This window comes from Microchirus variegatus (assembly GCF_963457635.1).
Source record: "Microchirus variegatus genome assembly, chromosome: 10".
Taxonomy (NCBI): domain Eukaryota; kingdom Metazoa; phylum Chordata; class Actinopteri; order Pleuronectiformes; family Soleidae; genus Microchirus; species Microchirus variegatus.
Genome location: NC_139811.1, coordinates 1,037,812 through 1,109,030, shown reverse-complemented (window position 1 = coordinate 1,109,030; position 71,219 = coordinate 1,037,812). Strand labels below are relative to the sequence as shown.

Sequence of the window (71,219 nt, the reverse complement as noted above, 5' to 3'; positions counted from 1 at the left end):
TAAAATCACCGATTTTCTCTATGGGGTTTGGTGTGAGAGAGTGAGTGGTTTACAAACGTCAGTTTCCTGTTGTTAAAGTCTGTCTCACAGTGAGATAAAAACCCTGGACTGTCCCTCAGCACCTGTATTTGATGCCGTGTCACACCTGAAAACCTGCAGCTGAGGAAAAACCAAGAGTCCAAACCAGCGAGAGCAGAGTGTGGAGGATGAAACCGAGATCTATGAAAAGAGCTGATGTATTATTCAGCAGCTACCAATCACAGGCGGCGAAGCAGATCAGAGAGAACGCTTCGACTTTCACTCTCATGGGAGAAACACACAGAGCAGCTGTTAGACTGTTAATGAGCTGCTGAATTCATGTGTTCAAAGATTGTGTTCCTTTGTAAAACCACTCACTCTCCCGCACCAAAGTCCACACAGAAAACCAGATGATCAGTTGATCCACTGCTGCCTCCGTCACTAAGTTGAAATGTCTTATTTTGTCACTTCTGTGTTTCTAAACCTTTGTTCAGATTGACCTCAGTGACACAAAGTGACCACACGAGGCAGCAGAGGACCAGCTAAAATCACTGATTTTCTCTCTGTGGTTTACAACGGAACACAAACATGATCAGAAGTATCACAGTATCATGACAGTATTAACACGCAATAAAAAATAAATCAAGGGGTTCTGGAATGACTGGAAAGATGCAGCTCCCCCTTGTGGCACTTCAAAATAAATCACTAGGATAGCATGTTGGTGAGCTACGCAGCTCAAGTGAACCGACCTTCACGTTTTCCGGATAATAAACATGAATTGTGAGTCATGTTTTTGTATCGTTACGAAACATCGTACGTCTTCTCGCATCCCGCAGGATTTGACCTCCGCGTCACCACCGAGTGGGAAACCTTCACTCGTCTTGTTGCCAAGATTTGATGCCAAGTTCAAACACAATCTGAGGCTGAACAAAGATCAATAACGGGCTGATAACGGAGCGACCGGCTGCTCACTAGTGTCTTACATGTTAGCTTATTGGTCCTTAAAGTAGCAAATAAACGGAGGTGACAATTATAACCAGAAATGCAGAAGAGGAAGCTCTGAGCAACGGGACTGTGGTTAGTATGGTTTTTTATGGTAGCTGAGATTTAGCCTCTGAACAGTCAGCTCTGCATCCAAACGAGCCGAGATCATACTAAAATGTGACGTCAAAGCCAACGATGTCCAACTGTAGACTAAAGTTAAAAAGTCTTCAAAATCCTGAAAACATGCGTTCATCTCCAACATTTAGCAAAGCAAATTAACTTTTTTTAATGAACTGAAGAGCAGACACTGTAGCATCTTTGTCTGCCGTTAGCCGATACTGTAGCTTCCAAATGCAAATGTAGCAGCTGCCGTGGCATCGACATGAAGTTTGACAACAAACCACAGTCGCCGTGTTCAGCCCTTCACCTGCACTTTGAAGTGAAGAAGTGACGCCGAGGTGACATGAGTGACGGTGATTTACGCGAGTAACTAATCAGGTGAGCAACTTCTGTACATGTAGTGAACACTCCAGCAGGCAGGGGTCACTCTGGAGTCTCTTCTCTGAGTCGAGCAGCGGAGACCAAAGTGTCTGTGGATGTTCTCTGATATCCTGAGGCGTCGATCAACTCCCCCACACTCGCAGACTCTTTAAATCACCTCACAACAGAGGGAGGACGGTCTCATTTACACCCAGCCCTTCTGCTCCACAGACCTTCACATTTCTCTTTTGTGTCCTGATACCACACACACACACACACACACACACTCACTGTCTCATCCACGGTCTCCTGTTTATTAGGAGATCTTACAGTTGCTGCGGGTGCAGTTCTGCGGAGGACTCTGTGGTGGACGGATGGACTTGGAGCGCTTCAGACTGTTGCCTTTGGACCCGCCGGCCGCGTTGGCCAGTGAGTAAGAGCGTCCGTGCATCATGACGGCGTTCATGCCGTTGGCCATGGAGAAAGACTTGAGGTGGGACTTGATGGCGACCGGCAGCGGGAGCTTGTCGATGAGGTGGACCGGAGTGCACGACACGATGGCTCTGCAGCAGAGATCCTGGAGGCTGAAGACTGACGGGAGGAGCACAGAGAGGAGACGTTAGAGACAAACTCACAGAAACATTCTCCTTCTGAAGCCGAATTTGTTTGCTCGCAAAGTCCAGTTGGTTTGTGGAGGCGTGAACACACAACTGAACTCTGATCAAAGAAGCAAACTCTGCTCCACCTGAAAACGTCGGCGTCGGTTCACTTCAAATGAATCAAACGCAGGGCATTGTGGGTAAACACAACTAGAGCTGCAACTAACGATTATTTTCGTAATCGATTAATCTGTCGATTATTTTCTCGATTAATCGATGAATCGTTTGGTTCAGAAAATGTCAGAAAATGTTAAAAAACATTGATCAGTGTTTGTCAAAGCTGGAAATAAAGCTGGACGATGTTCTCGAACGTCTTGTTTTGTCCACAAACCAAAATGATTCAGTTTGAATGATTTCTTTGTTTATGTGGAGCAAAGAAACCAAGAAAATATTCACATTTAAGAAGCTAAAACAATCAGAAATCTTGTTTTAATCATGAAAAAAGCTTCCAACCGATTATCGATTATCAAAATAGTTGGCGATTAATTTAGCAATCGGTTAATAATCGATTCATCGATTCATCGTTTCAGCTACAGAACCAGGAGAAAAAGCTCCGATAGAAGAAAATATATCACAAATGCTAGTAAGCCACGCCCACAAGAACAACAGTCTTTAAACTTCACTTATTTATCTACAATGTACAGGGTTCGTACACTTTTTAGCAATAGTTTTGACAACAGGGACAGTGCACATTAATAACATTGCTGTAAATGCGCCATAATTAGCCAAGAGGCTATTTTTCATCTGTAGTCCCTAGACAGATGTTAAAGTCTCCCTAAAAACAGAAGAGAATATTAAATATATCATGATATATATGATGAGTCGGCTCACCTCTGTTGGGCCTCCAGAACTTCTCCATGCCGTGCCTCATCAGGACGATTCGCGACAGCTCGGTGAACGACTCGATGACGTTGAAGTTGCACAGAGGGCTCACCTCGAAGAACGTCATGCCGTTCTTCTCGGCGTACGCCCTGGCCTGCTCTGTGGGGACTTGACGTTTGAAGGCCAGATGCAGCCGGTTGCCCACGAGGATGCGAGGCACGCCCGGAGCGTGCTGGGGAAGAAAAGAAACGTTACGCCTGATATTCAAACTGTGAGCAGAGGAGTTAGGATCCAAGAGTAAATGATCACAGCACTCGTCACAATATACGCTGGATTCTTGTAATCTCAACTACATTACAGGTTTTGTGTTGTTTTTTGAAAATAATTCAAATCTGTTTCTTTGATTTTTCAGCTTCTTCAGTCTGAATATTTCCTGTTTATTTTCTGCTTCAAATGACAAAGAAATCATTCAAACTCAATGTCAGTAACTGAATGACAAACAGTGTGAAGTGTTTTCTTCTTCTCTACACGGTTTAAACCTTAGTTGCCACATGTGCAGCGGTGAAGCAGGAAAGACCGACGTTAAACACACATTCCACAGGACAAAAATACCACACACACACACACACACACACACACAGAGGACATCCTCTTTGTTTCTACGTCAGCAGGAAGGACATATTTATGCGCCCACACCCTTGCCTTTCTTTTTATCATTATCTTTAAATTAGGAAAAGTTGTTTGTACAAAGAAAAACAAAAACAGTCGCTACAAAGAAAAACAACTATTTACATCCAGAGAAAATGGAGAAAGAAGATGAGTAAGGGAAAATAATTAAGTAAATAAATAGATAAGAATCAGTCGCAGAAGGAATTCAATTCCATTTGAAAATGCAGTGCAATGTAACTATATATATATATATATATATATATAGCTGTCCATTATACTATGTATCAACATTGTTTCAGCACATCATTTTTTTACTGAGCTTACAAACGAACTTGTATCGTGAATTCAATATCGTGATAATATTGTGACTTCAATATCGTGAGTTCACTATCATGACTTCACTATCGCGACTTCAATATCGTGACTTCGATATCGTGCCTTCAATATCGTGATAATATTGTGACTTCAATATCGTTATATCGTGACTTCAATAGCGTGACTTCAATGTCGTGACTTCAATATCGTGATAATATTGTGACTTTAATATCGTGATAATATCGCGACTTCAGTATCGCGACTTCAATATTGTGATAATATTGTGACTTTAATAATGTGATAATATCGCGACTTCAATAGCGCGACTTCAATATCGTGACTTCAATATTGTGATAATATTGTGACTACAATATCGTGATAATATGGTATCGTGATAATATCGCGACTTCAATATCGTGATAATATCATATTGTGACTTCAATATCGTGTTAATATCGTGATAATATTGTGACTTCAATATCGTGATAATATCGTATTGTGATAATATCGTGACTTCAATATCGTAATAATACGGTATCGTGTTTGCTAGAAACGCTCACACTCACCTCGTCGATCTCTCTGATCCACCGGTCGATGCCGTCAAACGACCACCGGTTGGTGATGTCGTAGACGAGCAGGATTCCCTGAAGACAAAGAGAATCGGTGCGATGAAAAACATCATAAAACGAGCTGCTTCTCTGGACTTTCACATCATCATCATCATCATCATCATCAAAAAAACATCTCGTCTCACCTGAGCGCCGCGAGAATACGAGCGAAAGATGGTGCAGAACCTGCCCTGTCCTGACGTGTCCCTGAAGACACGGAGACAACAATCATTGTCGGGAATTTGAAAAAATGCAAAAACGAATTCCTGCATTTGATGTTGCCTTTTTTCCCCAAATATAAAAGCTGCGCACTCTTGCAAACAATCTCACATGGACAGAACTGTTCTGAGCACACGGCAGCAGAGAGCAGCCTCAGATTAGCTGCTCTATATTTACTCAATCATTTGGAATCAGAAATCAATATTTAATCCAATCATTTAGAAGGGTTCACACCTCTAATTAACTGTGACATCATAATTGTGCAGTGGCTAGTGCTGAAACTAACGATTTTTGTCATAAAGAATTCACCTGTCCGTGCTTTTATCAATTAATCGACTGATTTGGTGTTTGTCAAAGGTGGAAATGATGATGTCCACAAACCAAAGTAATTCAGTTTTAAAGATTTCTTTGTTAAATGGAGCAAAGAAACCAGTGTCTGTTTATTTTGCGGTGACGTTCACTTACCACAGCTCCAGCTTCACTCGTCTGCCGTCCAGGAGGATGGTGGTGGTTTTGTAGTCGATGCCTGGACACAGAGACAGAGACGTTAGACATCAGACCAGCCCATGAATATATTTGTGTCCTATATTGGTTTATTTTTTACCCGGTGAATTCAGGTGTTGCGGCACTCAAACGTCCCACTGTTAAGTCCCGATATAAATGGAACGCAGCAGAAACATCTTTTGAGTTCTGATGCTAACTGAAGGCTACATTGTTTCAGAGAAACTTTAAGAAACTGAAAACGTTGTATTTAAAGCGGAACCTGGACCGGAAGTTCCTATTAACGCTGTTTTTTAGTGTGTATCTGCGTCATTACCTTGTTTAAGAAGCCCTGAAGGTTCTAAACAAACAGTTCAGCCACTGCTGAGAACGCTTTGGCTGAACAGCCGACTCATCATATATATCATGATATATTTTTTTTTTGTGTAATCTCGGGCTCAGCGAGATCTCTGAAAAAACCCGGTCCGGTTACGTAAACAGCGGTTCTCCTGAACAGCAGATCCTCCTGCTCCGGGCACATCCGGTTGCGTACATTGAACCGCAGAAGAAGAATAACGTCCGTTGTGGAGGTGTTTCACGAGCGACAGTGTCTTCTGACTCTGGGTCTGACTCCGGGTCAAAGGTCGTCAAAGGGACTGCGGCGGGGAGTCGTGAAGAAGCTATTTTTAAACACTGTTAAAACAGTGTTTCGTAAATGAGTAGCAGTGCATCCACCGTTCCAGAGGGGGGAGCTGTGCTTCTGAGAGCGGGTGTGCTGAATAGTATTGGCCAATCACAAGACTCTGTCTTCTGGGTGTCAGAGTTCACTCTTTTTTCTGACGAACAGCGTCAGAAAAGAGAATATTTCAATCGGCTCGTTTACAGCAACTAAGAGGTTTTTGAGCATAAAAACAAGTTCATGTATGTAAGTAGACCTCCATAACTAACATATATGTGCAACAGGACCACTCTATGTGAGCTTTAAGAAAATTAATCCAGTTACAGATGAATGACCACAGCCCTAATGTGACTGATGTATTATCTACAGCACTGATGATTTAAATAATAATAATAAGACTGAACTAAGTGACCACATGAAGAGAAACAACAACCCTGGCACTTTCCAGACTCCATCTGCCTCTGGAGCCACGAGCTGACGCTGGCGAAACAACATCAGCCACAGTTACCTATTTTCCAGGCAACGTGAAAGTGCAGCTGAGCTGAAGTGCTGAGCTCGGACGACGAGTCTAATTGAATTGAGGAGAGTGCAGAGCTTCGTACCAAGTGCTTCCTCTTCCCCTCGTTGCCGGGGAGCACTTAGAGAGTTCCTGCATAATCGATATCTCAATCTCTGCTTGTGTTCACCGAGTCGACTCACGCTGTTGTAGCTGCTGTAGCTAATCAACACGAGTGTGAATGTAACAGACGTTTGTGTGTATTCAATCAGCACAGTATCACGGTGCATGTTTGTTTCACAGTAAATCAGTCGCACACACACATATATATATATGGAAGTTCACCCCTGTGAACTTTTTGTGAATGATTTTAATTGTGATGTACAAGAAAAACCGGCTCAGTGAGTGTGACAACATTAGAAACTCTACGTTCTCCTCATCATAACTAGATGTAGAGCGATTAATCAGTCAGATGATAAATGGGACATTATTTGCCTTATCTTTTTTTAATAATCTGCATATGACCAGTTCTTACAGATCACATATATACTGTACACATATATATGTGTATACACATCAATATATATGTTTATATATATATACACACATACAATGAAGGCAATATATATATATTTAGATTCATATCTAAAGCCGCAACTAACAATTATTTTCGTAATCGAGAAATCTGTCGATTATTTTCTTGATTAAAGGCGCCATATGTAAGAATGTGGCCAAAAACCGTTACTACATTCAAATTCAAAATACCGAGGTCTTTTAGGTTTCGTTTTCGGACGTAACTGGCAACCCGTGTTTGCTCGGCAGCTGAGACTCTACTGACTGCAATGATTGGTAGACAGCGGTAGGTGGCGCCACATGCCGCCAAAACATGATTTCAAAACATAAACATGATTTGCAGGATGCAAAATTTTTTTTTTAATGCAAATATTTTGGCTGTACTGTTGTTGAGTCTGACATATTAGGAGGATTCTATAGCCAGTTGCTTTAGATTTATTACATAATGCACCTTTAATTGAGTACTTGTTTAGTCCATAAAATGACGGAAAAATTATGGAAATGATGATCTGGTTTTGGTCACAAACCAAAATGATTCAGTTTTAATGATTTTCCTCTGTGATTTGAAGCAAAGAAACCAGAAAAATATTCACATTCAAGAACAAACACTCATTTGATTATTGCACAGATGTAGATGTCATTTTTCTTCACTGTACAAAATAAATAAATAATAGCTGGAGAGGGCTCATATTCGGCGGAGTGTTTGGAGGACCTCTGTGTGTGCGTCTTAAAGACTATATCAGCAAATGCCCATAATGCTGTGATCCTGCCTCTGATCTGAAAGTGTCATGAGTGACTCACCACTGCTGTAAGCGTACGGAGACTCTGCTGATCCGTCCTGTAAGCTGTCCAAGATCTCTCCTTTGCCCACATCACTGTCGCCCACCAGCAGGAACTTGAGCAGGTAGTCGTAGCTCTTCACCGGGCTTCCCTGGCTGCCCATGACGTCTCACATCTGAGCCCAGGCTCCAATGGAGGCTGAAGACGAGCGACCAACAACTCCTTCCCTTGACAACAGGATGTTCAACCAACCTTCACCCACTCTTCTTCTTCTTCCTTAATCCAAAACAGATGATGATGTCCGTCTATTAATCCATGAACTTGAGCTGAACACAAGGCTGAACTAACAGTTTAAAGTCCTTTAACTCTTCTAAACTTGAGGTGACAGTAATTTTCAGGCTAAAACCACAGAACCGTCGCCGTCTGAATAATAACATGGATGCAAAGAGTTTGGCTCTGAAGAGACAAAGGAATCGAATGTGTTTGTACGTAAGTTTGGTCAAACTTGTGTTTTCACAGTTAACGGAATTATTATTTGGTCCATAAACTGTCAAACAAATGTTCTGCACTTTTTCAAACCTGAAAATGATAATTTCCCCCAAAACAAAACACAAACACTGTTTACATTTAAAGAGCAGCAAAGAAGCAGCTAAAATCACAGAATCACATTTCTAATCAAATGACTGAAATGATTATCATCCAAAAAGCTGCTGATTAATTTAGCAGTTGATTAATAATCAATTAACACTTAACTACATAATTAAAAGAAACCTGTAAACCTTTCTCGTTGGTAACTCACAACGTATTAAGTTATATAAGTAGAACCAGAGGTTAGACACATATATAATTCATGTAAAATGATTAAAAACAAGCTCCTTTCTAACGGGAGCAAACAGGCCGATATCCGTGTTTTTTGATATGATATTAATAATAAAGTGTGTGATATGTGACACGTACACAGCTAATTAGACAAGAAAACACTCATGTTGACAGTAATCAGCGTAAACAAACACAAACCTGGAAAATGTTGTGTCTTTTCATCCTTTTTAACAAAAGCTTTTTGTCTTTAGTCAGCGGAGGAAACAACAAGCTAGCGCTGTCACTCAGCTAGCTTAGCCTTTTAGCTTAGCTGTAATCACTGACGAAGGCACGTAATAAACCAGTGATTATTTACGTAAAGACTCGGAACAAAGCAGCACGACTGCGCGACATTAACCGCTATTACTCCACGAAACACTTGGCTTTTGTCCCAGCAAATCTAAATGCTCGGTCCGTCAGCTAGCTTAGCCCGCAGCTCCGCTCCAGCGGGACGTCAGTGTGATTTGGGGCCCGCGGCTCAGCGCCTCAGTGCGGGCACAAAGACTCCCGTGACTTCCCTGTGTTTCGTCCAGAAAGTTCCGCTCCGCTGTGCGGCGTCTGAATCCTTAAGTCCACTCCGAATCCCCGCGGGTTCCTTCACGAAGCTCACTCCGTGATTTCAACATTGTTCTCCGCGACACCGAAGCACAGTCACAGCGGGGTCTGCTCTCTCCGACCGCGGGATAACAACACTGACGGAAGGCGCAGCTGACAGAGCAGCAGTGTCCGTGTCCCCGCCCCCTCCCGCCGCTTAACTCCGCCCCAGCTCCAACGCGATTGGACGTCGATTCCGCAGTGACGTGGTAGTGGCATTTGATTGGCTTTGCCACGCGTCCGTCACAGCCGACTGTCAACAACAGCACGCAGACGGCGAGAGCCGAGAGAACCGTGGAAAACAAAGGTGGGAGAACTGGCTCGGTTCACACCGGGTCCTGGATCAGAACCATCAGGTGGACCGAGCCAAGCTATTCCAGGTTTCCTCATCCTCACTGCACCGCATTAAAGAATGCACACAATGATTTAAAGGGACAGTTCTCGACTCACACATTATAAACAGTGTAGTATAAAGCAGCCTCTTCTGTGGAAACTCGCATTCACTACACAGTTCCACCACTAGTCGGCTCGACTCGTTTTTTTTATCTTTTTCATCAGTAACCGATAATAAAATGTGACGTCATCACACTGCCGGCCTCTGATTGGTCAGAGTGTGTTGTCACAGTCCAACTGTAGATCAGTTCAAAAGTAGTGCTGAGCACTACCTTAACGCACGTAATGCGCTTCCATGACGACCGACCGGAAAAAATGAGAGTGTCGTCATGTTTACGTGCCGCGACACGGGACTCCAGGCACCGTTTACCAGTTAGCTCCGTTAGCTCGTTTAGCGCCGTTAGAGCGCCTACAGTGGGACTGGAGTTTATTAAAGGAAAAGAGCAGCGTTACAAATGACCAGCGTACCTGTGTACTGCGTATGTGTGTTTTTAAAGTTTAGCGTTACTTTACAGACTCATTTGAACAATTCAGAGTCACGTAAACTTGACGTCAACACGCCCAGCACTGATAAAGACCTAAAAATCCTGAAAAGGTGCGTTAATCTCCAGCAATTAGCAAGGAAATGTCTAAAATGTCAATGTCATTTTTGTTTCTCCCACACCAAAGTCCATCGTGAAAATCAGTGATTTTAGCTCACAGGGACACTGGAGCTGCTGTTCCTTTGCTGCCTCGTGTGGTCACTTTGTGTCACTGAAGTCAATCTCAATGAAGATTTTCAAAAGCCAAATTGATAAAATAAGACATTTGAACTCAGTGATGGAGGCAGCAGTGGATCAACAACTCCTGTGAACTCCTGTGTGCTGTGATGTTATGGACTTTGGTGCAGGGAGAGTTGGTTAAATATTATAATAATAATGCCTCAGGGATCCAGCTGTTGTCGATGCAGAGGCTTGAAGAAAGAGACACTGAAATAATACGTACATATGCATCAAATTTATTAAATCAACATGGAATATTCAAACAAATTGAGGATTTAATTAAAATGAAAAAGAAAAGTGAATATATAAATGTACCAGCTGTTACAAAGGACATACTATTGTTATTAACATTCAAGGGCAGTGTCTTATAATTAACATAATTCACATTAAAAGGTAATTAAATTAGAAAAAAAGTCAGGAGAAATGTCATCTCTGCATGTTTAAGATGTGTTAAAGTTAAAGGGATAGTTCAGGTTGTTCACACATTTAAAAGAACAGTTGCATATGAATTAATTTCTATCACAATGATGATGATGATCATCTGTAACTAACTCTCCAGAGTCAACAGGTCCAGTTTATATGGATGAAATATGGCATCAATCCAACAGAAAACACATATTATTACATTTCTATTTTAAAAAAGATTTAAAAACGTTCACATTTATTAAAAAAAAACAAAAACATAATTTGTTCAGTTATAAATTGATCTCAACTCAGTCCAAATGATCACAAAAAATAAGAAGGAAACTATTTTTATTATCAGTGCAGTTAAGACACAAATCCAGAGTTTCTAACTGGGATTCTTAGTAGAACAAAGATTTTATTTTCTTTGCGTCGCCACGTATTCTTTAATAAAGAGCGTTTATAAAACAGACGTAGTTGGAGGTTAGTGTCAGGTCTTCTTCTGTAGAACTTGACGACATTATATTATTGTTATTTCATGTTATCGTTGAGAGGAAAACAGATGATGAACATGTGGGCGGGTCCCAGTGTGATTGACAGCGGGTAAAAGAGCTTCAGTAGACAGACGTCACACAGAAGAAACACCGTTTACGTCCATAATCATATGGAAGTTAAGCCTCGAGTAAGTTTCCCTTAAACTGCCTTTGATTTAGCTGCCAACTTCACTGTTGTTACAGACTCGTCTCCTTTATTTTTACGTGCTTTTATTGTGAAGTGTAAATCTTCTCCGGAGCAGAACCAAGGAAAAGTTTACCAGAAAGTTGAAGATGTCGTAATGCTGCTCTTTCCATACTGGTGAAAACCACCAGGGGGCAGTATAAGAACACACTGGCATGTTGCAGACTATATCGTGAATCTCGAGGCTTCAAAATGGTTCGTTTTGCAGCCAAAAGACAAGACTACGACCACTTTTCTAAACAGTCTATGACTGAAGGACTTCCTGTTGTTCGAGTCTGTGGTCCACATTGTTGAGATGGAAAAGAAAAGGTTGTTTTGGCAGTTTTCACTCTTTCTACTCGTTCTCCATCTGTGTCCCTCCCTCCCTCCCTCCCTCCCCCCCTCCCCTTCCCTTCATCTCCGTCTCACAATCCTGGCTGGTGTCTCTCAGTCAGTCTTGGTGGTTTTGCGTCTCCAGGGGTAAATCAGCTCCCCGACAAACAGCTTCTTGACCAGTGCTGCCCACGAGTCTTTGGGGTAGCAGCTGTAGGTGGGAGTGCGATACGTCTGCACCACCGAGCTGCACGGCAGAGGGTTAATCTGAGGGACACGAGACACAGGACATGAGACACTGGACACGAGACACAGGACACGAGACGACAAACAAAACAGCAGCTGTGTGAGAAAAAACACAGTAACAGAAGCCAGAGATGGTTGCCATGGTGAAGCATATATACATACACATATACACACATATATTATACACACACATATATACACATATATACATGTATGTATATATACATACATGTATATGTATATATACATACATGTATATATACATACATGTATATATACATACATGTATATGTATATATACATACATGTATATGTATATATACATACATGTATATATACATACATGTATATGTATATATACATACATGTATATGTATATATACATACATGTATATATACATACATGTATATGTATATATACATACATGTATATGTATATATACATACATGTATATATACATACATACATATATACATACATACATACATACATATATACATGTATATACATACATATATACATACATACATACATGTATACATACATACATGTATGTATATATACATACATATATATATACACATACATATATATATATATACATACATACATATATACATACATATACGTATATATATACGTATATATATACATACATATACGTATATATATACGTATATGTATACATATATATACGTATACATATACGTATATATATACGTATATGTATACATATATATACGTATATGTATACATATATATACGTATATGTATACATATATATACGTATATGTATACATATATATACGTATATGTATACATATATATACGTATATGTATACATATATATACATATATATATATGTATACATATATATACGTATATGTATACATATATATACGTATATGTATACATACATATACGTATATGTATACATATATATACGTATATGTATACATATATATACATATATGTATACATATATATACGTATATGTATACATATATACGTATATGTATACATATATATACATATATATATATATATATATACATATATATATGTATACATATATATACATATATGTATACATATATATACGTATATGTATACATATATACGTATATGTATACATATATATACATATATATATATATATATATACATATATATATATATATATATATATATATATATAAATATATATATATATATATACATACATTCATACATACATACATACATATATATATATATATATATATATACATATACATACATTATATAAAATAAGTTCAACATGAAGCCCATGTGATGCGTCACCTCCATCAGCAGGTGAAGAGCCGTCCCAGGTTCCTCAGACAGCACTCGGAACTTTACACCTTCTGTAAAAACACATGACGTCCATTACACATTCATCCATTCACCAAACGACTCGCGGTCACAGCAAAATCCCCTCGCTCTAACACAGAGAACAGTGTTGTCATGTACAGCGTGTGTTCGTGTGTATATATACACAGGTCATCTATCTGTTAGGCAGCGTTCACACCTGCCAGTCTGTACGAGCGACACACGCGGAGGACCACGGCGAACAGCGGGAAGGAGTTGATGAAGTCCACGCTGAGGTGGAGGACGCCCTGGAAAAGCACCACGCCCAGACGCAACTGCAAAACCACACACACACACACACACACACATTTACAGTATGCCATGGATCGTCAGATTTTTCCTTTTTTCCTCGTTAATGGATGGTGTGTCGTTTACTTTTGTCATTGTACCTAAAATAAGTCAATGAAATAAGACACAGTGAGGATGTGAACCTGAGAAACATGTGGTTATTATTATTCTGCTGCACACACAGTGTCCAGTGCCGCCTCAGACAGGAGTGTACCACTCACCAGAGTGAAGACCAGGTAGTAAAGTGCTGTGGTGGGAAGCAGGAAGAGCAGGATGGTGAAGAGCAGCGTCCCGATGAAGAGCTGGAGCGTCACAACCACAAAAACACACACTGAGTGAAAGTGTGGACCTCTGACGACAAGTATGGTCCTGTGTGTGTGTGTGTGTGTGTGTGTGTGTGTGTGTGTGTGTGTGTGTGTGTGTGTGTGTGTGTGTTACCTGGTCCAGGTCGTAGGAGCAGGAGTCCACCCTCTGCCTCAGGACGTTCCACTTCTTCCCTCTGAAGAGTCTCCAGAGAGACGAGAGGCCGTAGATCTTCAGACAGTAGAGCCTGAATATCACACACACACACTGGATTTTAGCTCACAGGGACACTGGAGCTGCTGGTCCTCTGCTGCCTCGTGTGGTCACTTTGTATCACTTAAATAAATGTAAAAATAAATAAATGTTTAAAGCCGAAGTCACAAATGCAAACACATTTGAACTGATGGAGTGATGGAGGCAGCAGTGGATCAACAACTCCCGTGACCTGGGACTTTGGTGTGGGAGAGCGAGTGCTTTTTATAAATTCTGTTTCCTTTAAAAAAAAGACAGTCAAATAACTATAAAACGCAGTGAACACGTTGTTCAGTTATCGTAGACTGACACAGTTATTCTCACCTGGCTCCGTAAACATAGAAGCAGTAGATGTGGAAGGTGAGCAGAGCCACCATGTCGGAGAAGAGCGAGAGGGCAAAGGTCAGGCCAAGGCTGGCTGACAGGCCACCGTACCACAGGATGCCCTCCACGAAGGGAGACATCAGGTGGATGTAGCCTAGACAGACACAGGTTTGGATGGATGATGCTTTAAAAACTGATTTGATCTCTTTTTCAAAGCTTTCACAACAAGTGAGATCCTGGAAAATAATGCCTGTGTGCGTGTGTGTGCGAGTGTGTGTGTGTGTGTGTGTAACTCACTGATCCACAGGTGAATGTGGTAGAGGAAGAAGCGTCCCAGAACCTGGTCCAGGGCCCGGTTCATCTTCAGACCTGCAGGAGCTCCCATCAGCCACTGCAGCAGCTCCTGCAGCTCTTTGGACACGTGCTAAGGGAAAAACCACAACGGTTAAGAACGTGAAAGAGAAAACTCTCCCTCTACAGCACGTGTCAAACTCAAGGACCCAGATGTGGCCCGACACGTCATTTCATGTGGCCCGCGAGTGATTAATTGGTCTTAAAGATCTGTGTCAAAATAGGTCTATGCTGCTTAAAGGCGTGCCTTGACCATAAACTACATTTCCCATAATGCATGGCGATTGCGTTACCCTCAAAGTGATGGCACCCTGCCTCTAGATGGCAGTGTATCATTGTATATGCAATCACGCGACGAGTGAAATTGAGATTGAGACTGTGATTGCAGCAAAAGCCACCAAAAACGATGCGGCAGTGAAAGCTAGTTTTATTGTGGCTGAAGAAATCAGCCGTGCTTTTTCTGAGGGTGTGTTGTAGTTACCTTTAGTTTACATAATATTTGGTTACATTTAGTTACATTTATTCTGTATGATAGTTACATCTGGCCCTTTGAGGGGAACCATTATGCTCAGTGACCCTCAGTGAAAATGAGTTTGACAGCCCTGCTCTACAGTGACGTTAAACGACACCATCCACCGGGTTCTAGCCCCTTTTTACACACACACACACACTTACATCAGCTGCTGGCACCAGTGTGTTGGCCAACATGCTGATGTGATCGTCCCTGTAGAGCCACCAGATGAGTAACCAGCCGAGAGCCACGTCCACCAGGAACGACACCAAGATATTTGCTTTCCTGTGGACGGTCAGAGACACGTGGAGGTGGAGCCACACGTGACATTCATTTCATTTAAAAGTCGATGGTAAAGTAATGGTTGTAACGCTCCACTAAAAATGGAGAAGATGGCAGAATCAACACATTTCACTCACCTCATGAACTGATGGTGTCCGGCGGCCGGCGTGGGCGAGCTGAGCGTCCTCATGTGTTCGGTTCTGTAGCTCAGCTGGACACACGTGGACATTTTACTGCCCACGAAGCGAAGCGGGAACAGGCTGAATACGCTGCGGGGGGGAAATGGAACACGTTCAACTCAGTCACCGAGTCTGAGGGAGCCGCTATGACCCACACACGGTGATTATTTATCTACGGTCAGAGCGATAAAAGAATATTTTTGACAGTAAAGCTCCGGTAGCCGGCGTCACGCACATGAAACACTTAAATAATAATAAAAACACAGTCTGCTCTCACCGGATGTTGCAGAGCCACGCCCACAGCGACAGCAGCCAGCTGAGCAGCAGGCAGAGGGGGACAGAGGCTTGTTTGAGCAGCTCCACGATGATGCTGGCCTCTCGGCCTTCAGACTGCCAGTGCGTGGTCTTCAGCGGCCCGTCGTCGTATCGGTCCAGGAAGAAGAGCGGCCGACTGCTGGCCACCGTCTGGAACACCTGGACACGAGAAGCTGCTTTAACACGTGGAAACGTTACACTTTCTTACACCTTCTTTTTATTCTTATTTTGGCGGAGCACGAAAGTGAAGAACACCGTTTTCTTTTGTGTCGTTAAAATGTTAAAGTTATTGCTGTTGACACACAGAGTGAATCACAGGTTACCTCACGACACATGGTCCATGATATCACAATACAACAATTCTGGGATTTCAGTTTACAGTTGCTTCTCCAATTGTCCTCCCTGTGACACAGCCACCTAGTGGCCTGGAATGCCATGACACAAATAAATGAGACACGGCTCATACATGGGGACGTATGTTGTGTCTTGGTCACCTGTCTCAGCTCAGACGGAGGATGAGTTTTCGGGTCGGGGACTCCGTTCTCGACAGGGTGAAGCTGCGACAGCATCACCTTCATCTGATCATAGTGGACAAAGATCACCTTCTCCTCTTCCTCCTCCTCTTCCTCCTCTTCCTCCTCCTCCTCCTCCTCGTGCTTCTCACCGTCCTTCTTCTCTGAAACCTTCTGCTGAGCTGCTGCTGCTCCACCTGTCATATCAGACATAAATGCATCTTCAACTCCAGGATGATTTTAAAACACACACAAAGAGAAGTTTGTTTTTATACAACGACACCAGGAGAATCCTCGCTCAGTACATCAGCATGCTACATGCTACTGTTCATGTCCAAGCAAACACACTCAGGCTGCAACGATGGAAAACAAACAAATTCACAGATATGTTTATCCCCATTATTCCGTACGCAGGCAGCGCATAACTCGATTTTAGCAATTAATCTGCATTTGTAGTTTAGGAGTTTGTAGTTTTTGTTCTTAATTTAATGTTATATCAATCAAGAGTCTTTATTGTCATTATGAGATCACCAAGAGATTTTGCAGCGATTCCCGGGTTAAAGGCACAACAAAAAAACAAATAAATAACTATATATATATAGCTTGAAGCCAGTGAGAAAGTTTGCTGAAAAGTCAGCCATCTTGTTTTGAGGCTTGTGTTTTGTTTGTATCAATAAAACAAGTGTAGTTTGTGTATAAGAAGGAATAAAAAATGACTTTGGTGCGAGATGGTAAATGTGTAGTTATGATCTCACTTTGACTGCGGCTGAGGACATCGCAGGTGAAGCCCGTCTTGCCCATCTGGCGGCTGATCTGGAGCCAGCGCTCCTGTGGGAAGATGGTGCTCAGGTCTTTGAGGAAGTTCTCCATCCCCTCCTGACCATCTTTGGGTAAACTCCAGGATCCCAGCACCGACAGCTCCACCCTGCTCTGAGCCTGGATCTGAGAGAGAGGGGAAAGAAACGATGGAGGTCAGAGAGACTTCAGAGAAACCATGTATTTTTATTTTTCATTCTGGTTCATTTGGATTAATTCAGCCACAACAAAAAATATATAATCTGTGACTGTCATCTCTGTCGTGGCTGAGAAGACAGAATAATTCCCTTTTTTCCCCCACAATTCAGACGAAACAGCATAATTGCTTGATATTTTCAAGAGAAAAACGTTCTCAAATATGTAACACATTCAGCACTTTTCACGCAGAGATTTGTAATGAAAAATTGTGACATCAAATATCCACTAAAAACTTCAATGCTGTTGCCAAAGTGATCGATCCAGAGTGTGAGTGAGCTGTAAGCGCCCCCTGCTGGGCTGTTGTGGAGATTTTAACCACACACTGACCTGCTGGATGTACTGTTTGACCTGCCCGGGGATGAACGGGTAGTGGATGACCGCCAGCACTATGGCTGAGTCCTGTCCTGTGATCCATCGGCCGATCAGCAGTCCACTGTCTGCGCGGTTACAGCACTGTGGGAAGAAGACCTTCAGCACCATGATGTCACTGCTGCTCAGGGATCAGCATCCAGAAGCTGCAAACAGTGACGGGAAAGACACAATAAGAAGACTTCAAATCTTCATTGAGATTCATCGCTGATAAAAAAACAAACTTCTGAATCAAATCAAATTTTATTTGTTTAGAGACAAATTAGGGCTGTAAATAATGATATTGATTATTTTCACGAGAGATCAAGTACCCTCTGCAATTTTTCTGCTTTTTAAACATGAATGTTTTCCTGGTTTCTTTGCTTCATATAACAAAGAAATCATTGAAACAGAATGATTTTGGTTTGTGGACAAAAACAAGACGTTTGAGAACATCATCATTTCCAGGTTTGAGAAACACTGAAATTAATCATTTACAGTTACAACCTTAGTTTACTTGCTGTATATAACACAAAACAAAACATTTGAGAACAGCATCGTTTTGAGATTTTAGGGCAACATTTTCTGACATTTCATGGAGCAGACAAGTAATCAATAACCGATGGACTAATCAATCATGAAAACACTTTGATGCAGACATAGACAAAAGCAATCGACTGAATCTCATTCAACAAGCAACTAATCTCACTATATGCCAAAGATAAACCTTGGTTTTGGTACCGCGGTACTGGCGTATCGCGAGATTTTAATATCGTTACATCCTTTGTGACATAATCGAGAGCAACGATATAAAACACAAGACAAACACATTGACCTATATTCAGTATTATTTGAACATTTACCTCCAGATGTGGTACAAAGATTGACGTTTCCGTGGAAATGAACTCAACCCGCGTTAGCCGAATGAATGAGCGGATCCTTTACCTCACGATACTGTTGAAAATAAAGCGCCGCGGCAGGAAAACGGTTAAATTTGACGCTTTTTTAAAAAAGAGCGTGTGTTGAACCTGTCGAGACTGAGCCGTTGGCCTCGTTTTTGCCCTTCACACGCCGAGCTTGACGCGTGTTGTTGTGACAACACACAAACGCCCGGAGCGAGATTATCATCGATTTCACAGACGCCAACACAGTCAATGACAGTGAAGCGGGTTTGAAGCGGGTTAGCTGCGGCGTTAGCTGCGGCGTTAGCAGGACGAACGCAAACAAATCATCAAACTCCGCGAACTTCACCCGTATGAAGTCAAACTTAACTAAACTTTCTGAATCTACAGATTTCATTAAAACACGTGGTGGTATACAAGTTTTTTAAATAGTAACAGTTTTACCTTCTTTATCAGCGACACGAGCTTTCACCTTCCATCTGAAACGCCATCAAACCGCCGCCATTTTCTTTGTTGACAGTCCAGTGCCTAAGTGGCGCCGGGTGGAAACAAACATCACACTCGTGTGTGTTCCTATCAAAAACGTACTCCTTTTAAAAATTTCAAGCGGAAAATGAATAAAAACAAATTTTGTTTATTAAGGTAAACGTGTTTTTTAGTTTCATTTGAAAGATCGTGAAGTTTCATCGCACCGCAATGTCCGGTTTTACGTAAAAGAAAAAAGAAAAGAAAAACGTGATAAATAATAAATAAAATCACGAAAGATTAACTTAATAAAAGAAGCCAGTTTCCAGCACTTGAAGAATAATATACATATATTAGTACGTCATAATTATGAGACACTAAATCATGTCGAAATAGCATCTCATAACCATGACTTAACATCTCAACATCTCTTAATTATTGTTATATATGTTTTAAAGCGTCATTCAACCATCTTGATATTAAAAAACGTTTAAAAAAACAATACATTGTTTAATATATAAAATAGTATACATATTACAAATAATAAACATGGAAAGTAAGTGTGTATGTAAAGTAAAATGCATTTTACTGTTTGTTTATCTTATTTTATTATTGTATTATTTTATTATAGGCAATGCAAGGTTTCAACAGCCAGAAGTAAACAAAGGAGAAGCTGGAAGATGTTCAATGAAAATATGAATATGAACACCTGGAAATACACCTGTGATTTGACAATGGCATTTTCTAATGAAACAAAACAAACAAAAACGTTGCAGAGTTATAATCTGAGTATTACTCACCAGTAAATGTTATCTGCTGTGTGTGTGTGTGTGTGTGAGGAGTTGGCCCAACTGTAAAGACATTTATCTGCTCTTACAGTGACTCAGCAAGAAAAGAGCGCCAAGAAAACCCTGAAGGAGATACACACTGACTACTAGTAGTAGTAGTAGTAGTAGTAGTAGTCGTAGTATGTGTGTACTTTATTTAAATGAAAAAAAATCTTAAACTGAAAATGAATTAAATAAAATATCCAAAAATCACTAAAAGAAAAACAGTTTAACTCATGATTACTCTACACATGTGGAAATATCATTAATTATTTGTTTTACCTCTCACAAAATATTCTATACATAGTCATTATATATATACATATATAAATATATGTATATATATAGAGAGAGAGAGAGAGAGAGAGAGAGAGAGAGAGAGAGAGAGAGAGAGAGAGAGAGAGAGAGAGAATGAATATTGTCATTATACGTAATTTCTGGTGATTGAGGTTTTCATATGAATTCTTAGTTTATTATTATTTATGGTATTTTGAAACAAGTTCAGCAAAATGTTTAAAATGAATGAAATTATTTTGCGCCTCACGTCATAAATTATCATGTGATTTATTTCTATTTTAGATGAAGGAAATCGACCTTTTGTCTTTCACCCTCCAGTCCAGGTGGTGGCAGTAACGCGCCACTGAACACCAAACAAAGAGGAATGCGGAAGTAAACAAACACACGCGTGGCTCTGTTTCGTGTCGCCTCGGGTGTTGGGAGCAGAGAGTTTTTACATAGCAGAGAGTTTTTAAAGATGGAGAAAACCGTGACAGATTTCCAGCGCTTCTTCTTCTCCATGACTCGTCTGTCTTCTTTTCCCTGGAGTGTGAGTGGCGCCGAACTCCGTTCAGAAATGTGTCCGTTTATGTTTCTCAGCTCAGCGGCGGATTTTCTCACCGACAGAACGTAACGGAGATGGCGTTTCAGTCATGACTGGGCTTTTCGGGATAATTCGGCTCGGATTTCATACACTGGACACCCGTGATTGTGGTTGTGTGAGACAAAAACAGATTTTAGCCATTAAACAAAAGACTCAACCAGTAAATTCCAGACCAGTTTAACTTTCACGATATCTTTAAGAACATGTTCACGTCTTTATCTCTAATAGACTTTTCCAACAGGAAACTGAAGTTTGTAAACCACTCACTCTCCCACACCAAAGTCACTCACTCTCCCACACCAAAGCCCATAGTGTAAACCAGTGATTTTAACATCACAGCACACAGGATTTCACAGGAGTTGTTGATCCACTGCTGCCTCCATCACTAACTTACAATGTCTGATTTTGTACAATTCGGCTTTAAAAATGTTGCATTCAGATTTACTTCAGTGACACAAAGTGACCACACGAGGCAGCAGAGGACCAGCAGCTCCTGTGTCCCTGTGAGCTAAAATCACTGATTTTCTCTATGGGCTTTGGTGTGGGAGAGTGAGTGGTTTACAAACGTCAGTTTCCTGTTGGAGAAATCTGTCTAACAGTGAAGATAAAGACGTGAACATGTTCTAATGATACTGTGGACTTAAACTACTTGTTTAAGTCTTTCGTTAAGTGGCTAAAATGAATTTTTTTCTCGCCAGCAGCCCTGATGTTTTCATTGAGAGCGAACCTCAGCGTGTCCAGCTGGTACTCAGCAGCAGGGGGCGCACAGATCACAGCGTGTCAATACTTCATGGAACCACACTTTTAAACGGTCCTCTGATGACTGATGATCTCTAACTCATCACTTCTCTCAGTTTCTAGAAGAAAATCTGCAAAGCAACAAATCGAGCCATTTAATTTCCGACATTTTGAAACAGGTACGGCTGCTGCCCTCACCTCACCTCACCTCACCTGTCCTGCTGCGTTTGTCATGTCACAAACACTAACGTGTCCTTCATGTGTTTGTTTTGTATTTTTTAGACGTGTCTTCACTCTCTGTGCAGGAAGTTTCCTCCGTCGGTCAAATACAGGAGGCTGTTTCTGTCCGAGCTCGTCAGACGGGTTTGTTCTCTGTCCAGGAACAACTTGAAAATAAAGTGTTGACGCTGTTATAGATGACACATTGTCTCCTGACTGAGGTGTGTGTGTGTGTGTGTGTGTGTGTGTGTGTGTGTGTGTGTGTGTGTGTGTGTGTGTGTGTACAGCAGGAGGCTGCAGGCTGTGAACCTCTGGACGAGCTCTACGACGCTCTGGCGGAGGTTTTGGTTTCTGAAGACGCAGCAGAGTTCTGCTACAAAAGTTATTTACTGGTACGAAACCGTTTTTCCTGTAAAATGTGAGAAAATGTTGATCAGCGTTTGTCAAACCTGGAAATGACGACGTTCTCAAATGTCTTTGTTTTCGTCCTCAAACCAGAATGATTCAGTTTTAAGTATTTTTGTTTTATGGAGCAAAGAAAGCAGAAAAATATTCACATTTAAGAAGCTGAAAAACGACAGAAACTGGTTTTAATTATTAAAACAGATTAACTGATGGATCAACAATGGATGAATCATTATAAAACTATGATGAAGAAGAGTATCATCTGTATAGAGACGTATAACAAGCTGGAAAACTACCTTTCCTGAACCTATAGGGGGCAGCAGAGCCTGTAAGTAAATACGGCTCATTATCCCGTTAGAGAATTAACATGAGCAGAGCTGTTAAACCAGGAAGTGATGACACTCTCAAATGTCTTTGTTTTTGTCCTCAAACCAAAATGATTCATTTTGAATTATTTCTTGTTTTTTGGAGCAAAGAAACACTGACTGATTAGTTTAGTCATGGCTTAATCGTTGCAGTGGCCGTGTGGGCGTGGCCGTGTGGGCGTGGCCGTGTGTGTCCGTGGTGTCATCATGTTGGTTTGTGTCCTGCAGCCTGATGGTGACGCGGTCAGTCTGCTGGAGAACGTGGCTCTGATCTCACAGGGAACCACAGGTCTGGTGACGTGGGAGAGCGCCCTCTACCTGGCAGAGTGGGCTCTGGATCATCCGCAGACGTTCACCGGCAGGTACCAGGGTTACACAACCTGAGTCATTTATCTGAAACTCTGTTATCTACTCATTTGTGCAAATTTCATCGGGATTAGAAACTTCAGAATCCGTTAACTTGAACCTAGAGTTAGGCTGTGGATGGATGCAGTCATAATAAAGCGTATGAGCGCAGAGTCAGGGCCGACTCTACTGCAGCGCCCCCTAGTGCTGAGTGAAAACATGGCACACCGAATAAAATCAACCTCATTTTAAGTCTATGACAACTTTAGAACGTCTTTATCTCACTGTTAGACAGACTTTAACGACAGAAAACTGTGTAAACCACTCACTCTCCCACACCAAAGTCCATAGAGAAAATCAGTGATTTTAGCTCACAGGGACACAGGAGCTGCTGGTCCTCTGCTGCCTCGTGTGGTCACTTTTTGTCACGGAGGTCAATCTGAACGAAGAATTTTAAAAGCCGAATTGACAAAATAAGACATTATAACTTAGTGATGGAGGCAGCAGTGGATCAACAACTCCTGTGTGCTGTGATGTTAAAATCACTTGTTTACTCTATGGGCTTTGGTGTGGGAGAGTGAGTGGTTTACAAACTTCAGTTTGCACAAGGAAAAGTCTGTCTAACAGTGAGATAAAGACGTGAACATAAGTCCAGTATAAAGTTCATTATTGTGATTGTGTTTTATAACAATAAGCTCCTCCTCTTCCTGTGTGCAGGACGGTTCTGGAGCTGGGCAGCGGCGTGGGATTGACCGGTATCACCATCTGTCGCTCCTGCAGCCCGCTGAGGTTCGTCTTCAGCGACTGTCACCCCGGCGTCCTGCACAAGCTCAGAGCTAACGTGGAGCTGAGCGGTCTGAGCGGAGCCACGACGCCCGCGGTCAGCGTGGAGCGGCTGGACTGGACATCGACGACGGACGAGCGGTTACAAGAGATCGCCGCAGACGTCGTCATCGCTGCAGGTCAGAGATGGTCCTGGCGACAACAACCCGGTTTACAGAAGAGATCATTTTCAGAGATAGAATTCCTTCAACTCACACGACCTCGCTCACTTTCCCACACCAATGTCCATAGAGACAATCAGTGATTTTAGCTCACAGGGACACAGGAGCTGCTGGTCCTCCGCTGCCTCCTGTGGTCACTTTGTGTTAGATTAGATTAATTAAAGATTTCAAACACAGAAGTCCCTAAATTAAGACAGCAGAGGAGCAGCAGCTCCTTTTTCTCTGTGGACTTTGGTGTGGGAGAGTGAGTGTTTGTTGGTATGAGAAAGGTTGTTGGTGGTTTTGAGATCGTAAAATTTAGCAACATTCTCCGCTCTGAGACGCTGCGTGTGTGTCCCCTGGATAATTTGATTCGATGAACCAACCTCACGGATGTTTCCCCTCACGTTCCAGATGTGGTGTACGACCCCGACGTGGTCGGAAGTCTGGTGACGCTGCTGTCCGACATCCTGAGGGGATTGAGTCCCGAGGTTCTCATCTGCTCCACCGTCCGAAACCAGGAAACGTACGACGGCTTTAAGATGCAGCTGAGTACGAAAAACACCAAAAACACACACCAAATCACATACAGGAGGCATGCATATATATACGTATATATATGTGTATAAACAAACATTTATATATACGTGTATATATATGTGTATATACATAAACATTTATACATATATATATACACACATGTATACACGTATATATATATATATATATATATACACATACGAATATATACACACACCTTTACTGCAGCCAGCCACCAGGGGGAGCTGTCGTTCCCTCCATCTTACTGTTTTTCTGTTTGAAAACCATTGACCTGTGACCTGTGTTTGTCTGGACAGGAAGTGCAGGGATCAGCCATCATGTGATCACGGGAGGCGTCAGTCACGTGTTTCCTTACAACAGAGCGTCAAACATAGAAATGATTCGACTGCAGCGATGACACCACGCCTCCACTGTCGCACAATAAACATTTTTATTTACAAAAGTTTGTCAACGTCTCTTTTATACAAAACACGATCCTCCATCATCATCATCATCGACTGAAGAATAAAAGCAGCTAAACTAAACGTGCGTTCACATCTGACACATCTGTTGCCTAGCGACAGTGAGAACATGATCTGGATCAGTTCCTCCTGAAGGAATCACCGCTGCGTCCAGATAAACACAAACATCCCAGACGTTTGTGTTTATCTGGACGCAGCGGTGATGAGCGGCAGGACGTTCTGGTCCCAGTTGTCATCCCAGCAGCGCCCCCTGCTGCTGCGGAGGTTCTTCCTGAACACATCCAGACATCCCGTTGAACCGGGAAACTCCGACAGCAGAGACTGAGAAGACACAAGACACCAAGACAGAGGGACATCAGTGGCTCCAAGAGGGAATAAAGGGACAGTTCAGGGTTATTTTGTTTGTAAACCACTCACTCTCCCACACCAAAGCCCATATCACAGCACACAGGAGTTCACAGGAGTTGTTGTCTTTTTTCCACTGCTGCCTCCGTCACTAAATTCGAATGTCTGATTCTGTAAAATTCGGCATTACAAATTCCTTATTCAGATTGACCTCAGTGACACAAAGTGACCACACGAGGCAGCAGAGGGCCAGCAGCTCCTGTGTCCCTGTGAGCTAAAATCACTGATTTTCTCTATGGGCTTTGGTGTGGGAGAGTGAGTGGTTTACAAACTTCAGTTTCCTGTTTGTAAAGTCTGTCTAAAAGTGAAGATAAAGTAACAAACCGGCAGATATTATTACGCGAGTCTTTTAAGTGGTTAGAATTCAATCCACAGCATTAAAACAAGACAATAATCTCATTTATTTGTTTGTATTTTGTGTAAATGGACTGTATCGTCTCACCTTGAGCTGCTCAGTGAGCTCCTGAGAGTCTGAGAAGATCAGGCCGTTCTCCTCGTGCTTCACCAGCTCATGTAAACTGAACAGAACACATGATCAGTGCAGGTTCACACAAGGCTTATTATCTATGAATATTGTGGAGTAACATAAAAACACGTGTTCTATATGAATGAACTAATACAATGAAAGATATAAAAATTGATAATTTATTTTACAAGATCGTGATTGTAAACCATTTTTATTGTGTTATGTTTACGTGTGTTTTATATAAGAGGTAGTAAAAAGTCTCTTACAGGCTCTTATTTTGAAAGCCAGGTTTAAAGGAAGTGGTGCTATGTAAGATTGGTTCATGACGGGATCCGGTGAGTAAAGTTGAACGTAAACACTCAGTTACACTAACAAAACCAAAGATAACACAAAAAATTTGTATTTTATGTAATAAGAAAACTACTGACTGCAAAACTGACACATTTATCTGATAAGAATAACCAATAAAATGAGAGAGAACTACTAAAATATGTTTTTATATTCTAAGAGCAAATGCTAAAACCAAAGATATACATTTTAAAACCCTGAACCCGCTGTAAACTCTTTTGGACAGGAAGTACAAATGTAACACTGACAGTAACATCACTGCCGCGTGTGCGAGTGCGGACACAAAATGGCCGCTCACCAGTGGAAGCGGACGGCACAAACAGGCAGACAGCAGCCGAACATGTCCACCACCTTCATGGGCAGATCCAGGCCGCTGGACGACTTGTGGAGACAAACGCCCAGATCTGCAGCCCCTGGTGGACAAAACACCACAGAACGCTGTATTATTTGACCTCGTCTGACCTTTGACCCAGAGTTTTTAAATTCGTCTCCTCTCCGATCGAGTTTGACAGATTCTCTTCACGCCGACACTGACGTTCACGAGTGAGTCGAGTCTTTTGAACGATGAGAACCATATAAGCAAATTGTCCACGGCTCGTGAAGTCCTCTGTATCAACTTGGGGGGAGGAGCCAAGCACACCGTCCCGCCCCCACTGACCACACAAAGGGGAGGGGCTAAAATAATACCACAGAAACGTAGCCTGCTTATTTTTTTATTGTGAGGGAAAGGTAATAAAATAGTGACGTAACTGACAAAGCAAGGGGATATGGCGCCACCTTATGGACTGATTACAATGAAAACACAAGACAAATGAAAAAAGAATCAATATCTCACAATAACTTCCACCAATAAATACATATCGGTGTAGGAGGTGTACGTTTCAATCATTCTGATCCAAATATTAACTTCGAATTACAACCAGTGATTACTTTCCTGATAAAAATGACTTTTTAACACCAGTTTGGCTTCTAAAAAAATAATTAAATATAAAAATGAGCCACACGAGTTCCGGCTCGGAAAGTCTGTTCCTTTTACTGTGCATCATGATAACGTTCTCTAAAGATAAGAGTGATAAGAGTTTACGTTACCTAATAAAAGAGGATAATCCTCCGGCTCCAGCCACGGAGTGCAGATCTTCACGTGCTGGAAATGCAGAGCGTCGATCAGCTTCTTGTAGTGTTCCTTCTGAGGACCTTTACCTACACACACACACACACACACACACACACAAACAAACAAATCAATGAATAAGTAAAGACACAAACCACAGACCGACTTCACAGCGGAGCAGCATCGTACCTGTGATCACACAAACCAGCGACGGTAGAGAAGCTCCTCCACTGACCAAACCTTCGTAATCTGCCGTGAACAAAGAGACGAGCAGACAAAGTGTGACCGTGACGCGTTTTAAGCTCCGCCCACAAACACAACATCAAACCCCCGTCGTACCTTCAAGAGCGCTCAGCAGGATGGAGAAGTCCTCGTCCTCTGTGGAGACAAAGACCGAAAACAAAGACGACATCAATCGATCAACTGGTCAACAATCAATCGATCAATCGACCTAAAGCTATGTTTCGGCTGATGTGAATCTCTCCAGTGTCTGATCAATAAACCGCTCTTTTTCATAGTACAGTTTTAGCTCGACTCGACTCTGTCATGTTGTTTTCCATGACTTCATAGCTCCTCCTCAAAGTGGGCGCAGTCATCATATCACTAATGTGTGAAACTGTGGTGACGTGGTTTTCTATTTAAAAAAAAAAAATCGTTTTAACTTTAATCTACAGTTGGACATTGTGGTCTTTGACGTCGCACTCATGACTCTTCAGTGACGACACTCTCTGACCAATCAGAGGCCGGCAGTCTGATGACATCACAGTTTAGTATCGGCTCAGCTGAACCTCATCAGAGTCCTGCTACAACTGTATGATAGAAAAGCACCATAGTCTGATCTAATCTATCTAATCTAACAAAAAAAAAAACATGTCAAATTTATAAACAAACAAATGAAAAAATGAATTAGACAGAAATGATTTGTATATAAATATAAACACCAAGCGTGTTCCACTCACCGGTCCAGCTGGTGCTGCTGAGCAGCAGCGCCGGTCGCTCCGCCCTCAGCGTCACAGAGTCATCAGTGAGGTCACGCACAGAGAAGACGGTCGTCTCCGCCTCATCATCGTCACAGCTGAGAAATCAGTCAGTCATCAGTATAAACATAAGAAACAGTGTCATGTACAAATATAACAGACGGATAACGAGCCTCTGTGTCTCAGACTCAAACGACCTCACTAAACCATCTAAACCAGGACTCTGAGTGTCTGGTCCAGTCAGTCAGGGACCAGTGAAGTCTGAAAAAGGTCCAACTTTTTGACAAACACACATGGAAATAATAATATTTATGATGATATTTCACATCATGTCACATTAAAAGTGATTGTTTTGATATGGAACGAAAAGAAGTTAATATAAACGTATAGTATAAACGTTTTTATGATGCAAATTTAACATAGTAATAAAAAAAACACATAGAAATAACTCGCTTACAGCTGAAACTAATGATTATTTTCATAATGGATTAATCTGGTGATTATTTTCTCGATTGGTTCATAAGATGCTAAAAAATGTTGATCAGTGTTTGTCAAACCTGGAAATGACGATGTCTTTGTTTTTGTCTACAAACCAAAATGATTCAGTTTGAATGATTATTCACATTTAGGAAGCTAAACACAATCAGAAATCTGGTTTTTAATAAAGAAAAAAAGCTTCAAACCGATGAATCGATTATCAAAATTGTTGACGATTAATTTAGTAATCGATTAATAATCGATGAATCGTTTCAGCTCTAAACTCATAAGTTGATATTCAGTGGGTCTTAACATGGAAGTTTGAGACCACTGATCTAAACTATGACTTTAAAGAGGACATGTTAACCACATGTTGTGGTTTATATTTTATAATTCATCTCACTGATACTGATGTCCAAACACTTTTAACCGTAGTAACTGTCAGAACACTGAACATTTGTTCAACATTGTGTAAAACACACAGTAAAGCAAAGACAACACCGTCTCTCACCCTCTGAGCTGGAACTGAGGATAAATGTGGGCGAGTCTCCTGAAGAGCTCGTGCTGCAGCTTCAGAGGAGTCTCTCTGAAGATGGAGGCCGGTCTGTCGTAGACGGTCGTCGCCCTGCGGACGTTCAACTGTCAGCGCTGTCTGTACGACTGTGCATGCATAATAATGACACTACATGGGCCACACAGCTTAGAACTCTATCTACGTATGACTTAAGTTTGATTTGATTGGACAAAAGAAATCCTACTTGATGCCCCAGTTTCTCTGCAGGTCGTCCTTCATTGCGTTGGTGACACACAGGTGGTGAGCAGCCAAAGGACCAAACAAGTGCTCGTACCTGAGAGGAGACGAGAAGAACACATCATCTAAACCGAAATAAAACCAAAAATGACATTTAAATAAACTTCTAGACCAGCACAGACAGTGCTGCCTCGTGTGGTTGAGTTCAGTCACTGCAGTACGAACCACTTGGCCAGCCGGACCACTGGGTGTCTCCGTCCATGACTCAGGGCCATGATGGTGTAGCCGTAGTTGTGCCAGTCGATGATGAACGTGCTGCCGCGCAGGACGCACGCCAACCAGGCCACTGCGATACTGGGCAGACCAGGAGGATTCTGGGATACGAAGGTCAACAAAAACATCGACGGTGAGGAAGTGAGGGAACCCCACAGAGCGACTCACACTGAATATATGACAGACTTTTTAATGACAATAATCACTGTTTACTCACAATTCATCACAGTCGATTGGGAAATCATCGAAACTTCAAATAATAAAATCTATCTTAATCTATTTTAAGAATATGTTCACAACTTTATTTAATCTGGAGTTTATTCATTAGAAATTTATAAAATGAACATGGAATATTTAAACAGATTGAGGATTTAATTAAAATGAAGGACATGCTATTGTTATTGACATTAAAGGGCAGTGTCTTATAATTAAAATAATTCACATTAAAAGGTAAATTAAAAGAAAAAGTCAGGAGAAATGAAATCTCTGCAGGTCTAAGATGTGTTAAAGGTATAGTTCAGGTTGTTTGAAGTCTGGTTGTATCAAGATAAATGTATATTTGAGCCTCCAAACAAAAGAACAATTTAGTAAATTCTACTCCTGCTTAAGTCTATGACACCTTAAGAATGTGTGCTACTTTATCTCACGGTCACCAAAGCCCATAGAGAAAATCAGTGATTTAAGCTCACGGGGACACAGGAGCTTTGTGTCACTGAGGTCAATGTGAATGAAGGATTTCAAACACTGAATTGACAAAATAAGACATTTGAATTTAGTGATGGAGGCAACAGTGGATCAACAACTCCTGTGAACTCAGGTGTGCTGTGATCAGCAAAGTGGACTTTGGTGTGGGAGAGTGAGGGTGAGCCTCCACATCTCCGTCTGGTTCCCTCTGCTCAAAGTACTGACAAACCACACTTTAAAAACACGTAACTGTCTCATTAAATAGCTTGAGATTCTGAGCACTGTATCTGGTCTAGCATCTGAGAGAAACTTCCGGCCCGTCTGTCCCTCCGTACAAACGTGGCGTTCATTACGGTTTAATAGCTTTGAACAAACCTGCAGCAGAACGTGAGACTGGAGCTCCATCCTCAGCAGCACAGACACAAGCTGCAGACTCTGAACCATCACCTTCGTCACATATGTGAGCAGCTTTGGTCCCACTGGTGGAAACATCAACCGCAGCACAGACAGCATTTTGTTTTTAGGAAAAACGACAGAAAATCCCAGAGGAAACGTGCGACACGAACACCTGCACTTACCTCCAACACTTTTCACCTCTGTTATGGGGACAATCCTGATTCTTTCCTCTCTCAACACGTCCTGGTGAGGTTTGGAGTCTGAAATTAACAAATTCATGAATAAATGATTGTGAACATGTCTTCCTGATGAGGGTTTAGTGTTATTACATAAGTGTGTTATATTAAACTGATCGAGCAGTTCAATTTGTCTCATTTAGTCACATAAACATAATAATATAGCATGTGATTTGCTAAAAGGTCCAGTCTGTAAACATTACACGACTTTACAATACACCAAGTGTGTTTGCTTACGTGTAGATTTACTTTTTGACTTTCATAGCCTTTGGTTAAAGCTGCGATTTATTTAATTCAGAGGTCAGAGGTCAGACCTGGGAGTGGCGTGACAAAAAAAACACGGATGCTAACATGTCGTTACCTGTCTAGAGTAATGCTATACACACACACAAACAGTGTAAAAACTAGTGCTGTCAAACGTTAACGCGCTAACAGCGTTTAACGGCGTCAACGTTAACGCACGTGACCGAAAAAAGACGCGTGACGTCATATTTACGTGACTCCCGATTGTTAAAATGAGTCTCTAAAGTAACGCTAAACTTTAAAAACAGAGGCACACATACGCAGTACACGGGTACGCTGGTAATTTGTAGCGCTGCTCTTTTCCTTTAATAAACAGACCGCTCCAGTTCCACTGTAGGCTAACGCTAACGGCGCTTAAGGAGCTAAGGCAGCTAACGGAGCTAACTGGTAAACGGTGCCTGGACTCTGGTGTTGCGGCACGTAAACATGACGTCACACAAGTCTTTTTCCCGTCAGTCGTCATGGAAACGTGTCGAGCGTTAACCTATTGCACAGCACTAGTAAAAACATGTCTACAATAAATAATAATAATCTTAACGTTAATAGCAGCAGTAAAAAAAAGCACCAGGTGTTATCACTGATTTTAAAAAGGGCCTTGTTTTAAGAAGGTCGCCATCTTTTGCTGCTACAGTCGATAGATGAGAAAACTGCTTAAAAGATTGTCATTCTTTCTGGTCTTTGCAGGCCACCGTAGTTCACGGACACACCGTTTGTTACGGTCTTCACTCTCACCAGTAGATGTCACTAGTTCTTCCACGTTGCACCTTACAGTGAAGTCAACGGCGAACTTTAATTGAGTATTCTGAAGCGGAAATTAGTGGCGGACACTGACTCACCGACAAACCCGACAAAGGTCACATTAAAGCCGTGTTTACTGAGGGACAGCGCGTGATACTGCATCCGAGGACTGCGGCCGATGTCCCCGAGCACCAGCACACACACCCGCCGCTCAGCCCCGCAGTCCCGCCGCCGCAAACAGCGCAGCCACAGCGCCAGCAGCAGCGGCAGCAGTGCGGTGAGCAGCGTGACGCACACGAGCGGCGCAGACACGCCGGAAAACAGCGCGGCAAGCGACGCAATCAGCGTCAGAACAGTGACAAGCGCCGCGCCGCTGACGGGCGACGCCATGTTTGTTTGTACTTCAAAATGACGTGGCTCAGTGGAGTGGGCGGGGCTTCAGATTTAAAGGGACAGCAGACGCAGTGACGCATTTTATTTAAAGTCACTCGCCCCCTGTCGGCGATGAATAAAATAACAATTTACTCAGTGATGACTTTGTACTTTGTGTGAAATATGTTTTATTTGACTTTACAAGAAAGAACATGAATGTGAGAAAATTAAAAACGGAATCATATATAAATAAATTATCTACCTCCTGTAATCAAGAAAAATAAAATGGAACAGAACTATGTGTGCGACCGATTTACTGTCAAACAATCAGGAAGGTTTTGCTGTTGACGTGAGTCGCAGTCGTCTCGGAATCCTATGTGGGAGTTTGTGAGGTTGCTCCGACTTTCCGACTTTGGACTGAAACTGGAACGCAGTTTTCAGCAGCAGGGGGCAGTCACAGCACACACTCATATATTTAACCTAAAATATATTCATATTATTTAAATTAATATTATGTATTTACGGTGGCCTGGAAGTGCAAACCATTATTTCAAAATGTGAAACAATGTACAGAAATGTACATTTTTGAAAACAAATGAATAAAACATGAACATTTTTTCAATGTAAATTTGTTTAAACTTTGTGTTTCATGTTTTTGTAATAATGGTTTTTGCACTTCCAGGCCACCGTATGTATTACATAATTGAGAAAATAAAAGTGTCTGTACATTTTACTGAATTATAATATATTTTTAATCAAACTCTGACGTCACGTGTATCCGCCCCCATCACCCCCCAATGTCAGAGCAAAGGCAGCCTCTCTCTCTCTCTCGGTCTGTCTGTCTGTCTGTCTCTCTCTCTCTCTGTCTGTCTCTCTCTCTCTCTCTCCGTCTGTCCCGAAGCCCCAGACTGGTCTGATCCCGGTGTCAGGAGCACACGATGCGGGCAGCGAGGCTCCGGGCGGCCGCCCCGGTGCTGCTGGCTCTGGTGGCCGCGGTGAGCGTCTCTCGTGCGGAGATGATCGATGAGGTCCTGAGCAGCCTCTCCAGAGGCGCGAGCTTCCTGGAGCAGCAGCACGAGCACATCAACCTGGACGGGGTGGTCGGGTTCCTCATGATGCAGGGTAGGTCCAAACAAAACAGTCCCGGTCCCGGTCCCGGTCCCGAAGTGTCCTTTTAACACGCAGACAACTTCGTTCCTCATGTAGGACAAATGACGTCACTCTCCTTCCCATTCATGTGTGTGGGGTTTCTCCTGACCGTCCATAATTCCAGCTGAAGATACAGACTGAAGGTCCACTGTGTAACCATTGTGTAGATGTGAATTATAATAGTTAAAGTGTGTTTGTATGAGTGTATAATCACTTTAAAATAATAAAAGCAGATGATAAACAGCAGAGAAACACGTCCATCTTGGAATCCTATGTCTGCGTTTGTCAGGTTGCTCCGACTTTCCCAGTCAAAAATCTGAGGAAATTCCGACTAAAACTGGAAGTGAACGAGGGAGCGTTTGGAATAGTACCAAAATAAATCAGTATTTTGGTACCCTTCCCTTGGGATACAAGAGTAGTGGTACGGTCCAGAATGGGTGGAGCTAGACCAAAGTCAGTCAGCTGATTGGTCGCAGTCTATTCTCATACAAAGCTCGACTTTGTCATGTTGAGACAAACAGCCACAAACCCAACAGGGAAAGAAGAGCTGCTGGACGTCCTCCTTTGTTGTCTGTTTGTGTTGCATTCAATGTCCGGTACGACGTCGCGCCATCGGGCATGACCCAAAACCCAACCCACCAATCGAAACACATGCCTGATCCAGGACTTCACCATTCCAAACCGTACTGTACTGTACCACGCTGAGTGAGAGTGAGAGTACCATGATGGATTCACAGCATCAGAGGTTCACCAGGTCCAGTGTTATCAGTGAATATCATTCAAACGCCTGACGTCCATTTCTTTTCTGTGGCAGCTGAGCTGAAGGAAGCTGTTCGGACGTGGCCTCACACCGACCTGGTCAGCTGGGCTCAGAGAACCACCGCCGTCGAGCTGGTCAGACGTCTGGACCAAAGCCTCAACAAGGCCGTCGTTGCCCTTCAGCAAAACGACCCCAAGTACTACAGAGGTGAGTCTGACCTGATGTAAGCGAGGCTATGAAGCGATGACACCTTGTAAAAAATAAATGAAATAATAAATAATAGAACATAAGGAACAGTAGGGCTTTAGGAACAGAGGACTCTGGGAGCAGAGCACCATGGGAACAAGACTTTGGGCTTTTGGAGAGAGAGAACTTAAGGAACATACAATTTGTAGAGAACTTGTAGAACAATCGTGAACTCGCACAGTTTTTCATCTCGTCATGTTCAGAGTTTGAGCCCCTGCTTTCGTGGAGTTTCTGGTTGATTCCTCAGTCGTGGAGCTCCACAGATCCCAGCCTGGTCTACTCGTCCACCATGACCACAGAGTGTTATGATGAACAGCTCAGTGACAAATGTCTGACCCTGCTGCTGGGAACCTGGTATGAACACACACTGGTACCATCATCACCATCACCACCATCACCATCACCATCACCATCACCATCACCATCCCCATCACCATCACCACCATGATCATCATCATCACCACCATCATCACCATCACCAGCACCATCATCATCACCACCATCATCATCATCATCATCATCATCACCAACATCATCATCACCATCACCATCATCATCATCACCATCACCATCACCATCACCATCACCACCATCACCATCACCATCACCATCATCACCACCAACATCACCATCACCATCATCACCATCATCATCATCACCATCATCACCATCACCATCACCATCATCACCACCAACATCACCATCACCACCATCATCATCATCATAACCATCATCACCATCATCATCATCATCATCATAACCATCATCACCATCATCACCATCATCACCATCACCATCATCACCATCATCATCACCATCACCACCATCATCATCATCATCACCACCACCATCACCATCACCATCACCACCATCATCATCACCATCACCACCATCATCACCACCATCATCACTGGTGTGAGTCGTGTGTTTTCTCTGAACAGGAAGATAAACGGGACGCCGTGCATCGTCACCAAACCCTGTCGTGACACCATGACTCGCTTCGGTTGTCCTCATTACTCCCTGTCCCACCAGCTGCTCTACTTCATGATTGGAAAAATGGTGAGATGTTTGATTGACTTCTGTTTGTTTGTAAGAGAAAACGCTGAGTCATTGTGTCAACAAATTACTGAGTGTGTGTGTGTGTGCGTGCTCAGAGAGGCTGCACCAACCTGCTGAAAGGCGACATGCGAGCGTCCCGCGTCAACATGACCGAGCGGAACTACGAGAAGATCTTCTGCTCCAACATGATGAAGACCAACGAGGACATCATCAGAGACGGTCTGACTGAGCAGACGGTCGACATCTTCATTGAAAACAGTGAGTTCAGTTTCCACAGGAACATTCACATCGCCGTGGCTTCAGACTAGACGTTGGACGAAACACATTTCTACATTACATTTTTTTTTTAGCTTTAGTTCCGGTGTGTTAATCTTCACAGCGACGACTGAAGCTACTTTTTTGCTGTTTGGCGAAACAGACAAAAGACTGTTTCTAAGTTTATTGAGAAGTTAAAACGCTCTCTCTCTCACAGTCCTGATCTGTGGATTGGTCGGTTTCTCCGACTTCTACAAAGCTGATTGGCTGCAGCACATCCTCAGGCTGCAGGACGACGAGGTCGGCTGCTTCGGGAGAGACAGTGAGTGTTTGTACCATGGTTTACAGGACACAGCATGTTGTGTCACGAGTCATACGTTCACTCTCTAATAACAAATTCATTTTACTCTCACGTTGTATTTAACATCTAATATCTCATCAAAAGTAATTCAAAAAAGTTCACTTTTTTTTTTGTGGAGGTTTCATGGTGGCTTGATTCTCTGCGCTGTGTTTCCTTTAGAGAGCATCATCTCTCAGATCATCGGAGACGAGTTGCTGGAGCAGCTGCAGCCTCACAGGAGAGTGAAGAGGAGGGAGAAGATACTTCAGGGTCAGTCTGAGTCTCTGTGATCTTCACATTCATGGATGGAAATCAATCGATGATGATTGATTTGTCATTTTGGTTTATTTTCCTCTCGCCCTCGTCACAGACGGCTGCTCCAGTCACATGACGGCGGTGGCGGTCGGTGCTCTGGGAGGTTACCTGAACTATTACCTGACAGAGCAGGACATTACGAAGAGGCCGCTCTCCTGAACACACACACACACACACACACTGAGCCTTAGGCTCCTCCCCCCGCTGCCACATGAGCTTAACGCAGTAGAAGGTCAGGTAGAGACGAGCTGCCGGCGACGATGAAATACTGAAGACATTTTCTTTTAGTGTATTTTCACACGTGCTGATGGATGATGTAACATTCTTCAAAACAAACGTCTTTAAAAACCGCCGTCGTCTTCTTCTTAGCGATGACTCATCACATTTCACGGCGCATCAGCCCCCGATTCACGCTGCGTTCCATTTACATCGGAAGTTGGAACCGGGAGCAACGATTTTCCGTGTTGAAAGAACGTCCGCCTTAACTCAGAAATATTCCGACTTCCGAGTACAACTAGAACGCAGCACAACCTCAGACATCCACCGTCGTCGCTAGATGTTAGCCCCGCCCACTCGCCAAGCGTTAACACAAAGCGTTTGTGCGAGTGTGGTCGTTTGACACACCAAAGAAAAATAATCTAACACAAGATCCTTTTCATCCAAAAATAATCTTTATTGTCTTTAAATGTTTCTCTTCTCTTCACACGTGAATTCATGACGACATATAAACTATTATCATGTATTTAACGTTTAACAGAATAAACACGACTAATGAAACTGAAGATGGAATGTGATGTTATTGTTCTAACTGTGTGCTTGTATTTGTTACCTCTTGAGGACCTGTCATAAACACTGACCTTGTGAGGACCAGTAGTCGTTGTTTTCCGTCGTCATGCGTACGTCTCATTACCATAACTACGAGAACCGGAAAGCAGCGGAATAAAACGTCCACACACGTCATCACGGACGAGATTCACGTTTGTGACGTCAGCTTCTCAGTTCTGTCATTCCTTAACGGTTGAAGAACTGCCAAATGAAAGCGTCACATGGCGCCACAGAGCATCACAGAGCGCCACAGAGCATTACAGAGCGTCACACAGTGGCATAGAGCATCACAGAGCGTCAGTGTCATAGAGCGTCACAGAGTTAAAGAGTTTTGTTAAAGAGCGCCACAGAGCGTCAGAGAGTGTCAGAGTGCCAGAGTGTCACATGGAGTCATAGAGCATCATAAAGTGTCACGTCGTCATAGAGCATCACATGTAGTCATAGAGCATCACGTGGCGTCACGTCGTCTCAGAGCATCACATGTCGTCATAGAACATCACATGGCGTCACAGAGTGTCACAGAGCGAAAGAGAGCATCATAGAGCGTCTCAGAGCATCACATGTTGTCATAGGACATCACATGGCGTCACAGAGCGTCACATGTCAGCACAGAGTGCCACAGAGCATCACATGGCGTCACAGAGCGTCACATGGCGTCACAGAGCGTCACATGTCAGCACAGAGTGCCACAGAGCATCACATGGCGTCACAGAGCGTCACAGAGCGTCACATGTCAGCAGAGTGCCACAGAGCATCACATGGCGTCACAGAGCGTCACATATCAGCACAGAGTGACACAGAGCTTCACATGGCGTCACAGAGCGTCACATGGTGTCACAGAGAGTCCAAATCTCTGTTCTTCAGTGATGTGACACTCCACATACGTTCATTGTTCCCGACGTTCATAACGTGCCGGTCGCGACCAAATCGCTTGAAAATGGGCCTGAATGTGTTGTCGTCTGATCTTGGTAAAAGTTTAGGTTAATTATGACCTGGTTATGTTTTTTTTTATGCTTTACTTTATGATTGGAAGTCAGTGAGTTTGTGTTTATTATCCTCTGAGTCGACAGAGCGCCTCCTCCTGTCGTGTTTTCAGGGATCGACAAACGTCAGACGTCGCCGTGCGATGATGTCACTTGTTCCAGCCGATGACTTCGTAGAAGAGCGCCTTGAGCAGGCGGGCCTCGTATGTGACGGTGTTCTTGCCGATGTGAACGTGGCTCTCGTCCAGAGGCTGCTCGATCATCGCCGGCACTTCTTTCCCGTAGACTGACAACGAACACAGACACAAAGACAACATTTGACCTTTTCAAGGTTAAGGCTTATGTTAAGGGTAAGGGTTACGCTCTTAGTTGTGATGGTTTAAGGTTGGGGTAAGTGTGTGTGTGTGTGTGTGTGTGTGTGTGCGCACAGCTCACCCTCACAGTGCTCCAGGAACTGAATACACTCCTGCACCACGGCGTCTCTCAGCATGACCATGTGTTTGGACATGTTCTCCAGCAGAGAGAGGAAACAACGCTTGGCGTAGAACCATGTGTCCGTCCCCAGCTACACACACACACACACACACACAGACAAAGACAAAGACAAAGACACAAAACACACACAGACAGATCTTTGTTCAGGGCGATGCCAACTATAATGATAGTGTATTTCAAGTCATTCCGAGATACTTTTTGTTTTTGAGAAGAAACAGCTCACTGTCAAAGTGCATCAGGACAAGTTGATCATTTCCTACATTTAAAAAATTCATTAAAATTATTCTTTAAGAGCTTTGCAAATATTTTCAACGGATCCTTGTTCAGGGCGATACCGACTATTATAATGGTAAATTTCAAGTCATTCCGAGATACTTTTTGTTTTTGAGAAGAAACTCAGCTCACTGTCAAAGTGCATCAGGGCAAATGGATCAATTTCCTGAATTTCAAAAATTCATGAAAATTATTCCTTAAGAGGTTTTCAAATATTTTCAACAGATCCTTGTTCAGGGCGATGCCGACTATTATGATTTAAAATTTCAAGTCATTCCGAGATACTTTTTATTTTTTCAAAGAAACTCAGCTCACTGTCAAAGTGCATCAGGGCAAATGGATAATTTCCTGAATTTCAAAAATTCATGAAAATTATTCCTTAAGAGATATGCAAATACTTTCAACGGATCCTTGTTCAGGGCGATGCCGACTATTAATGTGTAACATTTAAAGTAATCCGAGATACTTTTTGTTTTCAAGATGAAAGTCAGCTCACTGTCAAAGTGCATCAGGGCAAATGGATCATTTCCTAATTTTCAAAAATTCGTTAAAATTATTCCTTAAGAGATATTCGAAAATTTCCAACGGATACTTTTTCAGGGCGATGCCGACTATTATCATTTAAAATTTCAAGTCATTCCGAGATACTTTTTGTTTTTGAGAAGAAACAGCTCACTGTCAAAGTGCATCAGGGCAAATGGATCAATTTCCTGAATTTCAAAAATTCAGGAAAATTATTCCTTAAGAGATTTGCAAATATTTTCAACAGATCTTTGTTCAGGGCAATGCCGACTATAATGATAGTGTATTTCAAGTCATTCCGGGATACTTTTTGTTTTTGAGAAGAAACTCAGCTCACTGTCAAAGTGCATCAGGACAAGTTGATAATTTCCTGAATTTCAAAAATTCATGAAAATTATTCCTTAAGAGGTTTTCAAATATTTTCAACAGATCCTTGTTCAGAGCGATGCCGACTATTATCATTTAAAATTTCAAGTCATTCCGAGATACTTTTTGTTTTTGAGAAGAAACAGCTCACTGTCAAAGTGCATCAGGGCAAATGGATCAATTTCCTGAATTTAAAAAATTCAGGAAAATTATTCCTTAAGAGGTTTTCAAATATTTTCAACAGATCCTTGTTCAGGGCGATGCCGACTAATATAATGGTAAATTTCAAGTCATTCCGAGATACTTTTTGTTTTTGAGAAGAAACTCAGCTCACTGTCAAAGTGCATCAGGACAAGTTGATTATTTCCTGAATTTCAAAAATTCATTAAAATTATTCCTTAAGAGATTTGCAAATATCTTCAACAGATCTTTGTTCAGGGCGATGCCGACTATAATGATAGTGTATTTCAAGTCATTCCGGGATACTTTTTGTTTTTGAGAAGAAACAGCTCACTGTCAAAGTGCTTCAGGACAAGTTGATCATTTCCTACATTTAAAAAGTTCATTAAAATTATTCCTTAAGAGCTTTGCAAATATTTTCAACGGATCTTTGTTCAGGGCGATGCCGACTATTATAATGGTAAATTTCAAGTCATTCCGAGATACTTTTTATTTTTGAGACTAAACTCAGCTCACTGTCCAAGCGCATCAGGGCAAATGGATCATTTCCTGAATTTCAAAAATTCATGAAAATTATTCCTTAAGAGCTTTGCAAATATTTCCAAAGGATCCTTGTTCAGGGCGATGCCAACTATAATGATTTAAAATTTCAAGTCATTCCGAGATACTTTTTATTTTTTCAAAGAAACTCAGCTCACTGTCAAAGTGCATCAGGGCAAATGGATCATTTTCCTGAATTTCAAAAATTCATTAAAATTATTCCTTAAGAGGTTTGCAAATATTTTCAACAGATCCTTGTTCAGGGCGATGCCGACTATTATGATTTAAGATTTCAAGTCATTCCGAGATACTTTTTGTTTTTGAGAAGAAACTCAGCTCACTGTCAAAGTGCACCAGGACAAGTTGATAATTTCCTGAATTTCAAAAATTTATTAAAATTATTCCTTAAGAGCTTTGCAAATATTTTCAACGGATCTTTGTTCAGGGCGATGCCGACTATTATAATGGTAAATTTCAAGTCATTCCGAGATACTTTTTATTTTTGAGACTAAACTCAGCTCACTGTCCAAGCGCATCAGGGCAAATGGATCATTTCCTGAATTTCAAAAATTCATGAAAATTATTCCTTAAGAGCTTTGCAAATATTTCCAAAGGATCCTTGTTCAGGGCGATGCCGACTATTATGATGTAAAATTTCAAGTCATTCCGAGATACTTTTTGTTTTTGAGAAGAAACTCAGCTCACTGTCAAAGTGCATCAGGGCAAATGGATCAATTTCCTGAATTTCAAAAATTCATTAAAATTATTCCTTAAGAGGTTTTCAAATATTTTCAACAGATCCTTGTTCAGGGCGATGCCGACTATTATGATTTAAAATTTCAAGTCATTCCGAGATACTTTTTATTTTTTCAAAGAAACTCAGCTCACTGTCAAAGTGCATCAGGGCAAATGGATCATTTTCCTGAATTTCAAAAATTCATTAAAATTATTCCTTAAGAGGTTTGCAAATATTTTCAACAGATCCTTGTTCAGGGCGATGCCGACTATTATGATTTAAGATTTCAAGTCATTCCGAGATACTTTTTGTTTTTGAGAAGAAACTCAGCTCACTGTCAAAGTGCACCAGGACAAGTTGATAATTTCCTGAATTTCAAAAATTTATTAAAATTATTCCTTAAGAGATTTGCAAATATTTTCAACAGATCTTTGTTCAGGGCGATGCCAACTATAATGATAGTGTATTTCAAGTCATTCCGAGATACTTTTTGTTTTTGAGAAGAAACAGCTCACTGTCAAAGTGCATCAGGACAAGTTGATCATTTCCTACATTTAAAAAATTCATTAAAATTATTCCTTAAGAGCTTTGCAAATATTTTCAACGGATCCTTGTTCAGGGCGATACCGACTATTAGAATGGTAAATTTCAAGTCATTCCGAGATACTTTTTGTTTTTGAGAAGAAACTCAGCTCACTGTCAAAGTGCATCAGGGCAAATTGATCAATTTCCTGAATTTCAAAAATTCATTAAAATTATTCCTTAAGAGATTTGCAAATATTTTCAACAGATCTTTGTTCAGGGCGATGCCAACTATAATGATAGTGTATTTCAAGTCATTCCGAGATACTTTTTGTTTTTGAGAAGAAACAGCTCACTGTCAAAGTGCATCAGGGCAAATGGATGAATTTCCTGAATTTCAAAAATTCATGAAAATTATTCCTTAAGAGGTTTTCAAATATTTTCAACAGATCCTTGTTCAGGGCGATGCCGACTATTATGATTTAAAATTTCAAGTTATTCCGAGATACTTTTTATTTTTTCAAAGAAACTCTGCTCACTGTGAAAGTGCATCAGGGCAAATGGATAATTTCCTGAATTTCAAAAATTCATGAAAATTATTCCTTAAGAGATATGCAAATATTTTCAACAGATCCTTGTTCAGGGCGATGCCAACTATAATGATAGTGTATTTCAAGTCATTCCGAGATACTTTTTGTTTTTGAGAAGAAACAGCTCACTGTCAAAGTGCATCAGGGCAAATGGATCAATTTCCTGAATTTCAAAAATTCATGAAAATTATTCCTTAAGAGGTTTTCAAATATTTTCAACAGATCCTTGTTCAGGGCGATGCCGACTATTATGATTTAAAATTTCAAGTTATTCCGAGATACTTTTTATTTTTTCAAAGAAACTCTGCTCACTGTGAAAGGGCATCAGGGCAAATGGATCATTTCCTGAATTTCAAAAATTCATGAAAATTATTCCTTAAGAGATATGCTAATACTTTCAACTGATCCTTGGTCAGGGCGATGCCGACTATTAATGTGTAAAATTTAAAGTAATCCGAGATACTTTTTGTTTTCAAGATGAAAGTCAGCTCACTGTCAAAGTGCATCAGGGCAAATGGATCATTTCCTAATTTTCAAAAATTCGTTAAAATTATTCCTTAAGAGATATGCGAAAATTTCCAACGGATACTTTTTCAGGGCGATACCGACTATTATGATGGTAAATTTCAAGTCATTCAGAGATACTTTTTGTTTTTGAGAAGAAACTCAGCTCACTGTCAAAGTGCATCAGGGCAAATGGATCAATTTCCTGACATTCAAAAATTCATGAAAATTATTCCTTAAGAGATATGCAAATACTTTCAACTTTTCCTTGTTCAGGGCGATGCCGACTATTAATGTGTAAAATTTAAAGTAATCCGAGATACTTTTTGTTTTTGAGAAGAAACTCAGCTCACTGTCAAAGTGCAACAGGGCAAATGGATTAATTTCCTGAATTTCAAAAATTTATTAAAATTATTCCTTAAGAGATTTGCAAATATTTTCAACAGATCTTTGTTCAGGGCGATGCCAACTATAATGATAGTGTATTTCAAGTCATTCCGAGATACTTTTTGTTTTTGAGAAGAAACAGCTCACTGTCAAAGTGCATCAGGACAAGTTGATCATTTCCTACATTTAAAAAATTCATTAAAATTATTCTTTAAGAGCTTTGCAAATATTTTCAACGGATCCTTGTTCAGGGCGATACCGACTATTATAATGGTAAATTTCAAGTCATTCCGAGATACTTTTTGTTTTTGAGAAGAAACTCAGCTCACTGTCAAAGTGCATCAGGGCAAATGGATCAATTTCCTGAATTTCAAAAATTCATGAAAATTATTTCTTAAGAGGTTTTCAAATATTTTAAACAGATCCTTGTTCAGGGCGATGCCGACTATTATGATTTAAAATTTCAAGTCATTCCGAGATACTTTTTATTTTTTCAAAGAAACTCAGCTCACTGTCAAAGTGCATCAGGGCAAATGGATCAATTTCCTGAATTTCAAAAATTCATGAAAATTATTCCTTAAGAGTTTTTCAAATATTTTCAACAGATCCTTGTTCAGGGCGATGCCGACTATTATGATTTAAAATTTCAAGTCATTCCGAGATACTTTTTATTTTTTCAAAGAAACTCAGCTCACTGTCAAAGTGCATCAGGGCAAAATGGATCAATTTCCTGAATTTCAAAAATTCATGAAAATTATTCCTTAAGAGGTTTTCAAATATTTTCAACAGATCCTTGTTCAGGGCGATGCCGACTATTATGATTTAAAATTTCAAGTCATTCCGAGATACTTTTTATTTTTTCAAAGAAACTCAGCTCACTGTCAAAGTGCATCAGGGCAAATGGATCAATTTCCTGAATTTCAAAAATTCATGAAAATTATTCCTTAAGAGTTTTTCAAATATTTTCAACAGATCCTTGTTCAGGGCGATGCCGACTATTATGATTTAAAATTTCAAGTCATTCCGAGATACTTTTTATTTTTTCAAAGAAACTCAGCTCACTGTCAAAGTGCATCAGGGCAAATGGATCAATTTCCTGAATTTCAAAAATTCATGAAAATTATTCCTTAAGAGGTTTACAAATATTTTCAACAGATCCTTGTTCAGGGCGATGCCGACTATTATGATTTAAGATTTCAAGTCATTCCGAGATACTTTTTGTTTTTGAGAAGAAACTCAGCTCACTGTCAAAGTGAAGCAGGACAAGTTGATAATTTCCTGAACTTCAAAAATTCATTAAAATTATTCCTTAAGAGCTATGCAAATATTTTCAACAGATCTTTGTTCAGGGCGATGCCAACTATAATGATAGTGTATTTCAAGTCATTCCGAGATACTTTTTATTTTTTCAAAGAAACTCAGCTCACTGTCAAAGTGCATCAGGGCAAATGGATCATTTCCTGAATTTCAAAAATTCATGAAAATTATTCCTTAAGAGATATGCAAATACTTTCAACTGATCCTTGTTCAGGGCGATGCCGACTATTAATGTGTAAAATTTAAAGTAATCCGAGATACTTTTTGTTTTCAAGATGAAAGTCAGCTCACTGTCAAAGTGCATCAGGGCAAATGGATCATTTCCTAATTTTCAAAAATTCGTTAAAATTATTCCTTAAGAGATATGCGAAAATTTCCAACGGATACTTTTTCAGGGCGATACCGACTATTATCATGGTAAATTTCAAGTCATTCCGAGATACTTTTTGTTTTTGAGAAGAAACTCAGCTCACTGTCAAAGTGCATCAGGGCAAATGGATCAATTTCCTGACATTCAAAAATTCATGAAAATTATTCCTTAAGAGATATGCAAATACTTTCAACTGATCCTTGTTCAGGGCGATGCCGACTATTAATGTGCAAAATTTAAAGTAATCCGAGATACTTTTTGTTTTTGAGAAGAAACTCAGCTCACTGTCAAAGTGCAACAGGGCAAATGGATTAATTTCCTGAATTTCAAAAATGTATTAAAATTATTCCTTAAGAGATTTGCAAATATTTTCAACAGATCTTTGTTCAGGGCGATGCCAACTATAATGATAGTGTATTTCAAGTCATTCCGAGATACTTTTTGTTTTTGAGAAGAAACAGCTCACTGTCAAAGTGCATCAGGACAAGTTGATCATTTCCTACATTTAAAAAATTCATTAAAATTATTCCTTAAGAGCTTTGCAAATATTTTCAACGGATCCTTGTTCAGGGCGATACCGACTATTATAATGGTAAATTTCAAGTCATTCCGAGATACTTTTTGTTTTTGAGAAGAAACTCAGCTCACTGTCAAAGTGCATCAGGGCAAATGGATCAATTTCCTGAATTTCAAAAATTCATGAAAATTATTTCTTAAGAGGTTTTCAAATATTTTAAACAGATCCTTGTTCAGGGCGATGCCGACTATTATGATGGTAAATTTCAAGTCATTCCGAGATACTTTTTATTTTTTCAAAGAAACTCAGCTCACTGTCAAAGTGCATCAGGGCAAAATGGATCAATTTCCTGAATTTCAAAAATTCATGAAAATTATTCCTTAAGAGGTTTTCAAATATTTTCAACAGATCCTTGTTCAGGGCGATGCCGACTATTATGATTTAAAATTTCAAGTTATTCCGAGATACTTTTTATTTTTTCAAAGAAACTCTGCTCACTGTGAAAGGGCATCAGGGCAAATGGATCATTTCCTGAATTTCAAAAATTCATGAAAATTATTCCTTAAGAGATATGCTAATACTTTCAACTGATCCTTGGTCAGGGCGATGCCGACTATTAATGTGTAAAATTTAAAGTAATCCGAGATACTTTTTGTTTTCAAGATGAAAGTCAGCTCACTGTCAAAGTGCATCAGGGCAAATGGATCATTTCCTAATTTTCAAAAATTCGTTAAAATTATTCCTTAAGAGATATGCGAAAATTTCCAACGGATACTTTTTCAGGGCGATACCGACTATTATGATGGTAAATTTCAAGTCATTCAGAGATACTTTTTGTTTTTGAGAAGAAACTCAGCTCACTGTCAAAGTGCATCAGGGCAAATGGATCAATTTCCTGACATTCAAAAATTCATGAAAATTATTCCTTAAGAGATATGCAAATACTTTCAACTTTTCCTTGTTCAGGGCGATGCCGACTATTAATGTGTAAAATTTAAAGTAATCCGAGATACTTTTTGTTTTTGAGAAGAAACTCAGCTCACTGTCAAAGTGCAACAGGGCAAATGGATTAATTTCCTGAATTTCAAAAATTTATTAAAATTATTCCTTAAGAGATTTGCAAATATTTTCAACAGATCTTTGTTCAGGGCGATGCCAACTATAATGATAGTGTATTTCAAGTCATTCCGAGATACTTTTTGTTTTTGAGAAGAAACAGCTCACTGTCAAAGTGCATCAGGACAAGTTGATCATTTCCTACATTTAAAAAATTCATTAAAATTATTCTTTAAGAGCTTTGCAAATATTTTCAACGGATCCTTGTTCAGGGCGATACCGACTATTATAATGGTAAATTTCAAGTCATTCCGAGATACTTTTTGTTTTTGAGAAGAAACTCAGCTCACTGTCAAAGTGCATCAGGGCAAATGGATCAATTTCCTGAATTTCAAAAATTCATGAAAATTATTTCTTAAGAGGTTTTCAAATATTTTAAACAGATCCTTGTTCAGGGCGATGCCGACTATTATGATTTAAAATTTCAAGTCATTCCGAGATACTTTTTATTTTTTCAAAGAAACTCAGCTCACTGTCAAAGTGCATCAGGGCAAATGGATCAATTTCCTGAATTTCAAAAATTCATGAAAATTATTCCTTAAGAGTTTTTCAAATATTTTCAACAGATCCTTGTTCAGGGCGATGCCGACTATTATGATTTAAAATTTCAAGTCATTCCGAGATACTTTTTATTTTTTCAAAGAAACTCAGCTCACTGTCAAAGTGCATCAGGGCAAAATGGATCAATTTCCTGAATTTCAAAAATTCATGAAAATTATTCCTTAAGAGGTTTTCAAATATTTTCAACAGATCCTTGTTCAGGGCGATGCCGACTATTATGATTTAAAATTTCAAGTCATTCCGAGATACTTTTTATTTTTTCAAAGAAACTCAGCTCACTGTCAAAGTGCATCAGGGCAAATGGATCAATTTCCTGAATTTCAAAAATTCATGAAAATTATTCCTTAAGAGTTTTTCAAATATTTTCAACAGATCCTTGTTCAGGGCGATGCCGACTATTATGATTTAAAATTTCAAGTCATTCCGAGATACTTTTTATTTTTTCAAAGAAACTCAGCTCACTGTCAAAGTGCATCAGGGCAAATGGATCAATTTCCTGAATTTCAAAAATTCATGAAAATTATTCCTTAAGAGGTTTACAAATATTTTCAACAGATCCTTGTTCAGGGCGATGCCGACTATTATGATTTAAGATTTCAAGTCATTCCGAGATACTTTTTGTTTTTGAGAAGAAACTCAGCTCACTGTCAAAGTGAAGCAGGACAAGTTGATAATTTCCTGAACTTCAAAAATTCATTAAAATTATTCCTTAAGAGCTATGCAAATATTTTCAACAGATCTTTGTTCAGGGCGATGCCAACTATAATGATAGTGTATTTCAAGTCATTCCGAGATACTTTTTATTTTTTCAAAGAAACTCAGCTCACTGTCAAAGTGCATCAGGGCAAATGGATCATTTCCTGAATTTCAAAAATTCATGAAAATTATTCCTTAAGAGATATGCAAATACTTTCAACTGATCCTTGTTCAGGGCGATGCCGACTATTAATGTGTAAAATTTAAAGTAATCCGAGATACTTTTTGTTTTCAAGATGAAAGTCAGCTCACTGTCAAAGTGCATCAGGGCAAATGGATCATTTCCTAATTTTCAAAAATTCGTTAAAATTATTCCTTAAGAGATATGCGAAAATTTCCAACGGATACTTTTTCAGGGCGATACCGACTATTATCATGGTAAATTTCAAGTCATTCCGAGATACTTGTTGTTTTTGAGAAGAAACTCAGCTCACTGTCAAAGTGCATCAGGGCAAATGGATCAATTTCCTGACATTCAAAAATTCATGAAAATTATTCCTTAAGAGATATGCAAATACTTTCAACTGATCCTTGTTCAGGGCGATGCCGACTATTAATGTGCAAAATTTAAAGTAATCCGAGATACTTTTTGTTTTTGAGAAGAAACTCAGCTCACTGTCAAAGTGCAACAGGGCAAATGGATTAATTTCCTGAATTTCAAAAATGTATTAAAATTATTCCTTAAGAGATTTGCAAATATTTTCAACAGATCTTTGTTCAGGGCGATGCCAACTATAATGATAGTGTATTTCAAGTCATTCCGAGATACTTTTTGTTTTTGAGAAGAAACAGCTCACTGTCAAAGTGCATCAGGACAAGTTGATCATTTCCTACATTTAAAAAATTCATTAAAATTATTCCTTAAGAGCTTTGCAAATATTTTCAACGGATCCTTGTTCAGGGCGATACCGACTATTATAATGGTAAATTTCAAGTCATTCCGAGATACTTTTTGTTTTTGAGAAGAAACTCAGCTCACTGTCAAAGTGCATCAGGGCAAATGGATCAATTTCCTGAATTTCAAAAATTCATGAAAATTATTTCTTAAGAGGTTTTCAAATATTTTAAACAGATCCTTGTTCAGGGCGATGCCGACTATTATGATGGTAAATTTCAAGTCATTCCGAGATACTTTTTATTTTTTCAAAGAAACTCAGCTCACTGTCAAAGTGCATCAGGGCAAAATGGATCAATTTCCTGAATTTCAAAAATTCATGAAAATTATTCCTTAAGAGGTTTTCAAATATTTTCAACAGATCCTTGTTCAGGGCGATGCCGACTATTATGATTTAAAATTTCAAGTCATTCCGAGATACTTTTTATTTTTTCAAAGAAACTCAGCTCACTGTCAAAGTGCATCAGGGCAAAATGGATCAATTTCCTGAATTTCAAAAATTCATGAAAATTATTCCTTAAGAGGTTTTCAAATATTTTCAACAGATCCTTGTTCAGGGCGATGCCGACTATTATGATTTAAAATTTCAAGTCATTCCGAGATACTTTTTATTTTTTCAAAGAAACTCAGCTCACTGTCAAAGTGCATCAGGGCAAATGGATCAATTTCCTGAATTTCAAAAATTCATGAAAATTATTCCTTAAGAGTTTTTCAAATATTTTCAACAGATCCTTGTTCAGGGCGATGCCGACTATTATGATTTAAAATTTCAAGTCATTCCGAGATACTTTTTATTTTTTCAAAGAAACTCAGCTCACTGTCAAAGTGCATCAGGACAAGTTGATAATTTCCTGAATTTCAAAAATTCATTAAAATTATTCCTTAAGAGATTTGCAAATATTTTCAACAGATCTTTATTCAGGGCGATGCCGACTAAAATGATAGTGTATTTCAAGTCATTCCGGGATACTTTTTGTTTTTGAGAAGAAACAGCTCACTGTCAAAGTGCTTCAGGACAAGTTGATCATTTCCTACATTTAAAAAATTCATTAAAATTATTCCTTAAGAGCTTTGCAAATATTTTCAACGGATCTTTGTTCAGGGCGATGCCGACTATTATAATGGTAAATTTCAAGTCATTCCGAGATACTTTTTGTTTTTGAGACTAAACTCAGCTCACTGTCCAAGCGCATCAGGGCAAATGGATCATTTCCTGAATTTCAAAAATTCATGAAAATTATTCCTTAAGAGATATGCAAATATTTCCAAAGGATCCTTGTTCAGGGCGATGCCGACTATTATGATGTAAAATTTCAAGTCATTCCGAGATACTTTTTGTTTTCGAGAAGAAAGTCAGCTCACTGTCAAAGTGCATCAGGGCAAATGGATCATTTTCCTGAATTTCAAAAATTCATTAAAATTATTCCTTAAGAGGTTTGCAAATATTTTCAACAGATCTTTGTTCAGGGCGATGCCAACTATAATGATAGTGTATTTCAAGTCATTCCAAGATACTTTTTGTTTTTGAGAAGAAACAGCTCACTGTCAAAGTGCATCAGGACAAGTTGATCATTTCCTACATTTAAAAAATTCATTAAAATTATTCCTTAAGAGCTTTGCGAATATTTTCAACGGATCCTTGTTCAGGGCGATACCGACTATTATAATGGTAAATTTCAAGTCATTCCGAGATACTTTTTGTTTTTGAGAAGAAACTCAGCTCACTGTCAAAGTGCATCAGGGCAAATGGATCATTTCCTGAATTTCAAAAATTCATGAAAATTATTCCTTAAGAGATATGCAAATACTTTCAACGGATCCTTGTTCAGGGCGATGCCGACTATTAATGTGTAACATTTAAAGTAATCCGAGATACTTTTTGTTTTCAAGATGAAAGTCAGCTCACTGTCAAAGTGCATCAGGGCAAATGGATCATTTCCTAATTTTCAAAAATTCGTTAAAATTATTCCTTAAGAGATATTCGAAAATTTCCAACGGATACTTTTTCAGGGCGATGCCGACTATTATCATTTAAAATTTCAAGTCATTCCGAGATACTTTTTGTTTTTGAGAAGAAACAGCTCACTGTCAAAGTGCATCAGGGCAAATGGATCAATTTCCTGAATTTCAAAAATTCATGAAAATTATTCCTTAAGAGGTTTTCAAATATTTTCAACAGATCCTTGTTCAGGGCGATGCCGACTATTATGATTTAAAATTTCAAGTTATTCCGAGATACTTTTTATTTTTTCAAAGAAACTCTGCTCACTGTGAAAGTGCATCAGGGCAAATGGATCATTTCCTGAATTTCAAAAATTCATGAAAATTATTCCTTAAGAGATATGCAAATATTTTCAACAGATCTTTCTTCAGGGCGATGCCAACTATAATGATAGTGTATTTCAAGTCATTCCGAGATACTTTTTGTTTTTGAGAAGAAACAGCTCACTGTCAAAGTGCATCAGGGCAAATGGATAAATTTCCTGAATTTCAAAAATTCATGAAAATTATTCCTTAAGAGGTTTTCAAATATTTTCAACAGATCCTTGTTCAGGGCGATGCCGACTATTATCATTTAAAATTTCAAGTCATTCAGAGATACTTTTTGTTTTTGAGAAGAAACAGCTCACTGTCAAAGTGCATCAGGGCAAATGGATCAATTTCCTGAATTTCAAAAATTCATGAAAATTATTCCTTAAGAGATATGCAAATACTTTCAACTGATCCTTGTTCAGGGCGATGCCGACTATTAATGTGTAAAATTTAAAGTAATCCGAGATACTTTTTGTTTTCAAGATGAAAGTCAGCTCACTGTCAAAGTGCATCAGGGCAAATGGATCATTTCCTAATTTTAAAAAATTCGTTAAAATTATTCCTTAAGAGATATGCGAAAATTTCCAACGGATACTTTTTCAGGGCGATACCGACTATTATCATGGTAAATTTCAAGTCATTCCGAGATACTTTTTGTTTTTGAGAAGATACTTTTTGTTTTTGAGAAGAAACTCAGCTCACTGTCAAAGTGCAACAGGGCAAATGGATTAATTTCCTGAATTTCAAAAATTTATTAAAATTATTCCTTAAGAGATTTGCAAATATTTTCAACGGATCCTTGTTCAGGGCGATACCGACTATTATAATGGTAAATTTCAAGTCATTCCGAGATACTTTTTGTTTTTGAGAAGAAACTCAGCTCACTGTCAAAGTGCATCAGGGCAAATGGATCAATTTCCTGAATTTCAAAAATTCATGAAAATTATTCCTTAAGAGGTTTTCAAATATTTTCAACAGATCCTTGTTCAGGGCGATGCCGACTATTATGATTTAAAATTTCAAGTCATTCCGAGATACTTTTTATTTTTTCAAAGAAACTCAGCTCACTGTCAAAGTGCATCAGGGCAAATGGATCATTTCCTAATTTTCAAAAATTTGTTAAAATTATTCCTTAAGAGATATGCAAAAATTTCCAACGATACTTTTTCAGGGCGATACCGACTATTATCGTGGTAAATTTCAAGTCATTCCGAGATACTTTTTGTTTTTGAGAAGAAACTCAGCTCACTGTCAAAGTGCATCAGGGCAAATGGATCAATTTCCTGAATTTCAAAAATTCATGAAAATTATTCCTTAAGAGGTTTACAAATATTTTCAACAGATCCTTGTTCAGGGCGATGCCGACTATTATGATGGAGAATTTGAAGTCATTCCGAGATACTTTTAATAAAACAAACTGTCACGTGTTGCTGAAGCTCTCAGATGAAGCTGTTATGCATGTTTTTTCTGGTGTTTTTGTCCGACAGAGTGAAGCGACCAACGGCGAACACCAAAGCTAAAACAGCTGCAGACGAGAGGATCGACATCCTGTTTTCGCTTAAAAAGATGTAATGCTGGTTAGTTTTTATCTTCATGCAAAGTTTTTAAATGATTAAATGAGCTACATGGTCGTGGTTTTTAAGACACAGGACGCTCGCTGCCTCGTGGTTTGAAGACACAGGACGCTCGCTGCGTCATGGTTTAAAGACACAGGACGCTCGCCGCGTCGTGGTTTAAAGACACAGGACGCTCGCCGTTTCGTGGTTTAAAGACACAGGACGCTCGCCGCGTCATGGTTTAAAGACACAGGACGCTCGCCGCGTCGTGGTTTAAAGACACAGGACGCTCGCCGCGTCGTGGTTTAAAGACACAGGACGCTCGCCGCGTCGTGGTTTGAAGACACAGGACGCTCGCCGCGTCGTGGTTTAAAGACACAGGACGCTCGCCGCGTCGTGGTTTAAAGACACAGGACGCTCGCCGCGTCGTGGTTTAAAGACACAGGACGCTCGCTGTCTCGTGGTTTAAAGACACAGGACGCTCGCCGTGTCGTGGTTTAAAGACACAGGACGCTCGCCGCGTCGTGGTTTAAAGACACAGGACGCTCGCCGCGTCGTGGTTTAAAGACACAGGACGCTCGCCGCGTCGTGGTTTAAAGACACAGGACGCTCGCCGCGTCGTGGTTTAAAGACACAGGACTCTCGCCGCGTCGTGGTTTAAAGACACAGGACGCTTGCTGCGTTGTGGTTTAAAGACACAGGACGCTCGCCGTGTCGTGGTTTAAAGACACAGGACGCTCGCTGCGTCGTGCTCTTGACCCAGAGCTCAGAGGTGTTGGCGTGACTCTTGTGTCTCGGCAGGCGTCGCATTCCTGAGCTGGAGCTGAATGTGAGCGTGCCGTTTGTGTTCTCAGCTGCAGTCAAGTGTCTGGTCTGCTGTACAAGGTCAAAGGTCAACGACACTTGGAGGAGTCAACGACACTTGGAGGAGTCAACGACACTTGGAGGAGTCAACGACACTTGGAGGAGTCAACGACACTCCGCGAGCGAGTCCTGCAGGACTCCAGGTGGATTTTCTTTGTTAGTAACCCTTTTTCTTTTAAACATGACATTTTAATGCACAATCATTTGTAACGAAAATAAAATAAATTAAATATCTGGTTTGAATCCATAAACTTTGAGAAAATAGAAGAAAACTTACATTTACAGGAGATGAACAGATAAACAATGTTGTTAATGTTATTTATATTAACAAAAACTAAGCGCTGCTCTGTTTTCACTGCAGACAGGAGAAAAACAAGACGCAGCTCCCTCCAGTGGTTCTTCAAAATAAATTGCAAGCTAGAAAGTGTTGAGATTTATTCTATTCACGATCGTCCTGACGACGGACATCAACTTATTGTTGAGTGCGAATTATGGCGATGCGCGATATAATCATCGTATTGTCCGAATCCTCGCAAACATCGAGAAAACAATTAAAACCAAACAACGTCCTGTTAGTGTTTTAGGGTTTGTTTTTGTGTTAAAATGGCCGACCTTCTTGTTGTACGGCTCCAGGCTCTTGATGACTCGGGAGATTCCGAAGTCGTAGTTTCCTTTAGCGCAGTACAGCGTCCTGAAAACAAACAAAGCAGAGCACAATTTCAAAATCCAAGAGCGCTAATCGCCAAAATGGAGGCCAAGATTACAAATGGCCAACTTCCTGTTGAGTTGAGGCCATGGTTACAGTGGACTTTTGTGTTTGTCTTGGTCTGTAACATCTTCAGGAAATGGAACTCAATGTCTGCTGATGTCATAGAGCACTTCCTGTTTTGGGAAAAACTAAAGTTTGCCTCTGTTTTCACCTTAAGGGGGCACTATAGAGCCCAGGAACTATGCAAATATTGCATTTTCTAACCCTCAAAAATAAAAATGAGCACAGGGCCACAGATGGAATAATAATCTGAAGGATTAACAACAGTTTTTCCTCCAGTGAGAATCAGCTGAACTCACCCGATGACCAGGTTGACGATGCACAGGTGGAAAACCTTTTTGTCAGGGTCGTCGTAGGAAATCTGCTCCTCCTCTTTTTCGATCTTCCTCATCAGCTCCTCCGCCTGTTTCCAACCGGAGAAGAGAAGAAAGTGAGCAGCAATGACAGGAAAAAAACTTTATCTATAAAACAATTCATTTGGATCCTTCCAGAACATGAACTGTGTGCTTTAGTTGTGAAGACCATGAGGGTCATGATTTTCCCACTTTCCAAAGAAAACGTTGTGACTGTGTGTAAAGCGTTGAACATTTACAGCACAGAGCAGGAGAATCTAAGAAAATGATTGATAAAAACGGTGTGGAGAGGCAGCAGAGTGTGAACAAGGACAGCGAAGGACGTTGTTTGTCCACTACCTCCTCGTTCTGGCTGGTCATGATGTAGGACACACACAGGTTAGCGAGGACCACGGCGCTGACGTTCAGGATCTACAGAGGAACACACACACACACACACACACTTAGTGATGGAGGCAGCAGTAGACAGCAGCTCACGTGTAGACTTGATTCTGGAAAGTGAAACCTCGGGAACGTGAAGTTTGATTTGTTCACTGTTTTTTTGGGGGCAAAGAAAAAAACATTGTTCACACCTTTTCAAGCCGGCTGAAAAGAGAAAAAACCAGGTAGAGCGAAAACAGGAAAGTGATATTTAAAAAGCTTTCACTGTAAACACGACATCATTTCAGCAAAGCTGTGGCGTTTAAATGATTTTGTGTTTTCTTCATGATAACGTTGGCTTTAATATTGTGTGACATTCTTGTTCATTCCCATCCCTAAAATGTCATGGGTCATATGAGAGACGTGGAGACCGTCATGGTGCTTCAGAGGCTTCACTGCAAACACAACCGCACACAAACACAGCAACACACGCACAAGCTGCTCTGTGCTTTTACCGAAGGTTTACGCTTGCAGGGACAATCCTGAATGTTACACTGCTCCACCTGGTGGACAGAGAGTCACACTGTCAACAGATGCACACACACACTCACACAGTCACGCACACTCACTCACGCGCACTCACTCACATGCAAGCACACACTCACGCACACACTCACTCACTCGCGCACACACACTCACTCATGCACGCACACACACACTCTCACACATGCACACTCACACACACTCACGCATGCACACTCACAATCACACACGCACACACTCACTCAAATGCACGCAAGCATGTACTCGCACGCACACATGCACTCACACTCACTCACATACTCATACGCACGTGCACACACACTCACACGCACACAAACACGCGCACACACACACTCTCGCACTCCCACACACACTCACGTTGTCATAGTGCTTCTTGACGATGGGCTCGTAGAAGCCGATGGCCTCCTTGTACTTGTTCTGCATGAAGAGGACGTGAGCCACGTTCAGCTTCCACGTGTCGTCCTCGTTGCAGACCTCCACCGACTTGCGGAAAATCTTCTCCACCATCTGGAAGTTCTCCCGGTTCCAGTAGATCTTGGCCTGAGCCATCAGGACCACGATGTACCTGGAGGGCGAGGGTTGTCGCACGGTCAGAGGTTCTTCACTGAGAACCCTGCAGAACCATCAGCACGGCGATCCACGTCATCTCTCCCACACCAAAGTCCACAGAGAAAATCTGTCATTTTAACATCACAGCACACAGGAGTTGTTGATCCACTGCTGCCTCAAGTGACCACACGAGGCAGCAGAGGACCAGCAGCTCCTGTGTCCCCGTGAGCTAAAATCACTGATTTTCTCTATGGGCTTTGGTGTGGGAGAGTGAGTGGTTTACAAACTTCAGTTTACACAAGGAAAAGTCTGTCTAACAATGAAGATAAAGATGTGGACGTACAAGATAAGTTATATGAATGTTTATTTGTGTGTGTGTGTGTGTGTGTGTCTCACTTCTCCTGCATGAGGTCATAGTCTGCCAGAGCTTTCTTCTGTGCTTCATCGTCTCGAGCCAGTCTGCCCTCCTGCACCTTAGACCAGACACATTATTCATAATAATAATAATAACAACTCCAACTATAAGAGTAACATGTCAGAAACAGATCAAATTACATAAAAAATACAAACAAAACTAAGAGGTCAACAACCTGCTTGGCCAGTTTGCGCAGCTGCTCGGTCAGTTTTGCGCTCATGTCGTCAAACTTCCTGAACGCCTGTGGAAAGACTTTGTTCACTGAGAGACAAATAAACAGTCGCACAACAGACCCGCACAACTGACCCACAAAACCCCCCTAAACAACTAATGCATGATAAGTGACTCTCGTTAGATGAATTGTTATTTAGAAACACTGCGTTTGTTCTGTACCTCCTCTGGCGCCGTCTGACACGTCAATAAGGCGTCAAGAAACTCGTACATGTACTGGGAAAAAAGATAAAAACACATGAGTGGATTCAGTGTCAAAAAACACACGGGGACGCAGGAGCTGCTGGTCCTCTGCTGCCTCGTGTGGTCACTTTGTGTCACTGAGGAAAATGTGAACGAACCATTTCAAATGGAAGACATTTGAACTCAGTGATGGAGGCAGCTTCAGGAGAGTGAGTGGCTTACAAACATTTCCTGTTGCCACGTCCTCACAACTATGACAATAATATTGTGAACTGCAGTGATTCTGACACTGCGTGTGTGGCTGAGACGACGCAGTGCTGCTGTGAGCCCAGCAGAGGGCGACTCACTCACCGGGGACAGGAACTTGTAGGTGAGATGAGCGTTTTCTGCCAGGACGTCAGCTGCCAGGTCAAAGTACTGAGGGAGGCACGGTGTGTGAGACATTAAAACCATTTTAATGAAACACTGTCACTTCTCTGCAGCAACGTGTGAAACACAACACGAGCCGAAACACCAGATTACAAACAACATGCAGTCAGTATGTCACCAGTGAGAGACAGGAGGACACATTCATTTTCATTACTGCGTTCATCACTGCTTATTCTCACCATCATCTATGTCCTCTCATATTTTCTTATTTTAAAGCACAAAGTCTTTCTTTCTTTATGTATAACGACAATAAAACAAGAGACACGAGGACTAATATCATTGAGAATCTGGTAATCATGAGATTATGGACTACGTTTAAAAGAAGAAAAGTTTGTCATGGGCTGGGAACAATGGCTAAAATATCAGGAAAGAATGCATATGCAAAATAAAATGTATTTATCTACTCAGAGGCCTTTTGTTGTTGTTGTTCTTCTTCTTTTTTTGATATTGATATTGATATTTTCTGGCTGATTTTGTTGGGTGGGGTTTTACAACTTTACAAACTACAAACTTAGTTTTTGTATTTTTATTTTATTTATAAATATGATCCATAGAGCGTATTATTTTGTGATGTTTTGTATTTTTTCCTTTGTGCATCTTCAATAAAAACTCAAGTTACAAAAAAAATGAAGTCTGCTTTATCTTTAACTTTATACCTGCAGGAGTCTGTAAACACCCCCACACCAAAGTCCAAAGAGAAAATCAGTGATTTTAGCTCACAGGGACACAGGAGGTGCTGGTCCTCTGCTGCCTCGTGTGGTCACTTTGTGTCACTGAGGTTAATATGAACAAAGGATTTTAAAAGCCGAATTTTACAAAATAAGACGTTTGAACTTCATGAACAAGGCAGCAGTGGATCAGCAACTCCTGTGAACTCCTGTGTGCTGTGATGTTAAAATCACTGATTTTCTCTGTGGACTTTGGTGTGGGAGAGTGAGTGGTTTATAAAGTTCACTTTCCTGTTGGAAAAGGAAATGTAGAAAATATATTCTTACAGTACCATAGACTTAAAGCCGACATAGATTTAATTTGGTATGTCTTCTGAAAAGCGTCCGTGGTTCTCTGCACACTTAAACAAACACAAACGCCTCCGTACCTCGTGTTTGCAGTAAAGCAGCAGCAGGTTTCCGAAGGTGACGGGCGGGAAAGACGGCTGCTGCAGCAGGAACGCCAACTTCTCAAATCCCTCCGACGGCTTGGTGTCCATGTTCACCAGAGCCTGGTTGTGGAGCGTCACCGGATCCAGCTCCTGACAAAACACACACATGAGCACACGTGAGGTCGTACATTATGATCTGTGTGTGTCTGTAAAACACTGTGTCTGCATATACAGCACATATAACACACTGTGTCTGCATATACAGCACATATAATACACTGTCTGCATATACAGCACATATAACACACTCTGCATATACAGCACATATATCACACTCTGCATATACAGCACATATATCACACTCTGCATATACAGCACATATAACACACTGTGTCTGTATATACAGCACATATAACACACTGTGTCTGCATATACAGCACATATAACACACTCTGCATATACAGCACATATATCACACTCTGCATATACAGCACATATAACACACTGTATCTGCATATACAGCACATATAACACACTCTGCATATACAGCACATATAACACACTCTACATATACAGCACATATAACACACTCTGCATATACAGCACATATAACACACTCTGCATATACAGCACATATAAATCACTACAATGAGGAAAGTGTCATGTTTACACAGATTAAAGAGGAGCTTCTTTCTTTTTTAAGTCGGACAATCTTTGACATTTTTAAACAACTAAAACAAACAACTGGCCGAGGGCTCATGCATCACTGTCCACACTTACCTCCTCAGCTCTGGGCGGCATGTCGGTCAAAGCCTCCTGAGCCTCTTTCACTGCAGCACAGACAAAAACAAGAAAACACAACTTCACAAACCACAAAAGAACAAGTGGAAAGCTTCCGGTAGAATAAACGGGAAGAATAAACGCTGACAGACGAAGGACAAAAGCTGCTAAATATGCAAAAGAAATAAGCAAAAAAGAACTGTAGAACTGACAGAATGAAAAGGTGAACTCTGCAAACACAAAGAGGAGACGTCTGTCTGTCGTAGACGTAAATGACGGTGAAGTTCATCACCATCATCATCTGCTGGAAAACCCTGGAAACAACAAAACTTAAACTGTGCTCGTGTAAAAACTGTTTGAGTTATTCAAATATGGATTTATGTGATAAGAGTCTGGAGACCTGTTTGAACTTTTAACTACGTCTGTGAGGCTCCAAACTTCTCAAGTAACCACCAGAGGGAGCACACGTGCTAGAGTTTGGTTTTAGACGGGACACACAAGCCCCCCTGGTGGTAACATTGTTCTACTGCATACACCAGTGTGTGTAGAAAATAACATTAAATTAAACCCGTCATCACTTTTTACACACATGTAAATTTTCACCAGTTCTGATGCAGTCGCAAAAGTCTGTGAGTTTTCCTTGAAAAACGCGATTTACTTGTGGTAAAAATAATTCAATAGGGTTCTACTCGCACTCGGTGCTCGAAGCCTAAATAGCAATAATTAGAGTCACATTTTCTCTCGCTCCATCTTACTCTAATGTCACTCTACCAGTGTGTGTGTGAAGTTTATGTGAGGAAAATCTTTGTTTACACCACTGTATTATAACGTTTTACTGAGAGAGATCGATATTGTCTCATTAATTGTTGATTTTTTCTCACATTTCTTCAGCTGGTAGTCGATGGCGGCTTTGAGGTTAAAGGCCTCGATCAGAGCCGTCTGATGCAGCACCAGCGTGTTCCCCACACTGTGGACGTCGATGCCTTCGGTCGCCATGCCGACGCTCAGCTCTGCCACAGAGGACAGAAACAATCAAACACTCACACCGACGGCTGTGTTACACCTGCGCAGACACCTGCTGGCGTGGCTCTGCAGACCAGCTGTTTTTACCTGGGTGTTCCCTGATGCCTCGGTCGATGATCTCGCCGATGTGTTTGAGAGCCTGATCGTAGTTCTTCAAGCTGTAGTGACACAGAGCGATGTTGTAGGACAGCGCTGAGAAAAGAAGAGGAAGAAACATCAACGGACACAGGAGCTGTTGGTCCTCTGCTGCCTCGTGTGGTCAACATGTTCACGTCTTTATCTCACTGTTAGACAGACTTTTCCAATAGGAAAGTGAGGTTTGTGGAAATTGTGTCCTCGGTAAGAATAATACGCGAGAATGTGTGTGTGTGTGTGTGTGTTAGAGACGTACCTGACACGTATCCCAGCACTTGCATGGCAGACATGAACTTCTTACAGGCCTCCTCATATTTACCGTCCTGGTAAAGCAGACAGCCCAGATTATAGACGTAGTCTGGGTCGTCCTGGGGCAGCTGCTCCAACAGGGACTGCACACACACACACATGCACACACACGCACACGCACACACACACGTAAGATTTTCATAACTTCAGGGGACATTGCATTGACTTACATTCATTTCCTGGGGACTTACTCGAAACTTAACCATAATTACTACTGACCTAATCCTGATCCTAACCCTGACCCTAACCTTACCCTCAACCTAACCTTAAAACATTTCCTTAAACCTTAAAATGTAGTCATTTACATTATAGGGGCTTGCTTTTTGTCCCCACAAGGAAGACAAGTCCCCATAATATGACTGTGTACACAGTTTTAGGTCCCCACAACATTAGTAATACACACACACACACGTTTGGCTGCAGACAGTAATGAACACGTGGATTAACGTGTGATGTGTGACAGTGATGATACCTTAGCAGCAGAATAATCTTCCTCACAATATTTGATACAGGCCTGTAGCTTCACCATCTGCACCACAGAGAGAGAGAGAGCGTCAAAAACAAAACATTTACATTTTTTGGATGAATTTTAGTGACATTTAGCAAGTCTCAGTGAACAAAAATGCATATTTTTTAAATAATATTTGGCCGTTGGCCATTTTCTTAATAATCGGTCAATGCTGATTATGAAGGAAATAACTAATATCGGCCAAAGATTAATTGTCTCGACCGATTTATCGGCCTCCCTCCCTGGTCAGGAAGGAGGTTAACCGTGCCTCAACCACCAAACGCCAACATGGGATTCCAAGATGGCCGCCGCTCGTACAAACACTGCAACTTTTCACAGTGGTACACACAATGCTAATATGTTGCTACGGTCACCAGTCCATCACAGGGACACACAGAGACAAACACACCACTCACTCACACCGAATGCCTAATCCCCAAAGCTGCATGTTTTTGGATTGTGGGAGGAAACGTGTGACCTCCACGCAGAAAGGTCTTCAATGCAACACAGCAACAGTACTAATGATTTATATCAGAGAGCCACAAGGGGGCGTCTGAGTGTTTTTACAGTTGTTCCAGCACCTCATGATGTCGGACTGTCAGAACAGTGAGAATCTCTTCATTGTTGTTGCACATAGTACAACAGTGCGTCATCCAGAAGGTGCAATTTAGGACACATATTTAAACTATAGAATATAAAAGAAGGGGTTAAAAATATCTATAAAAACAATTAAATCACAAGTAACAAATAAAGATAATATGTACAGATAAATGGAGAAGCAGCCGAGGTAAAAGGTTTTATATCATTATCATTATATAATGTATAATGATATTATTTAAGATTTTTTTTTTTGTCACTTTATATTGAATCCTTTCCTTTTTGTGACATTCTATTTGATGAAGTGAGTTGTGTTTTATTTTTGTTGTGTGTGTCTGCTGTACCTTGGTGTGACTGCTGGTGTTATCCAGTGTGAAGGAGGCCTTGGTGGCCTCTGGATAAGCTCCAGCTTTGTAGAGAGACTGAGCGTAGTACACCTTGTACTCCTCCACCTCCGGATGGAGCTGCGTTAGCTGCTCGTAGCACTCTGCTGCGTTTGAGAAGTCCTGCATGTGATAATAGCAGAAGCCCAGCAGAGACAGAGCCGCCCTGGACTGAGACGCCGAGAAAAGAGCGAGAGGCAAAAATGTTGAGTCACTAACATACAGTGCTAGTGATTCATGTCGAAGAGTGAGTGACTTCATTATTTTTAACAATCTTATGCACTGTGTTTTTGCACAATATTATCATCATGATAGTGATAGTATTTTCTGGTATCGTCTTAAAAGATTCCACTGACGCCGTCTACAGCTATTATTTTTGTGTGTTTTATTCATTTTGCAGCATGAAGAGATTAGTATGAAAAATATTCTATTCATTTCACGACATAAATGTAAATGTAAATGTACTTTATTTATACAGCCCTTTACAACAATCCTTTCGGTGATCCAAAGTGCTTTACAGGAAATAAATAAATAAAGAGGAAACACATAAAAGTAATTAAAAACAATAAAAACAATAAAATAGTGCAAAATAAAATAAGATAGAATCAGATAAAAGATAAGAAGACAAAAGATAAAAAGTGTCACCATACTACTCGGTATTAAAAGCCATCCTAAATAAATAGGTTTTTAGCCTTGATTTGAAGAGGCCCAGGTCAGAGATAAGACGCATCTCAACAGGGAGTTTATTCCAGAGCCTGGGAGCAGCAACAGCAAAGGCTCGATCACCCCAGTGTTTATATTTTGACCTGGGCACTTCCAGCAACATTTGGTTGTTTGACCTCAGAGCTCTACCCGGATCACGAACAGTTAAAAGCTCAGATAAATAAGATGGGGCAAGATCATGAAGAGCTTTAAAGGCAAACATTAAAAGTTTAAAATCGATTCTAAAAGAGACTGGAAGCCAATGGAGAGAGTGTAGAACAGGGGTGATGTGCTCTCTTCTATTAGTGTTGGTTAAAAGACGGGCAGCAGCGTTTTGAACAAGTTGAAGGCGACTGAGAGAAGTCTGGGAAATGCCAATATACAGTGCATTGCAGTAGTCTAATCTAGAACTGATTAGCGCATGTATGGCTTTCTCAAGGTCGTGACGGCTTAAAAACGCTTTAACTTTGGCCAGCAGACGCAACTGGAAAAAACTAGTCCTGACAACGTTACTAATTTGTTTATCAAACCTCAGATGACTGTCAAAGGTCACTCCCAGATTCCTGATGTTCGGACTGAGTTTTGAGGACAAGGAGCCAAAGCCATCCATCACAGTATCCCCGAACACAATACATTCCGTATACGACAGAAGAGACTAAATGACCTCTGTAATCTGTACTGGGCTTAAGAAGAAGTCTCCTATCGTGCATCCTTAACGTGATGTAAAGAGCGTTAAAGAGATTATTTTTTGTCAATAATGCTACAAAAATCTTTAGACTACTCAGGTTACATTTATTCCTCATTGATCAATCTCACAAATACTTTTACACATTTACACACCGTCACACTTACCTTTGTGTGCTTTTGAAGCTGGACATTTAGGATGGGAATTGCCTCAAGATAGTGACCATCTTTAATCTGAAACACGAGTAATGACAGTAATCTGATGTGGTGAGTAATTATAACTTTAACAGTATTTTATATTATGATTATGACTGTTAGGGATGTACATCTCATTTAAATATCAGAAATAAACTGATAAAATTATATATTTTTCGGAGTTGATAGACAGACATCTTTCGTCCATATTTTAAACAATGTACTATAAAATAAACATGTATATCTTTGTTCCAAATAGATCATCCATGTAGCACTCGTCGCGTTAAACGTGTGTCTAACTGTCTAAAATGCGACCAAATGACTTGGTGTTTGTTTCTTAAACATTTGCCGAATTTACGTGCAGCTCGAAAACAACCACGCTGAGGTGTCCGTTGTTGTGTGAATGCGTTTCAATACACGGGAAACACCGAAATGTCAACTTTTTGAATGGGGTTTCTGTCAAGGTTAGCGATAGCATCGCGCTAAGCTAGGCGGCTAAAGTCTAACTGAAGTCACTTCGCTCACCAGTTTGTAGATGGTCGCCGTGTACTCGCCGTCTTTTATCGCCGTCATGGCTGTGAACGAGCACTTTTAACTGCTGTGAACACGCGGAACTCGGAATATTAACAGACGGTTAACACGTAGCATCGAGCTAAAGTTTGTTTTGGCGAGGGAAGCCCGAGCATAGCAGCAGTAACTTAGCAACGGAGCCTGCCGGAAATGGAAAAAAACAGCCAATCAGAGAGGAGAGGAACCTGTGCATTTCCGGCCTTAGATATGACCTGAATCAGAATCGGAATCCTTTTATTATTCCGGAAAATTGTTTAGTTACAGTTGCTCCAGCAATTTAAACATTAAAATAAAATAAATTAAAGAGAACCAAAAAGAAAAAATTAAGATTATATTTAAAAGAGCACAAAGAATTAAGGTTAACAATAAAATAGCACAAAACCCATAATACCAAGTTGCAGAATAATTTTAGTATTTAAAAAAAAAGATTGACTTTAGTTTAATAAATTAAATTTAATTAAAAGTTAGCAGAAATTTCATGCACAAACTGCATGGAGGAGATGGTGACTGTGGATGGTGATAAAATAATAATAATCTCCATGGTGCTCACACAAAATACACGTTCAATCCAAAAAGCAAAAACACGTGTGTAAGTCGATGAATATTTGTAGCTCCCGAGATGTGAATTTACAGGTTTTTATGAGACAAATAATAAGTTCATATTTATATGATGAGCCTGTCCTCAGTGCTGCTATAAACCATGAAATAAAGAGCGCACAAGCTCAGACTGGCAAAATCACCCAGTGATCTCATGTCTGAAGGATGTGAATTCATTCAAACACACACACACACACACACACACACACACACACACACACACACACACACACACACACACACACACACACACACACACACACACACACACACACACACACACACACACACACACACACACACACACACACACACACACAGTGGTCAGAACAGTGCTGGAGCTTTGACTCAAACTAAACCACAGTTTTCTGACCACTGGGCCTCCATAATGATGGGGGGAGACTAGGTGTGTGAAAGTGAGATTCTTTTATATAAACAAGTGTGTGTGTGTGTGTGTGGAGCAGAGGCGTGTGTGTGTGTGTGTGTGTGTATGTGTGTGAGCAGCAGAGGCGTGTGTGTGTGTGTGTGTGTGTGTGTGTGGAGCAGGGGTGTGTGTGTGTGTTCTCTCTCTGTCAGTCAGTATTTAGCGTCTGTTCACTGACTGAGCAGGAGTCGAGCAGGTAAACATGATGTTTATTTCAATCTTAAAGTGAGGCTTTTATTGTTTGTTGGTTTTTCATGTTGTTGCCTCTGCCTGTGTGTGTTTGTTTGTGTGTGTGTTTGTTTGTTTGTCCCATATGGAAAAGCTGAAGACACATGTGATTGAACTTCGTATTTCTCTTTCATGTGAAGGGTGTAATTTATACATATTGATGCCAAACCTCAGTGGTATAAAGACTGTGAGACATCACCAATAAAGATGATCCTACCGAGAGATTCTAGAGAATAAAGTGTTATAAATGTGTACGTAAAGAGCATTTATTTCATTTACTGCTATAGTACGGAGGCATATTGGGTTCACTTCAAATTAAAGAAATTGTTCAGTGATTTTTCCTGAACTCAAAACATCAGACGATTGTGATTCAAACTATTTCACCCTCAGAAAAACAGATGTGTTTTATTTATTTACTGATCCACCTTTGACCATCTTTGGTGACCGGTTTCCGGTCATTTTTGACATTTATTTTAAATACTACAAAATACTGGAATTTCAAACAAAAAACATTATTTCGTAATGCAAAAAAACAAGAAATTTATATAACATTGCAAATAATAATGATGATGATGCGTATAAACAAATGTTTGTGCTAATCTTTCACATATACCAGGCTGCAAAAATCAAAGCAAAAATAATCCAGTTTGCATTATGTTGTGTGTGTGTGTGTGTATTATTGTGGGATTTGAATGTGTGTTTAATTGACACTCTGCTGCGTGTCTCTGCAGCTCAGTGAATGTGAGCTGAGCTGAGCTGCAGGAGCACAGATCTTGATTCTTGGCCCCAGGGTTTTATTCCTGTGCTCCACGCTCTGCTCGGCTCTGACACATCTGGCACAACTGAAGTTTACTGGATTAGAGAAGAGAAGTTAGGGAAGGACAGAAAAAGAAGAAAATATTCTGTCTGCTTTAAAGTAAACATCTGTTGACTGTGAACTGAGCTGTAATTTTAATCCAAAACAAAGTCTCTGTGATGAAATCCTCATTTTTATCCACTCTACAAAAGGCTAATAAACCTAATAAAATCCAAATTTAATGAAGTCTACAATATCTTAGTTATATGTTTGTTAAACACATATTTCTAAGATTAAACTGAAGTTTGTAAACCACTCACTCTCCCACACCAAAGCCCATAGAGAAAATCTGTGATTTTAGCTCACAGGGACACAGGAGCTGCTGGTCCTCTGCTGCCTCGTGTGGTCACTTTGTGTCACTGAGGTCAATAAAACACTGAATTCACTAGAATCAGTCATTAAGTTAGTGATGGAGGCAGCAGTGGATCAACAACTCCTGTGAACTCCTGTGTGCTGTGATGTTAAAATCACTGGTTTTCTCTATGGACTTTGGTGTGGGAGAGTGAGTGATTTACAAAGGTCTGTCTAACAGTGAAGATAAAGACGTGAACGTGTTCTGAAGATGTCGTAGACTTAAACTGACGCAGATGTTCTGAGCTCAGTCTTAACTAAATCCTTCCCCGTCTGTGTCTCAGGTGTCTTGTGCGATCATGGCCTCCAAACTGAGCGTGTTGCTGCTGTCGCTGGCCGTTGCCTCGGTAACGGTGCTGGCCCAGAGGCGGCGTCCGGCGTCGACCAACACCGACGAGTGGAACTACAAGGACGGCTGTGAGCACCCAGATTATACTCTCTGTTTACCCGGGGCCAAAGGTCAAGTTCAGGGCTCGAGCTCTCGCAGCGACGCGGCTGTTCAGAGCAAACCTGTGTGTACATGTTCTTATTTTTAGAAAATTAGATTTTTACGACTCCGCGAGCATTTTAACAAAGAACCTGAAAAAAGTTACCAACATAGAAGTTAGCAGAATAATTTGACCCGTTGACAACAATCCAAAGACAAACAGAGGGGGAAACTGTTAGCCTGTCCACAGCTTTGAGGAATTAGTAATATTACAAGAGTAAAAACGGTCATTTAATGAGAAACTAACTGATATTTTTAAAGTCTTCAAACTAATTTATACGAACATGTAAACCAAAAACTGAACAAGACCACATTGACATTTTCTCCCCATAGTTTCACACAAAGTCTAAACTAACCACCATATGCTCCTAATATCATTAAATAATATAATATATATAATAGAATATAATAATAAAAGTAAGCCCATAATCTAGGTTTTGTTTCTCTGCATGAACCTGAAGTTTGTAAACCACTCACTTTCCCACACCAAAGTCCACTGAGAAAATCTGTGATTTTAGCTCGCGGGGACACAGGAGCTGCTGGTCCTCTGCTGCCTCCTGTGGTCACTTTGTGTCACTGCAGGAAAGCAGAATGAAGGATTTCAAACCCTGACCTTTCAAAATAAGACATTAGTGATTAGTGATGGCAGCATCAGTGGATCAACAACTCCTGAAAATCACTGATTTTCTCCATGGACTTTGGTGTGGGAGAGTGAGTTTCGTCAGTTTCCTGTTGGAGAAGGTGTGTTATTGTGTTTTTCTGTGCACCGATTGTTGTACATGTCGCTCTCTCTCTGGCCTCAGCTGAACGCGTGAACATGCGCGGCGTGGCTAATCTGACGCAGATCCTGGACAACTGGAGGTTTGACATCCTGAGCCAGATGACAGGACTCCTGCAGAACGACCACCAGTCCCTGCTGCCCGACTATGCCCGGTGTGTATGGGGGGGGGGGGGACCGTGAAGATGTTCCATGTCTAATTTATCATGCTGTCGTAGCTTTGTGATCATCACTGGACAGGAAAGTGAAGTTTGTAAACCACTCACTCTCCCACACCAAAGCCCATAGAGTAAATCAGGGATTTTAGCTCACAGGGACACAGGAGCCGCTGGTAATAATAATAATAATAATAATAGATTTTATTTGTATTGCACTTTACATTTGAGCAACAAACCTCAAAGTGCTACAGGGTAAAAACATCAAAACAAGACAGTTTTAAAAAAAAATAAAAAATTATATATATATATATATATATATATATATATATATATGAACATTTTTAATTAGCTATATGCTGGTCCTCTGCTGCCTCGTGTGGTCACTGAGGTCAATCTGAACGAAGGATTTTAAAAGCCGAATCATTAAAATCAGACATTGCAACTCAGTGATGGAGGCAGCAGTGGATCAACAACTCCTGTGAACTCCTGTGTGCTGTGATGTTAAAATGACTGATTTTCTCTATGGGCTTTGGTGTGGGAGAGTGAGTGGTTTACAAACATCACTTTTAACTCATAAACATGAGATAAAGGGGTGAACAAAGACATTTTAGTCGTTGACTCCATTATTAAAGAGGCTAAAATGTCTTTTTCCTTGCGTCCCCCTGCTGGCGGCCATGTTTTCAGCCTCTGTGTCTCATCACAGTCAGTTCCTCATCACACAATTCAAGAAACCCTGTAAAGACTTGAATCCCCAAGGTCTACGTTCTTTTGTTTTTGCTCCTCAAGCTGAAGATTTGAGGAGATTAGAAGAGAAGAAAGTCACCGTCGTAGAGACGAGTCCAAACGTCCTTCAGAGCAGACTCTGTCTGTGTTCTCCATGAGCAGAATGTTCCATGTGGATGAGATCAAGACTCACCACAGGAAGTCGGTCTGCGCTCCAGGCTGAAAATAAAGTCCGGGGTTTGTTGAGTCCGCTCTGTGTCCGCTGTCGTCATGAGAACCTGAAACTGAAACTGCAAATTAAAAAGTGGAAATATAGACATACACTGGAAGCGGAGGGTTCCAGACTTTCCACAAGGACGTCTGGTGTTTCCTGCTGCTCGCCACAGTCCTGAGGTCGACACGTCACTGCGCTCCAGAGGTTAAATTAACACCGCGCATGTTTAAAAGTGTCTGAAATGAAGTTGGAACTAAACCCTAAACGTTTTCTGAGGCGTAAACCAGTGTATATGTTATTTGTTGATCCACGTGCAAATCTTCACGCTTTAGTGTCAAGTACTGAAATGATGCATGCTGCCCCCCTCTGGTCAAACACCAGCTACTGCGTTTTAAATTCTGCCACTGGCTTCATCACCCACGTGAGGTGCGTTGTCCCAGACTCCTCCCCCTTTTATAACAGCTGGAGTCGTCTCTCTTGAATCTCGGTGAGTAAGACACCCGCTCACTCCCCCATCACTCTGCTCTCAGCCCACTTCTTGGCATTTTTCAAAATCAGGCATCGCATAGCGTTTAGTTAGACTTTACAGGTGAAGTAAGTAGATTATAGTGCCATCTAGAGGAGAGGCTGAAATGTACAACAACACCCTCCCTTCCCTGAGCGCTACCGTATCCTCAGCGGGTCAAATGTCGTCCTCGTCGTCTTTCTCCGTGTCAGCAGATGAGGTTCTAGTATTTATTCAGATGTATAAGTGCGTCTTTTGTATATCGTATTAGCTCCGTCAGTGGAGGCGGGGCTTCCGCTACAAGTAAAGCGACGCTTGATTTTGTTCTCTCGGGTTTGTCCTTACAGGCTCCCGTAGAAACATGGCGTCTCGCTGCTAACAGTGGCAACAGCGGCCCGTGACCATGTTATTTTACATGACTTTTTGAAACGACTAGACAATGCAGGAGCACATAATATGTATAAATAAATAAAATAAATACTACACAGTGTCCCTTTAAACCAGAGCTGTCCAAACTTTGGACCAAGATTTGATAATGTGAAGATTGCAGAGTTCCTTTCAGACCTTTTTTTTTTTAACATACAAATGCACCGTTTCATCATTATTTTATCTTTAAATGGCAGTGTAACTAAATGTAAGCCACGCAGGAGTGAACACATGGAAATCATCTGCCTTTCTTGCACATCTGGGGTCAGATAATGTCCATCATGGCTGACCCTGTCCGTAAATAAAACCTCATGAAGCTGCGAGTCAGACGTTGGTGGACTGCTTTAAACTGCGTTGTTTTGAAAGGATCTGCCTCAGTGACGTGGTCTTGTTCCTCTCTGTTCAGGATCCAGCCGCTGGCCGAGGCTTTGGACGACCTCTACAAAGAGTTCAACGCCCTGAAGGCTCACCTGGGCGA

General features: G+C 40.8%; 6 protein-coding genes across 8 annotated transcripts; 2 read left to right on the top strand and 4 right to left on the bottom strand.

The window, feature by feature from the left end:
• Positions 1-72: 72 nt before the first annotated feature.
• rab40c (RAB40c, member RAS oncogene family) lies at positions 73-9,258 on the bottom strand. Its single transcript, XM_083896317.1, has 7 exons — positions 8,800-9,258; positions 7,804-8,058; positions 5,240-5,300; positions 4,702-4,762; positions 4,514-4,591; positions 2,973-3,195; positions 73-2,073 (listed from the first exon to the last, which is right to left on the bottom strand). The coding sequence occupies exons 2-7, from the start codon at positions 7,943-7,945 to the stop codon at positions 1,799-1,801; spliced, it is 840 nt and encodes a 279-aa protein (XP_083752443.1). The 5' UTR covers positions 7,946-8,058; positions 8,800-9,258; the 3' UTR covers positions 73-1,798.
• A 2,691-nt stretch (positions 9,259-11,949) lies between these two features.
• On the bottom strand, positions 11,950-19,581 carry pigq (phosphatidylinositol glycan anchor biosynthesis, class Q). Of its 2 annotated transcripts, none has more exons than XM_083896305.1 (14): positions 19,503-19,581; positions 18,136-18,323; positions 17,550-17,736; positions 16,777-16,991; positions 16,245-16,441; positions 15,926-16,057; positions 15,671-15,791; positions 14,942-15,068; positions 14,645-14,798; positions 14,204-14,315; positions 13,987-14,067; positions 13,638-13,752; positions 13,412-13,473; positions 11,950-12,182 (listed from the first exon to the last, which is right to left on the bottom strand). In XM_083896305.1, the coding sequence occupies exons 2-14, from the start codon at positions 18,286-18,288 to the stop codon at positions 11,955-11,957; spliced, it is 1,884 nt and encodes a 627-aa protein (XP_083752431.1). In that variant the 5' UTR covers positions 18,289-18,323; positions 19,503-19,581; the 3' UTR covers positions 11,950-11,954. The 2 variants fall into 2 exon arrangements, with proteins under 2 accessions (XP_083752431.1, XP_083752432.1); XM_083896306.1 differs by having other exon boundaries at positions 11,950-12,107.
• A 1,468-nt stretch (positions 19,582-21,049) lies between these two features.
• On the top strand, positions 21,050-25,255 carry eef2kmt (eukaryotic elongation factor 2 lysine methyltransferase). 2 transcript variants are annotated; one of them, XM_083896312.1, is made up of 8 exons: positions 21,051-21,176; positions 22,085-22,147; positions 22,251-22,331; positions 22,475-22,579; positions 23,186-23,319; positions 24,020-24,264; positions 24,700-24,837; positions 25,143-25,255. In XM_083896312.1, the coding sequence occupies exons 1-8, from the start codon at positions 21,105-21,107 to the stop codon at positions 25,241-25,243; spliced, it is 939 nt and encodes a 312-aa protein (XP_083752438.1). In that variant the 5' UTR covers positions 21,051-21,104; the 3' UTR covers positions 25,244-25,255. The 2 variants fall into 2 exon arrangements, with proteins under 2 accessions (XP_083752439.1, XP_083752438.1); XM_083896313.1 differs by lacking the exons at positions 22,085-22,147; positions 22,251-22,331 and having other exon boundaries at positions 21,050-21,176; positions 22,478-22,579.
• A 235-nt stretch (positions 25,256-25,490) lies between these two features.
• On the bottom strand, positions 25,491-32,862 carry alg1 (ALG1 chitobiosyldiphosphodolichol beta-mannosyltransferase; the record flags this gene model as incomplete). The annotated part of the gene is made up of 13 exons (XM_083896469.1): positions 25,491-25,628; positions 26,155-26,230; positions 26,825-26,939; positions 27,616-27,726; positions 27,827-27,886; positions 27,977-28,015; positions 28,597-28,712; positions 29,603-29,716; positions 29,850-29,939; positions 30,068-30,216; positions 31,175-31,278; positions 31,378-31,455; positions 32,571-32,862. 13 exons carry the CDS (start codon positions 32,860-32,862, stop codon positions 25,491-25,493), a joined length of 1,482 nt encoding a protein of 493 aa, XP_083752595.1.
• A 920-nt stretch (positions 32,863-33,782) lies between these two features.
• Positions 33,783-37,654, top strand: cUnh16orf89 (chromosome Un C16orf89 homolog; the record flags this gene model as incomplete). The annotated part of the gene is made up of 8 exons (XM_083896311.1): positions 33,783-33,966; positions 34,808-34,960; positions 35,203-35,353; positions 35,941-36,058; positions 36,154-36,316; positions 36,531-36,635; positions 36,834-36,923; positions 37,024-37,654. The coding sequence occupies 8 exons, from the start codon at positions 33,783-33,785 to the stop codon at positions 37,125-37,127; spliced, it is 1,068 nt and encodes a 355-aa protein (XP_083752437.1). The 3' UTR covers positions 37,128-37,654.
• Positions 37,655-38,925: 1,271 nt separating this feature from the next.
• ift70 (intraflagellar transport 70) lies at positions 38,926-64,997 on the bottom strand (the record flags this gene model as incomplete). The annotated part of the gene is made up of 19 exons (XM_083896307.1): positions 38,926-39,062; positions 39,212-39,341; positions 54,769-54,847; positions 55,225-55,328; positions 55,618-55,689; positions 56,560-56,767; positions 57,148-57,224; positions 57,342-57,407; positions 57,560-57,613; positions 57,932-57,997; positions 59,106-59,258; positions 59,889-59,938; positions 60,770-60,898; positions 60,999-61,103; positions 61,303-61,438; positions 61,828-61,884; positions 62,805-63,014; positions 64,398-64,463; positions 64,950-64,997. The coding sequence occupies 19 exons, from the start codon at positions 64,995-64,997 to the stop codon at positions 38,926-38,928; spliced, it is 1,947 nt and encodes a 648-aa protein (XP_083752433.1).
• Positions 64,998-71,219: the final 6,222 nt, after the last annotated feature.

Coding starts and splice junctions, on each gene's coding strand:
- eef2kmt (XM_083896312.1), top strand. CDS start 21,105: ATGGAGAAAACCGTGACAGATTTCCAGCGCTTCTTCTTCTCCATGACT. Junction 22,148..22,250: donor TTTCCGACATTTTGAAACAG/GTACGGCTGCTG, acceptor TGTATTTTTTAG/ACGTGTCTTCACTCTCTGTG. Junction 22,332..22,474: donor TGTCCGAGCTCGTCAGACGG/GTTTGTTCTCTG, acceptor GTGTGTGTACAG/CAGGAGGCTGCAGGCTGTGA.
- rab40c (XM_083896317.1), bottom strand. CDS start 7,945: ATGGGCAGCCAGGGAAGCCCGGTGAAGAGCTACGACTACCTGCTCAAG. Junction 4,592..4,701: donor CGTATTCTCGCGGCGCTCAG/GTGAGACGAGAT, acceptor CTTTGTCTTCAG/GGAATCCTGCTCGTCTACGA. Junction 3,196..4,513: donor GGATCAGAGAGATCGACGAG/GTGAGTGTGAGC, acceptor TTTCTTCCCCAG/CACGCTCCGGGCGTGCCTCG.
- pigq (XM_083896305.1), bottom strand. CDS start 18,288: ATGGTGCTGAAGGTCTTCTTCCCACAGTGCTGTAACCGCGCAGACAGT. Junction 16,442..16,776: donor CTCCGTCTGAGCTGAGACAG/GTGACCAAGACA, acceptor TCTCGTGTCCAG/GTGTTCCAGACGGTGGCCAG. Junction 14,316..14,644: donor TTCTATGTTTACGGAGCCAG/GTGAGAATAACT, acceptor TGTGATATTCAG/GCTCTACTGTCTGAAGATCT.